The sequence below is a fragment of the Hydra viridissima genome, unplaced genomic scaffold, assembly GCF_058129835.1.
Source record: "Hydra viridissima isolate aposymbiotic clone 2 unplaced genomic scaffold, HvirCarnegie_v1 scaffold_5, whole genome shotgun sequence".
Taxonomy (NCBI): domain Eukaryota; kingdom Metazoa; phylum Cnidaria; class Hydrozoa; order Anthoathecata; family Hydridae; genus Hydra; species Hydra viridissima.
Genome location: NW_028324304.1, coordinates 7,458,335 through 7,519,282, shown reverse-complemented (window position 1 = coordinate 7,519,282; position 60,948 = coordinate 7,458,335). Strand labels below are relative to the sequence as shown.

General features: G+C 29.8%; 8 protein-coding genes and 4 long non-coding RNA genes across 18 annotated transcripts in view; 7 read left to right on the top strand and 5 right to left on the bottom strand.

Moving 5' to 3' along the window:
• Positions 1-1,528: 1,528 nt before the first annotated feature.
• On the bottom strand, positions 1,529-3,478 carry LOC149888355 (uncharacterized). Its single transcript, XM_090089362.1, has 2 exons — positions 2,545-3,478; positions 1,529-2,335 (listed from the first exon to the last, which is right to left on the bottom strand). Exons 1-2 carry the CDS (start codon positions 2,633-2,635, stop codon positions 2,064-2,066), a joined length of 363 nt encoding a protein of 120 aa, XP_089945488.1. The 5' UTR covers positions 2,636-3,478; the 3' UTR covers positions 1,529-2,063.
• Positions 3,479-5,650: 2,172 nt separating this feature from the next.
• LOC149888354 (uncharacterized) lies at positions 5,651-7,039 on the top strand. Its single transcript, XM_090088599.1, has 2 exons — positions 5,651-6,611; positions 6,749-7,039. Exons 1-2 carry the CDS (start codon positions 5,808-5,810, stop codon positions 6,956-6,958), a joined length of 1,014 nt encoding a protein of 337 aa, XP_089944725.1. The 5' UTR covers positions 5,651-5,807; the 3' UTR covers positions 6,959-7,039.
• Positions 7,040-15,271: 8,232 nt separating this feature from the next.
• Positions 15,272-15,730, top strand: LOC149888353 (uncharacterized). Its single transcript, XM_090089064.1, has one exon. It carries the CDS (start codon positions 15,272-15,274, stop codon positions 15,728-15,730), a length of 459 nt encoding a protein of 152 aa, XP_089945190.1.
• Positions 15,731-22,086: 6,356 nt separating this feature from the next.
• LOC149888352 (uncharacterized) lies at positions 22,087-23,058 on the top strand. Its single transcript, XM_090089063.1, has one exon. The coding sequence runs from the start codon at positions 22,087-22,089 to the stop codon at positions 23,056-23,058; it is 972 nt and encodes a 323-aa protein (XP_089945189.1).
• Positions 23,059-30,177: 7,119 nt separating this feature from the next.
• LOC149888351 (uncharacterized) lies at positions 30,178-30,759 on the top strand. The gene has a single exon (XM_090089061.1). It carries the CDS (start codon positions 30,178-30,180, stop codon positions 30,757-30,759), a length of 582 nt encoding a protein of 193 aa, XP_089945187.1.
• A 6,276-nt stretch (positions 30,760-37,035) lies between these two features.
• LOC149888350 (uncharacterized) lies at positions 37,036-38,879 on the bottom strand. The gene is made up of 8 exons (XM_090087786.1): positions 38,725-38,879; positions 38,510-38,583; positions 38,221-38,271; positions 37,912-37,956; positions 37,691-37,735; positions 37,479-37,523; positions 37,315-37,347; positions 37,036-37,175 (listed from the first exon to the last, which is right to left on the bottom strand). The coding sequence occupies exons 1-8, from the start codon at positions 38,730-38,732 to the stop codon at positions 37,153-37,155; spliced, it is 324 nt and encodes a 107-aa protein (XP_089943912.1). The 5' UTR covers positions 38,733-38,879; the 3' UTR covers positions 37,036-37,152.
• A 3,592-nt stretch (positions 38,880-42,471) lies between these two features.
• LOC149888349 (uncharacterized) lies at positions 42,472-44,135 on the top strand. 2 transcript variants are annotated; one of them, XM_090088075.1, is made up of 8 exons: positions 42,472-42,802; positions 42,960-43,030; positions 43,192-43,230; positions 43,364-43,408; positions 43,535-43,579; positions 43,693-43,737; positions 43,905-43,934; positions 44,027-44,135. In XM_090088075.1, the coding sequence occupies exons 1-8, from the start codon at positions 42,795-42,797 to the stop codon at positions 44,056-44,058; spliced, it is 315 nt and encodes a 104-aa protein (XP_089944201.1). In that variant the 5' UTR covers positions 42,472-42,794; the 3' UTR covers positions 44,059-44,135. The 2 variants fall into 2 exon arrangements, with proteins under 2 accessions (XP_089944201.1, XP_089944200.1); XM_090088074.1 differs by having other exon boundaries at positions 42,477-42,802; positions 43,189-43,230.
• Positions 44,136-46,169: 2,034 nt separating this feature from the next.
• LOC149888348 (uncharacterized) lies at positions 46,170-47,779 on the bottom strand. Of its 2 annotated transcripts, none has more exons than XR_016452645.1 (8): positions 47,639-47,779; positions 47,298-47,368; positions 47,116-47,157; positions 46,947-46,991; positions 46,784-46,828; positions 46,626-46,670; positions 46,418-46,447; positions 46,170-46,325 (listed from the first exon to the last, which is right to left on the bottom strand). It is a non-coding gene; the product is annotated as an uncharacterized LOC149888348 (long non-coding RNA). The 2 variants fall into 2 exon arrangements; XR_016452646.1 differs by having other exon boundaries at positions 47,116-47,154.
• A 3,195-nt stretch (positions 47,780-50,974) lies between these two features.
• On the top strand, positions 50,975-52,778 carry LOC149888347 (uncharacterized). Of its 5 annotated transcripts, none has more exons than XM_090088007.1 (7): positions 50,975-51,432; positions 51,562-51,676; positions 51,845-51,920; positions 52,091-52,135; positions 52,312-52,356; positions 52,474-52,500; positions 52,636-52,778. In XM_090088007.1, exons 1-7 carry the CDS (start codon positions 51,413-51,415, stop codon positions 52,656-52,658), a joined length of 351 nt encoding a protein of 116 aa, XP_089944133.1. In that variant the 5' UTR covers positions 50,975-51,412; the 3' UTR covers positions 52,659-52,778. The 5 variants fall into 5 exon arrangements, with proteins under 5 accessions (XP_089944133.1, XP_089944136.1, XP_089944134.1 ...); XM_090088010.1 differs by having other exon boundaries at positions 50,987-51,432; positions 51,603-51,635; XM_090088009.1 differs by having other exon boundaries at positions 51,012-51,432; positions 51,562-51,635.
• A 3,230-nt stretch (positions 52,779-56,008) lies between these two features.
• Positions 56,009-57,561, bottom strand: LOC149888346 (uncharacterized). Its single transcript, XR_016452890.1, has 7 exons — positions 57,499-57,561; positions 57,248-57,321; positions 56,958-57,020; positions 56,744-56,788; positions 56,519-56,563; positions 56,348-56,371; positions 56,009-56,200 (listed from the first exon to the last, which is right to left on the bottom strand). It is a non-coding gene; the product is annotated as an uncharacterized LOC149888346 (long non-coding RNA).
• Positions 57,562-59,361: 1,800 nt separating this feature from the next.
• The window catches only part of LOC149888345 (uncharacterized), a 1,636-nt gene continuing 49 nt past the window's right edge, over positions 59,362-60,948 (top strand). The window contains exons 1-2 of the long non-coding RNA XR_016452460.1: positions 59,362-59,721; positions 60,111-60,948. The exon at positions 60,111-60,948 is cut by the window's right edge and continues 49 nt beyond it. This is a non-coding gene — a long non-coding RNA (uncharacterized LOC149888345). The remainder of the gene's footprint in view (positions 59,722-60,110) is intronic.
• Positions 60,615-60,948, bottom strand: part of LOC149888344 (uncharacterized) — a 2,554-nt gene continuing 2,220 nt past the window's right edge. The window contains exon 2 of the long non-coding RNA XR_016452459.1: positions 60,615-60,876. This is a non-coding gene — a long non-coding RNA (uncharacterized LOC149888344). The remainder of the gene's footprint in view (positions 60,877-60,948) is intronic.

Below are 60,948 nucleotides of genomic sequence, written 5' to 3'. Positions count from 1 at the left end.
ATGGAAACTAACAGGTATTTTTGAAGACAAAAAAAGATCTGGTAGACCACGGAAGACAACAAAAGCAGAAGATAGTTGTATAATATTGATGAGTAAAAGAAATCGAAGACTTACGGCCCCGGAAATAAGTTCAGGCTTTAATAGGAGTCATTCAAAATCTATTTCATTTACCACTACGAAACGACGTCTTAGACAAGCAGGACTTTCTGGCCGTATAGCGGTTAGGAAACCGTTGCTACGGATTAGAAATAAAAAGAAAAGATTACAATGGGCTATAGACCACCAAAATTGGACAAAAGAAGACTGGGGAAAAGTACTATGGACCGACGAGTTCAAATTTGAACTGTTTGGGCAAAGGCGTAGAATTTACATCAGAAGAACAACAAAAGAAAAAATGATCCCAGAGTGGTTAGTGCCGACAATCAAGCATGGTGGTGGGTCAGTTATGGTATGGGGATGTTTTTCTTCAGCTGGTATAGGTGACCTAGCTAAAATTGAGGGTATTATGAAAAAAGAACAATATAAAACAATTCTAGAAAACAATGCTATACCTTTTGGCTTAAGAACTATTGGTCGTGGTTTTGTTTTTATGTAGGACAATGACCCTAAACACACCTCAAAGTTATGTAAGAACTATATAAAGGAACAAGAGGATAATGGTGCCCTCAAAAACATGACCTGGCCGGCCCAATCACCAGATTTGAACCCAATAGAGTTACTGTGGGAAAAGTTGGCCAGAAAGGTCAGACAAAAATGCCCAACATCCAAAGAGCACCTGTGGCAGATATTAGAAGAATCCTGGTTATCAATTACATCCGAAATAAGAAATAATTTAATAAATAGGATGCCACGGATCGTAAAAAAAGTGATAAAAACTCGTGGGTTATTTTTTGACGAAAAGACAGTTTAACAATAATAGTGTTGTTAGTATTCTTTTTATTTCATTTTTTGTCTTTTTTTTTTCTTAAATAGTAACTATACGTATCTTTTATAAAACAAATATGATATTTGAATTTTTTTGAAATAATTATGGGAGTTTTAATTAAAAAATTAAACAAAATCCAAGTGTCCGGAGACTTTTGGCCTGCAGTGTATATTGTTATCTATGTATAGGGTAAAGTAGGGTAATTTCGGCGTATTAAGCTATTTTGTTGTTTATAGACAATGGTTGCTTTAATAACGTTAAAAAATCATGCATATCGATGTCCTGCAGATATATCTATTAAATAATAGTTAAAAAATTGTTTCAAACTTACAAAGTTTTATGTAAAATTTGTTTTACAAAATACTCAAAAATGACGAAATTAGCGACCTAGTATGGTAATTTCGGCACAATGATACGGTAAATTCGGCATACTTAAGAAAATTAAGATGTTCGTTGAAAACGCATTGATATAATTAAAATATTATAAACAGCTATAAATCTGCATTGTATAAAGTAATTGTCTCTTAAATGGAATTTGTTACACCTAATTGGCATTTAATTAAGGGCGTTGCAATTGCAAAGATTCATATTTTTTGAACCACCTATTTTAGTAAAGTATGAATACATCACCCAAAACAGAAGCCTTATTAGAAAAATGTGCTTCCAAAGTAAAATTGTAAATAAAATGATTACTAATTTCTATGATTTCGATGATTATTTCTAAATTCTGTTTAAATAAGAACTCATGTTTAAGCTTATAAGTAGTTCATAAAATAATATTTTACATAACTTCAATAGTTAAACATAAAAAGATAAAATACAAAATTCAAAGAAAACTTTATAAAAAGAGATTTATTGAAGAAAGTTAAAAAACAGTTTATCAATGTAACTTTTTTTTAAAGAATCAGTGTTTCATACAGTCATCACAAGTAAATATTTTTTTAGCATAAACACCACATATAGCAGCACATGTTTCATGCCACCATCTACAGCATTTATGGCATTTATCCCAATTATCCTTTAAATATGGATTGACAGGATCCCCATAACTGTACTGACACATTGCACAAAGTTGTTTATTAATCACACCTTTAGCATCAAGGTTATTCAAACACGTCTTTTGATGTGTAGATATATTTTATTTAATGCACTTTTTGCGTAGCTGCCTGTTCTTATATTTCAAAGTTAAAGATTCCTCTAGCTGAGATTCACATGGTGATCCAGTAATTCTTCCAGCATGATTTACCCTCCATTTTATACCTGTTTGTTTTGTATTTTTAATGTCAAGTCCAACTAGTGGACTTGACATTAAAAATACAAAACTAACACCATGAGGTTGTGAGGTTTCATCAGAGGTGGCTAGTTCTAATGACTTCTGAAGTGTAAATGATTTGTTTGGTGAAGCAGATTCTAAATATAAATATTTAATCAAAAAAGGTGAATAAAATTAGGCAACATGTAAATTATAAAAAATTTGAACTATTTTTTTAAGAAACTTTTTTTTAGGTTAATAAGACAACAGATAAATTATTATTTTGCTTGATTTAAAAAAAATTAATTTGTATTTTAAATAAATGGTGGAACATGGTAAAAATAATACATCTTTTAAAATAATTTACCTTTTTGAGAAGCAATTACACATTCTGTAACAAAATCAATATGATCTAAATCTTTAACAGAGTCTAAAGCATTGTCGAGAGTAGGGTGCATTTCAGAGGTAATATTTGATTTTGAAATTTTTGATAAAACATACAAGTGATTAGTAGCCTTAGCTGCAGCAAAGTCTTCTTCAGTAAACACATTTCTATCAAATGGATATATTCCACATTTTTCAATATTTTACATGTTTTGAACCCATTATATGATGCTAACACACACACACATACACACACACACACACACACACACACACACACACACACACACACACACACACACACACACATATTATTGTATATAATAAAATATTAACATATTATTGTATATAATAAATTATTAACATATATTTAATTTATATTGTGGGGAACTATTATTTTACTAAGTTTCACAGAGACACTAACGAACTCGTTATTATCTTATTGCTATCTGAATTTCTGAATTACTAAAATCAACTTCTTCTATACATAATATTTCAGACGCTTATTTCCCATTTTGGTTTCAGAGAAAACACAGGTCGGCAAATTCGGCACTGCCGAAATTAAAAACTATTTATATGCCGAAATTATCTCCTTAGAGCAGTCCTTGGGGAAACTTTTATATCTTGTAACATACTTTGAGTTTCATCTTATTGTTGCTCACATTTTATTCAGTTTATATTTTTGAATAAAATAAATAACAACTTTTGGTAAAAATTTCCGAGAAAAAATCATTTATCCTACATTTTCAAATTGGTAAAAATGTTAAGAAAAAGCTAATAATCATAATTTAACGTACCTGTAATGTAAAAGTAAAAGTTTAAAGCAGTATTTTTAGGATAATTGTTTATCTTGCTACAATACCCAATTATGATTTTAACATTCCAATAAATAAATATTTTTAGGTGTCTTTTGAAGGGGTGCCGAAATTATCTCCCTGCCGAAATTACCCTACTTTACCCTATATAAATAACAAAAATATAAATATAAAATATCCGAGGCGCACATATGTCCGCCTTCGGCACGAAAGGGTTAAACAGAAAATTTAACAATGTAGAGAAAATATGTGCATATCATCGGTACACATTAGGAATAGGATGGAAACAAGGAAAAAAATGTATGCACCCTGATCACAAACTACAAACAGGGAAGAAAGCAACAATAGGGCGACCCTCACCAATTCCTTGACACTTCAAATATCTTCCTGTTATAATTCATACTTTCCAATTGGTTCAATAATATGAAATCGTCATTGGAAGGAACACTATTCCGAGACAAAGAAAAAAGAAACAAACATAGAAACTGAACTTGAATCTACATCAGCAGCATATGATATTGATTTTTTACCAGATGAGTTCTTACAAAATCAAGAAGAACTCAATATTTTAAATGAAATCAGAAAAAGTATTACAGATTGTCTTGGGACCAGTCCAATTAAATTCCAGTTTAAAAGAAAACTTGAGCTTATCAATGAATCCACAAAGCAACAAATGCGAAGGAAATATAAACGTATGGAAGAGGCCTTGAGAAATAAATTTGCAGAATGCATTGTACCTGGTCAATTGGAAGAGTTTTTGTAAGTGCTTGACGGTAATGAAAATACCGAAACAGAAATTCCGGATGAAATTGAAAAACTCGTGGAAATGTATAACAACAGTGACGCAACAAGTCAACTGGTAATTTTGGCATTTTATTGATCATAATAAATACACAAAGCAATTTTTATGCGACAAATTTACATGCACAAAATATAAAATAGAACTTGCCAGAAAATGGAAGTCCTTGCAAAATGGGTTTGTACTACCCCAAAAAAATTTATTTACAAGAAGTTGACTTTCAATTCCAAAATGTGAGCATTTTTTAGATTTTCTCTTCTCAAGTGGATTATTACAAGACGTTTCTTATGGTATTTCCAAAAGAAAGTATGACAGTGGTGATGTTGAAACTGTTGCCCGTGCCATTTTAACAACAAAAAACAGTGATATTATTGCTTTATATTGCGAAAGCTGCAAAGAAATTGAATACGAACCTCTGTCTGAATCAAGTTTATTGCGAATACTAAATGCAATTAAACCTTCTCATAGAAAATGTCTCGCTGGTTTAAATGACACGGCTGCTGCTAGGATGAACGCATTTGCAACACTTGAACAATTCGCAACTATGTTCAATAAAAAATCAACTGTTGAGAAACTCGAAAGATCAAAAAGGTATTTAAAAACTAAATATAAGCTTCATTGCAGCGATTTGGAAAATGAAATTGCAACACATTCAACTAGATTTGCCCTTTCTGATCCTGAAAACATTAAATTGCAATCATGTAGCATTTTGAATGATTCTTTATGCTATGAATGCAATGAATTATTTGAAGTTTTAGATGAAGTCAACCAAATAGGAAATGAAAATAATGTTGATGATGATGTATTATATGACGTTAAAGTTTTAATAAGAAGCATCACAGAGTATATGAAGCACTTACTAAGAGATGCACAGCAAAAAAAAGCAAACAATGATGCATGTAAACAACTAGATGACAAATCAGCATTTTGGTTGAAAGACTATTTACAAAAAATATTGCCCGTGAAATTTCGAGAGGACCAGAATGACTTCTTTGGAAAGAAAGGCATCATCATGCACATAGTTGTTTTTTTTACAAAAAAAAAAAAAACATTCTCAAAAAACACGTTTACCAATGCGTGTTACCATGGTGTTTCCTCCGTTATCTCTATTGCTGAATCAGTTCTAAATCAGTTTCGCCTAGATGAGCCAGAAATAGTAAATATTTTTGCGAAGTCAGATAATGCTAACTGTTATCATGCTAAATATTCAGGCGAATAACTTCTCAATATTGTTTTAGCGGATGCACTTTCCCTATCGCATTGGTCTTTTCCACAGCAAGGCTCATTAAAGTCGTACCGTAGAAGTTTAAAATTCTTATTTTTGCAGAAACTTTTATGTACAAGCTCTGCAAAAATAAGAATTTTAAACTTCTACGGTACGACTTTAATGAGCCTTGCTGTGGAAAAGACCAATGCGATAGGGAAAGTGCATCCGCTAAAACAATATTGAGAAGTTATGTAGACGCTGGCAATGACATAGTAACAGCAGAAGATGTTGCAAAAGCAGTGAAATACGGATATGGCATCAAAAACGCAATTGTTAGCGTTGCAAAAATTGAGAATGTTACTTTAACTGGTCCTAAAATTCCAAATATAAGCAACTACCACTTCTATGAGTTCCAAGAAGACGACATGACTTTGTGGCAATACTATGAAATTGGAGAAGAAGTTAAAGTGCTATACAACAACCTTTCAGTTGAAACATCAATTGAATTGTTTGTTCCATTCACAAGTACTGAAGGAAACTTTCAGCGAAAAACTCAGGGAAAAAATAAGAAAAGAAATTATGATTTAAATACACTACATTTTTACCAGGAGACAGGTTGTATGGAATATTTTAAAACAATTATCCAGTTAGAGGGGCATATGTTGATAGGGCAGCACAAAAGATCTAAAGAATTTTCTTCTTTAGATAAAGTAAAAAAGATTTGCACTGAAAAGATGAAAGCAAATTCGCAAGTTCATTCAAATTGTATAACCGCATCGGTTAAGATCACACCTACCCCAATAAACAATATATACTCTCAAAAGTTCAAAAAGTTAGGTTGGGCATTACCAACAAGAAAGACGTTTTGTTTTTCCATAAAGCAGAAAAAACTACTTTATGAAAACTTCATAAATGGAGAAAATACAGGAAAGAAGATGTCACCAGAAGAAGTTAATACACTGATAAGAAAATCTCTTACCGCGGATGAGTTCGTTTCAAGTCAACAAATAAGATCTTTATTTTCTAGATGGAGTAATCTATTAAGAACTGGAAAATTGACTGCACCGACTATTGAAGAAAATAATAACAATGAATTTGAAGATGAAGAAGCCGAGAAATATCAAGAAGAAATACATAAACTTGCAACTGAACTTTCTGTTATATGGAAGAAAGATGATTGGGTGGCAGTTGTTCACAAAAATCAATGGTATCCAGGAGTTATTGCAGAGGTAAACGAAAAAACTAAAAAGTTAAAAGCTAATGGCATTGATAACAGTATTAGAGTTTAAATCATTATTTATTATAGAAGTATTATGTTTCATTATGTTATTCATAGATTTTTTAAAATTTGTTTTAATATTTTCAGATAACTGAAGACGGTATTGTAGTTGACTGCATGAAAAGTGTATCTTTTGGAAAAAATTGTTATCGATGGCCTAACCAGAAAGATAGCATTGTATATTCTGATGACAACATCTTATGTGAAATAAGTCCACCGACTCCAATTAATCAAGCTGGGGATTACTTCTTAGCAACAAATGATTTTGAAGAAGCTAACAAACTAATGAACAAATGAGCTTAAAAAATAAGTTAAGAAATTAACTGTAAAACAACATGTATGTTTTTTTGAATAACTATCAAATATGCGCATACCCCACAACTATTATTTTTCTATCTTATCATTAGAAGAACAATGTTCACGTTTCTCTTATACTATTTCTTGTAAACCCAGGGCTTTAGCCATTATGTGGTCACAAAAAATGCGCCAAATGACTAAACTTTCATTTTTGAGTTGGATTTTGCGATTAAGCCTTTACTTGCCCATAGTGTTTTTTTATATTTTAAGTTAATTAACTAGTTGAAGATTTATAATTAAAAAAAAAAATTATGGGATTCCCGCGGCTTTAGATGAAAAACGAAGATTCAAAAAGACTAAAAATAAATTTTTGCGTACTTTTGATGCATGATATTTAGACAGGCCAAAGTCTTTGTTTTATCTAATTTATGATTTTTAAGTCTAAACTAGCCAATAAACAATAATCAAGTGCAATTCCTAATTTAAAGTATTTAGTTTGTACTTTTTTTAGGTTTTAAAGTGCTTACGGCACCATTTAGTAAATATTTCTAAAAATTTAGACAAACTTTGACATCTAATATCTAGAGAACTAACGAATATTTACTGTATCAATTTTGGAATTGAGCTTCTAATGTGAATATCAACAACATATTAAAAAATTAATGATTTTGAAGAGGGTCACTATTGAACCTTGCCTGATTCTTACAGAAAGTTTCTCTTAAACATTAATTTTAAAGCGTAATTATACACGTAATTATAAAATTAAATACGTACTCATCAAACTGATCTGCTAAAAGATCTACTTCAAACATTTAATTAATAATTGTTTTCGCTTTTAAACGAATCCCTTCTTTGCTGATATTTAAACTCACCATCTTCATATTATAAAACAAAACATCAAACATGGCTTTTAACTCTCCCGCATACTTTGCTCTAGCAATAAACATTTTAATATTTAAATTGATTTTATTTGAGTCGAAACTTGGATGGACTTTTACTCCCACTTTTTAATTATTATTTATTATTTAATTATTATTTAATTATTGAAAAAGGTATGATTTACTTAGAAAGTTTCTTCTTTAAGTAAATTATTACAAAAACGCATATTCATGAGCCAGAATCGGCAACTATGTAAAAAGTGATGCCATCTTTAAAATTTTCCAAAATTTAAAAACCTAGAACCCTTAACTATGGAAAAATTAATAAAGAGCCATTTATTTCAGATCAGAGAAATTCATGGAATAAACAATCTTAAATCTTAAAACAGTGAAGAGCAGCAAAAACAGGTATAAAAATATAACAACTTAACAAAATAAAGTTTTTATAAGTAGATCTTAGAAACAAAAATTAAATTTAAAAAAAACAAAAAAACACTTTAATCATGATAAGTCAAATAATAGACATGGTCCAGTAATTTAATTCATAAAGAAAATATAATTATCAGATTATCTAGAAAGTCCAAAAATATTTCGCAAATAAAAGTAAACAGGTATACTAATCTGTATACTAACTCTTAGTATACCAAGTATACGGTAAAGTATACCGTAAAGTTAGTATACCGTATAGTGTAACCGGCGATCCCTACGTTATCGTCAAAGCACTTTTTTGAAAGAGTTTTTAATTCGGCGGAATTTGTGGTATTTGTGCTGTGCGACATGTTAAGCTTGCTTCTAATCCAAACCTCAACTGCAGGTGCCAAGCTTATACAAAACATTTATGTTTTGCCCCTGAAGTTGAGGTTTGGATATATATATATATATATATATATATGTATATAAAACCAACAAACACTATGGTAAAGATTTAGCTTTATTTTTTACATACTTTGTGTGGAGCTCCTTGATTTTTAACTTTTATTTCATGGTTGATTCGATAGAGGGCGTAAAGTAAAGGACGTTTCAATAACTTGGATAAAGTTTTACTTATGGAAATAATTCTTTTTATTGTGAATATGACAAAAAATTACCAACTGTTAAGTTCTTTCCTATTCGCATGTAAAAACCGGGGCGTTTCATGAGAGAAAAATTGTTCATTAAATTCCTATCTTTGTCAGCGTTCTTAAATCGTTCTGATATTGGACATTTTTATAGAAGCTTATTTATTAAACTTTTATAAAAATTTATACTTGCGAAGCTGAAAGTTGTTTTCAACTATGGTCTTATCGTTACAGGGCAAATCATCAGAAATGTAGCGGGTTTATTGTTTTTTGCAAGGGACAACAAACTGTTTAAATATTTATTGCGCTTCAGGAATTATCAAATGCTTTTTTTCTTCCAACAGATCGTTATAAAATACACGATGCGTTTACAGGGGTGAAAACATTAACAGGGGTGATTTTTTTGAAAATATAATTATCTGGCTCAAAAATTGGTTCATCATCAAGTTTATTTATTATTTAAAAAGACTTCCATGATAACAATAATGCGGATATTCGAAAAAAAAAGAAAAAAAAAAGATAATCACAGTCAAATTTGTCATGTTTTGCAGAAAAGACATTTAATACTTCTTTGCTCTAGCTTTCTAAATTAATCTGATTTTATTTCTAAAATCATATTTTCTTTGTTAAGATGCTTTTTTAGCGAAACTAACATCAGTAAGTCGCTTTCTAATTATTCTACTAAGGGTTTGAACTGGGTTTTCTAGATAAGTTCAAATTGAAGTTTGAATAGTAGAAGAGTGCTGTAAGTTTTAATATCACATTGGTTTTCAAATTGGTCAAAGTATACTTAGCAGCCTTACGGTAATCATCTTTTTCTCAATCGCTTCTTAGGTTGGATCTAATTAATGATCATTATTAGGCAATATTCAAATCTGTGTACAATCTGTGTATCTGTGTACACTTTCTTAAATTTCTTCTTGAATTCGTTCTGCAACAAACTCATACTTTTTTTTTTTTATTCAAATGTGAAAAAATTGTTTTTCTTTGGCTTTTTTCACTGTGTATATAACCTTGATAAAGTATCATCTAATAAACACTTGTACAAAAAAAATCAGCTTACTTCGAAGAATTTCACTTTTCGAGAATTGTTTTTCAATGTTAATATTCATGCTCATTAAATTATATTGTGAATGATGTTTTCCTTGATTCTTTAGAGGCTTATTCAATCTTACTTTTCCATGATGCTTTGGATTTCATTCATGCATCCTTGCTATAATGACCGCCAAACAATATTAAAGTTTTTTTAAAGCACATCATAACCCTAGCAAAATGCTTCAGAAAATTCGTAAATATTGCGCTATTAACTAAACCTTTGTACAAAATCTAGTAGGTAGACAGCATACCATAAGTGACCTTCACAAAAAAGTGAGTTGTATAGATTAAATAGGTTAAAATAATTAGGGAGATTCTGTGTTCAAAAACCGAAAAACTTAGAAAAAAAAACAATTATAAATAAATATGTTAATAAATTTCGATTTGTATCGCTCCTCACAATATAGTTTTTATTTACTTTAGAGGAACATGTTTTATATTCGATTCGATATTTTTTGTAAACCTTTGTTGAATCTATTAAACTGAAGCATGCTTTGAAATAATTCTAATTTAAGCCATTTTTAGCAAGTGTCATCATAGTACTAAAATAAATCTTCGCTCTGAGCTAACCTTTAGAGTACTCCTATATTATTCTCCGTTTCAGAACTATTTCTTAACACCATGCTATTCACACTAAAAAGTTTCATAAAGTTTCAAAGTGAACGCATCGTGATTTTTAAAAGCACTTTGCGCGTTCATTTGTTTTAAGAATCTTTGCAAGTCTTATCTCTTACTTCTTTATGGTGATTCAGAAGAGACGATTCTAAAACTGTAATCACACGGTTAAAGTAACATTAAAGTTGACGTGGAGGATTTCAATTTTCTATTTAAAAAGCTTTTTACTAAGTTGACGTTTCTGACTGTGAAAACGAGGCAAAAAAGTTAAAAACAAAAAAAATACGCAAATCTTTTTACATTTAGTTTGTGCTATTTTGTTTTAGTAGTTTTACATTTAAAGTTCATGAACAAAAGTGATACAACGAGCAGAAGAGAAAAAGCCTTCATAAACTTTGAGATTATCAATATCCATGGTTGTCTTTAACTGCAATAAAAACGATTGTGAAAAACAAAGTGTTTACTACAAATCCTATATTTCGCTTTTCATTAAATTGCAAAATATGTCAACAAACAAACTTTATGAAGATAAAAAGGTTTATAAACATGTAAAAGTACACGTCTTTATCTCCGCTTTACGTATTTGAACTTAGTTGAGATTATTTGCATGTTATCCATGCTTGCTGGCATTTTCTTTCAAATGATTTTTCCTGCAGGCTTCATTCAAACGGGTTTTCCTGTTTGAAACAAGAAGTTTTTTTAATTTAAGCTCACAATGAATAATTGAAAAATTAAACTGGTTTTTTAAAATTGGATACAGACACTTTGTATCATGTGCCTGATCCTATTGTGATAGTGTCACATGCAATCTTGTCATAATCTTGAGTTTTAATCTCAATCGCTATATATTTGCTCATTAAGAAATGATTTGTGAATGACTCATGCAGATTATTCCAAAGGCGTGCAGTTTCTATGGTAACGAAATAAACATCCTAGAAAGTTCATTTTTTCCCAACCTAATTTTTAAAGGTATTTTGTGTTTTAAAAAGTTTTTTTTTTTTTTTAAATGTTGAAGTGTATTGCAGTTTTTCTTTTTCAAATATCACCCTCATGGCGTTATCGTTCATTTTTTAAAAACCATCTTTAGGGTTGAGCAGTGTAGTTTTTAAGTGCTGCACCAGAGATGAGAAACACGCGTTTTGTTTACCTACCGTCTAAATATACAGAGATTCATTTTGCCCGTTGCAAACTTCGTAATATATTTGACTTCATAAAACAGTTATGTACTTAAAATGCGGTTTTCAGATGATTGTTTGAATGAACCATAGGTTGCTGTTCAACAGTTTGTCATCTCATTGAACTAATTAGTAACGATTCATTGAAATTATCAAAGAAGGAAACTCGTTTTGAAAAGTCCTTCTTGATTTCTCGGAGAACAGAATTGATTAATTTTAGAGGGGGGTATTGAAAAACGGTTCGATAAACTGCTTGCGCTCAACAAACATGTAATAAAGTTGTAGAACAGCCTTTAAACTACTTGCCATTGATTGTTTTCAATACATTTCAAAAACGTTAATGTAATTTTAAATTAACTAAAAGTCTGATCACGATTAACTAAGAGGAGATTTCTTTTTTTTTTTACACTGTTTAATTACAATTACATCTGAGAACATGAAAAAAAGCATTTGTGCCTATAAAATGAAGAAATACCATTATCTGGAAACGTACTAAAATGCTTTTATTTCGCTTAGTATAATGTTGCAAATCATCTTTAAGCCTAGTTTCTAAAAATCTTATAAAGCTCTTGGGACTCGATAATGCTCTCAAAAAATGTTGTCAGAAACATCTTCGTTAAAAAAGCGGCCATTAAACTAAAATGAATTTGGAAAACAAAACAAAAGTATGATTTCTGCACCTATTTAGTATGATTTCTGATTTTGTTCGATAAAAAATCATTAAAAAAACATCAAAATTTAGTAATTTTAAGTAATGTTTTAAACACCAACCTCTCGAGACAATCGGTGCCGAAGCTCATTTTCTGCAACTTCGAAATCTAAGTCTTCATCCGAAAAAATTAAATCCATGTTCCTACTTTAATTTTACACAGTTTTTTTAAACACCAAATACTAAAATGTAAAAATATTTATAAAAATAGAATAGACAGCACAGCCTGTTTAATAACTAATAAAGTTTATTAAGTAGGCCTATTAAATAAAAGTTTTCTCTAAAAAAAAACTTCGAATTGTTTAAAGAATTGGCCCCTGTTTAACAATAAAAATATTTTCTCTACTGAAGCAGATATTTTGCACACTTTGCAAAACACAATTTTCCCGTTAGTATAATAATCTAGATATTCTGTCACAAGTTGTCTTGAGGCGAATCACTATTTCACTTTTAGCATTTTTTAAATGTAAATATTTTTTTACATTTAAAAAATGTAAATAAATATTTACATTTTTATTTATTTTATTGCTATTTAAATGTCAGAGAAATTGCAATAAAAAAATTCCAATGAATTTTTATAATTTACTTTATAAGTCCTTAAACCCAAAATATTAACAATAAATAACTTTTATTCAAACAAAATTTTGATTATCTTTAATTTAATAACAATAACATTTAATAGCACTTAAAACCAATTGCATCAATAATCCTTTAATTCTTAATCAAGTAATTTTAGAGATACTTTTTTGGATTAATCACCCACTTGCGACTTAAAATTACTTTTTAATAGTGAGGAAACACTAAATATCTACACAACAAACATCTTAAGAATGTCCATACGAAAATAGTAAACAAAAAATCATTAAGTTTTTTAATTTAGTAGAGAATATTAAACTTTCTTAAAGTAATGAATTATTTTAAAAAAAGATTTTAATATGTTGTTTATAGAAAAATATATCTTCAGAACTATTTAACTACTAATCTATTATCCAAATTTAGCTAACGTAAATAAGCAATTGTTCTTTTTTGAGAAATATTTGCAGTTAAAAAAAAAAATGCTTTTCGTTGAATTCATAGTGATTGCTGCTGCCTCACCCAAAATCAAAACTTTAAGCTATTTTAACCTTTTCAGTAAAAATCTGTTTTTTTAACATTTCTTTGATATACTAATATATCTTTTTCTTGTTACAGTAGCGTGCAAAAGTAATCGGACAAGCACATAATTTTCATTAAATTATTCATTTATTTTATCAAAATATATTAGTAACGATGATAATTGACAAAAATAATAGCTTTGAACTATTAGTAAAGGTTTTATGAATTTAATATTTGGTATGGTGTCCTTGAGCTTTCAAAGAATTAGCTAGGCGGGTAGGCATAGAATGAAAGCGTTTTCTCAAATATTCAGCAGTCATAAGTTTATTCCATACATGCTTAATTTTTTCTTGAAGATCATCTGAAGATGAGGGTCGCAGTTTCTGGACTTCGTTTTTGAGATATTTTCAGCCGTTTTCAATGGGATTGAGGTCCGGTGAATTACCAGGCCATTCTCACGTAACCAACTGCTTACAAGCTTGGCCCTGTGACAGGGTGCTCCGTCATGCTGAAACTTGTTAATATTCGAGTTGTTCATGAATAATTTAAGTTTTTCTTGAAGTATATCAAGATAAACATGGCTATTTATTGTGGTGTTAGGAGGCATAAACCATAAACCGCCACTTTGATTTGCTGTGATGGCACCCCATATCATGATTTTAGGACAATGTTACTGTCAAAAGCAAATATTTGGGGTTGTGTCGTTGACAAGATGGGCGCCTAACGCTTGTAGAACGACCACCAAATTGTTCGATTAATAATTCGTCGCTAAATATTACATTCTCCCAATCTTCCGCTGACCAGTCTTTGTATTTCTGACAGAAGGCTGTACGGTCTCTAATATTTTTTTAAGAAAGGCAAGGTTTTTTTGCTGGAAATGGCTCTTTAAATGAAATTGTTTGCACAAACGTCTTCTAATGGTCACAACACTTGGTGCAACACCTGCGGGGAATACCTCAGATGAAATTTCAGAAGCACTGGCAAATGGATATGCTTTTGCATAACGATGCATGCGATTATCTGCCCTTTGAGTAGTTACCTTTGGTCGTCCAGTTCTAGCTTTGCTTTTAAAATCACCAGTTTCATGATATCTCTTCAATTTTTTTATAATACAACTATGTGCTACATTAAAACGTGCTGCAATAGAAGTGTCAGTGTCAATTCTTGTTCACGTAGAATAGCAATCTGAGTACGTTTTTCTGTTGTTAATTCATTAGTTTTTCCCATAATTATTATTTTAATTTTTTGCTAAAATAACAACAAACTATGACAAAAACAAATTTAAATGTTTATAACATTAATTATGCATGCATATAATATTAATACTCAAAGTTTTCAATGAAAAAAAACATATTTAAACACAATTTTCAAATTTTATGAAAATTTTTTAAATGTTCCAAACTTTTGATCGTGGCTGTAGGATAACTTTTAAATGAAAAGTCTAAATTTTTTCAAATTTTAACTAGAACGTCAAAAAATTCTAAAAACAAATGAATTTTTACTAAATCTAAGCAATTTAATCTTAAAAAAACATTTTATTGAAATATGCGCATGGAAAATTATCCGGGCGCAACTAAAATAATAGAATTCCAATACTTTTGTTGGCTTTTATTTAATGTTTAAAAACGGTAAATAAAATATAAGACATTTTTTATTAAAAAGAAGATTGTTTAGCATAAATTTTAAAAATGACGAAGCGAAAATATGCAAGTTTAGCTGTCAAAGAAGCGGTATTGCGTGCAATCGAACAAGGCAGAACTACAAGAGACGTAGCGGATCAGTTTGATGTAGGAAAATCAACAGTAGCGGATATATATAAAAGATATAATAAAAAAAATAACAATAGAATCTCTCTAAAGTCAGGAAAGCCTCGACTTACAATTGAAAGACAAGATAAAACTTTAATTCGCCGTAAAAATGGTCCATGCAAAAATGCTGTTTTGTTAAATGCTGAAATGAAAGAACTTTATAATTTAAAATGTGCCATTAATACAACCAAGCGTCGTTTGAGGTCTGAAAATCTTTTTGGTCGACAAAAATATAAGATATGTTTGTCGACCAAAAGGCCTAGAAACCATTCTAAATGCCAGCTACTAACAGTAACGAACGGAGGTGGAAACGTTACGATCCGAGGTTGCTTCAATTGAGATTGTGTCGGTCCTATACATTTGATTCATGGCATAATGGAAAAACATGTGTTCAAAGATATCATTAAGGATGTTATGCTACCAAATGCTAAAGAAAAAATGCCTCGAGGATAGATAATTCAGCTGGACAATGACTCAATGCCTTGTCGCTGTCAAGCAGTAATCAATGCCAAGGGTTTCTCGACAAAGTATTCAAGAAATTTACTTGAAATTACAACAGTTTTATAAAATTTTTTTTTTTTAAAAAAATCAATTTCTGTCTGCTCAGATAATTTTGCACGCGCATATTTCATTAAAATGAACTTTTAAGATTAGATTGTTTAGATTTGGTAAAAGTTCATTTGTTTTTAGAATTGTAATCAATTTTTTGACTTCCAGTGAAAATTTCAAAGAAATTGGAATTTTCATTCAAAAGTTATCTCAAGTAATGCGCTTGTCCGGTTATTTTTGCACGCTACTGTATATGTTTACTGGAAAAAAAGCATAAGTCAAGAATCAAAAAAAGCATAAATAAAGATTGAAATGTTAGCGAATTTCAACAAAATTTCTCTTTAAATGAATTTACTTCAAATTTTAACTGAACAAAGAAACTAAAACAGAAAATAATCAACAAAGTACTTTTACACAGACATGGCAGAATTGAATAGACAGCTAAATTTTTATTGAAAATGGCAAAGAAACAATAAAAAATGTTTTTAAATGATTAAAATGTGAATAATGAATACTTAGTTGACATCCCGTCTGCCATTTTTAATACTAGAACTCTTTTAGGCATGCAAGATGTTAATTCAGGAATATTATCTTGATGAAAATCTTGCGATGTTTCATGCAATAATCTTAATTATTCATTCTTTGAGGATAGCTTCTTAATCAGGATGACAAGGTGTTCCATCTTCTATTAATAAAGAGCTATGTTTGATCATCCTACCACTTGAGAATTTATAGTTCCTTTCTGCAATATGGAAACATATTTAACTAAACTGATTTTACCTTAGCGCTCCACTAGCTCTTACTGATCTTATTACTCCATATTATCACATATTATCATGATGTCTATTCATTTCTGTCATGCCAGTGTAGATAAGAATGTAGAGTTACTCATGCTTTCTGGAAATAAAGAATTGCCGTTAACACTAGATTCGAATATGACTAAGCTGCAGTTTAGCTATACAAAAATACTGCTATCGCGAAGCTGTGTAACCTTATTCCTTCATGTAAAAGTATAAAATCAAAACTTTTGTGCTATCTAAACGACGTGATTTTTACTGGCTATACTACGAACATACCAAGAAATTTGTGTTGATATATCTAATACCAAGTCCATACTGTCTTGTTAAATATAAAAAGTTTGTGTCAATGTTGTGGTACATGTCGATAAATACCAAAAGATATAAACAGTGTTAAGAAAGCTATGAAACTTCCTTAAAGGATTGTTTACCCCTCATGCATGGATAAAAGTTTTTGAATGTCTTCATATTTCATATAAGTTGTCAATTGAAAAAAATGCAAGAAAGAGAAGGAAACTCTTGTTAAACAAGAAAAAAATCAATATGCAAAAGAAACTCCAACAAAAATTTGAATTTACTGTTGATTACCTGAAGTAAGAAGATCAAGAGCATCAAATGACAGTAAACCTGCCGAACGAGCATATGATAAATATGCTCGTTCGGCAGGATAATAAATATACGAGATAAATATGCATAGGCTGAAATTAGAGAAGTTGCTCATAACCCTAAGTTGCATATCAAGTGAATATGAAATTGATGTCAGCAAATTTTGCTTATTTTGTCTGGAAGCCACAATACGCAACACCTAGTTGTACCAATGGTATTAAATGCCCCAGAGTCTTCACAAGGTCTTAATTCACGGACCAGAAATAACAAAAAGGCTTGTTTTGCAAATAAGCCTATTAAGTGAAGAAGCTCAAGAAGCTCGAAATAAAGAATTTAAATGTTAAAGGAAACGTCATTCGCGCAAAGACAATAAAAGACATTAAATGTTTTCTTAAATTAAAAATTAGAAATTAAATATCTACATAAATTTTATGTACATTATAATTTTACTTTCTATATAGATGTTAAGGTTTCAGCACATTGATATTACTATTTTCATGGTTTGTCTTGTAACTACAACAATTCTAACATCAAAAATTGATTTAATATTTTTAGTCCAAAAAAAGATATTTTGTCCCACTTAGCGTCGTCAGACATTTTTCAGTCAAAGTTTTTTTGTTTCAAATTATATATGTTTTTACTTCTATTTAAGCCTTAAATGTGTCAACTCGATCTGCTGTCACACCCTTGAGAATTAATATGAAGTAATATAAAAGTAAATACAAAAAAATAGTAAATATGTGTAAAAATATGAAGTAAAATAGAAATAAAAGATATTTGCAAAAGTTAAAAGCGCTAATTTTAACATATTTCATTACGTCAATTGTCATGGGTAGCGGACTAAAGAAAATGAAATGAAGAGCTGCGATAGAAAACATAGAAAAACTTGAGACATAATATCTATCATACTCTTTGCAATATACAATATATATTCTACGACAAAATATATTATGTAAATTTATATTACGCTTAACTGCTAAAGTAAAAAAAACAAGTTAAGTTTATTTGTTTTCAAAATTTTATAAATATTTTATGAAAAAAGTTCACAAAACACTATTTTTAAAATATTAAAGGAAAAAGATTTTTTTAGCTTATTTTTATCTTTAAATAATAATATTATCAAATATACAAATCTGGTGATCGAGCTGGTCAGGTTAATAAATCTACTGTGCGTTATTTCATCCATGTTTTGACTTAGGGAGTTGTATGAGCAGGCGCCATATCTTGTTGAAACTGCAACCAATCGTTTCGATTAATCAAATCAGAATGTCTACTGATGGAACCATGCAATTCTCTAGCGTCTCTATATAGGTGTGTTTGCTGTTTGGCCTGTATAAATGTTACACATATCTACTCCGTTAAATTTAAAGCAGCCCAGGTGCGGATCCACCTGTACGCTAATGAAGCTTAAGCTTCAGGGCCCTGGCAAAAAGAGGGCCCCGAACACTTTTAATTTTATATCAAATATAATTCTAAAAAATTTTAAAAAAATTAAAGAAATGTTTTTTTATTTATTTTCTGACTGTACTAGATTTTTTTTATTCCCTTCGTGCGATTTAACACGGAGATTTTTATAGAGTTATTGAAATTATCGATTTCTTTAAGCGCGAGAATATCACCAAAGAGAGATTTTGGTTGGTTTGGTTTGTTATGGAAATAGATAAAAAAAAAAAAAAGACTTTTCTTAGATAAAGAAAGCCTTTTAATATTTAGTTACCCAAGTATTTAAATGTTTACATTTATATTTTGAAATAATAAATTTTTTTAACAGTTAGTTAAAATATCTAAGCAAAAAAATATCCCCGAAGAGAACTTAGAGTATAAAGAAATAAAAAAAAGCCTTTCTTAGAAAGAAAGCCTTTTTTAATATTTAGTTACGTGTTTGTAATATATATATTTTTAGGTTCTTGAACGTTTTAATAAAGTCAGCCAAATTTTACAAACCCCCGCGCACGATGTTTCTGAAGGCTATGAATTAATTTTCTCATTAGAATTATTTGTAAAAGAAATGCGAAAAAATTCAGAAGAAAAAATGAACGAGTTCGAAAGAAAAGCTAAAATTTTGAGTAAAGAAATTACAGGAAATGATGATGATTTAAACAAGCGGCGAAAGACACACATTTTTAATGGCAAGGACAAGTTTCGAGTAGAGGAGGTGTACAAAGTCCTTTTTGATTCTTTAGCAAACGAATTATCGAAAAGAGGAAGAGTATACAAAGAAATAAATAAGAAATATAAATTTCTTTTGAATATAGAAAAAAAAGATCATTCTCATATAAACATGGAAAGCATTAATTATGTCATTTCATTCTACAATAATGACATAGATGCTGCACTAATAAATGAATGTACAAAATTTAGGGAATATCTTCAAATTATAAATAAAGAAAAACAAACAAAATGTTCCAGTATGCTTAAATTAATATACGAGAGAAATTTGATAGATGCTTTTCCAAATTTATATACCGCATTAAAGATATTTCTAACTTTACCTATAACCAGTTGTGAGGCCGAAAGAGCATTTTCAAAATTAACATTTATCAAAAATAAATATCGCACCTCAATGCTGGAAGTCAGACTTAATTATCTTTCAATTTTGTCAATTGAAAATGACTTAACAAAATCAGTATCTTATGATGAAGTAATAAGAGAATTTGCAAATAAAAAATGCCGCAAACAAAAAATTTTAATTTTATTATGTTTATTTTTATTTTTATGAATTGGAATGAATTTATAGTTTTTCCAAAGTTTATTTGTGTTTCATTACGTTTTACTTATATTTTGGTAATAAGCTTTTGGGGCCAAAAAATTCACTTAGCTTCAGGCCCCACAAATGGTTAATCCGCGTCTGAAGCCCCAAATACCATCATTCCCACCGCCACCTCGCAACCTCGGTACAACAAAGCAATTACAATATTTTTCAGATTTAAATCTTTTAACGGGAAATTTGCTTTTTCTATTCATTACCTTAAAGTTATTTCATCACTTAAAATTACTTGCTTCCCACTTTTCCAAAGATCACCCAATTCTCTCAATAAAGCACTTTAATCTTGTGAGCCGATCACTGGCCGTCAGCATGGGTTGCTTAACACCTGCAAAAACACCTATGTTTCTCTTAAGTAAAATGTTTCTAGCAGTATTTAAAGAAAGACGCTTTTCACGGTTTTCATTGAATAAGTTGTTCACGATAACTAAACCTTGGATTGGCTTTTACTTGACAAAATATATGGCTGTTTTCAAACTCCGCAGTTGTTTTTTTAACCTTTCAGATCCTGCATAACATTGCCTCCTATCTTTTTAAATATTTTGAGGGTATTTCTGACGCAATTTTCTGAAATTTTTATTTTTCTTGCTATTTACCCGTTACTGATTATCGAGTCATTTTTCATACATATTATTTGCCTTTTTCTTGTTTCGCTTATTGCTTTTTGACCCATTTCTGCGTATCTTAAGTTTTTGAGCTTATCATTTAAAAAGGCTTAAAATGTGACTAAAATGGTAATATAAGCACTTTTTACAATTTAACATAAGCATTTACATAACATAATATAACATAACATTTTACAATTTAACATAAGCACTTTTTATGCAACTTTTTATAAGAAATTGTCAAACTAACAGATAAATTAGTAAAAGATTGCGAATAATATTAAAGTTGAGAAGAAAGTAGAACGAAAATCAATTTAAAAGTTGTGCGCCTAATTTTTTTTCACAACATTTTTTGGTATGTTTTTTTGTATTCCTTTGATAAAACTAAATTAATAGAAAAATTAACATAAAGTGAACTTGTTATTGACAAGTTAGTTACAGAAAAATAACTTTCCTGTTGTGCACGAAAAAAAAAAAGTAATCTTTACCAAATATGGTTACTGTTTTATGATGTTTGAAAAATAAAAATTAGCTAAATATTTTAGTAAGCGTATTTTATTTGAAAGCACTGTATACGGATTGCGTTAATATTTGAAGACCGTTTTACTCTTTTTAAATTACATTTTCAAAATGGTTTTTTGAATTCAAGATGAAGTTTTAATATAATGTGAAAATATCCTTTTAATTACCGGCAATTTTGTGCTCATTCATAGGATGAAGAACCAAGCATTAAGTAAACCAGAATTGTCCAAAATTTGAGTTTATAGAAGGTAAGATTTAGGTCAGTGTTTCCCAACTTTTTTCGTTTGATGCCCTACTAAAACTATTTTAAAATTCTTACTCCCCCTATGTAACAAACACAAATTTTAATATTTAGAAATTGAATTGAGAGCCTCTATGTGGTAAACTTTAAATTTTATCCTTTTGTGACATGAGGTAAAATGATAACTCATTCAAACTTTACTTACTAAATCAATTTTCCGACGTTAGGAAATATTGGCTTAAAATTATATTAAATCATCATTCTACCTAAGCCAACAATCTGATCTGAAAACTCAGGCATTTTGAGCAAGCTTAGTTAATTTACATTAAACTGTATCTAAATTTAGCCAATTTTAAACAAATCTAAATTTAGCCACAAACTAATTTTACGTAATGGTAACAAACTAATAAGGAAGAGTAAATGCCAATTAACGACCAATTAACATGACTTCTTTTATTAAAGATATAATCTTTAGTTCGTTTTAAGTTGATGCTAGGATTTGTTAACATACTGTTATTTATTTTTGTTAGTAATTTTTAGATATATAGTTAGGCCTTATTTATGGTATATACTTTTGCATGCAGTTTGGTTTCTGATATAGCTCTAGCAGCATGAGTTTAATACTTTCAAATAGCACTAAGACATTAAAAACTGAAGACAAAGACATCTACTGCCGTTATTATTTTGTAGCTGCAATTAAAGATAATAACGACACATATCTTTCTCTTGCAAACGCAACAAACGCTGTATTTATATTCGCCTTGAATGTCGCCCTCTTTATTGGGTTTATATATTCAAAAAGCAAAAAAAAATACACCAGGAACGAAAAACTCGTGCTACTATTGACGCTCATTGATACGTTTGTTGCCGTGGTGGACCTTCCTTTACAATTAGTTTTGTTAAAAAAACTAAACCAGATTAGTTGTGTAAGTATTTCCGCAATTAGTTTTTGGCATATCTTTCTATTATTATTCTCTGGATCTGTTGTGCTACTGATAGCGATGGAACAATTTATTGCAGTCTTTTACAACAATCGTTGTTGCGGTGCTGATTTCAAAGAGATTTATCTAATAACCTGTACTGTTTTCTGCTTTGTTACATCAATGGCGTTTGGTGTTTGGTATGCTATTATGACTGTAAAGTCTTCCAAGCTTTATGATCAATCTGTTTTTTTCTTTTGCATTGCGACATACACAATTACTATTTTGGTGGCTGTGATAATAGTTAACACCTCTTTGCTCATTAAAACTAGAAAAAAACTTCGTAAATGCGAAATTCGAGTTCATAGGACCATGGCAATTGAGAGACGCCTCACAAAAACGATTATGTTAATTTCAACAACGCTGGTCGTATCATACGTTCCCTCGGTAATCGCCAACTATTATACCGCATTCATCGCGTTAACTAATGATTTATTCAAAATGCAAAAAGCAATAATGACGCTTTTGTGGACTCTTGTTTTATGCGAGCTTAATTCTGCTTTTAATCCTTTCATATATATTGTTCGAAACAGAAAAATTTTAAGAATGTACACTTCTTTATTCCGCTCTTTTAAACAAACGCCTAATAATATAAAACAATAAATGTAAATTTAACTTAGATTTTATATTTACAATATATGTTAGCTAATAAAATATATACTTCATTTCAAAGTGATGCGTTGCATTCAAGTTATGTTAGTTTATTGATTACTTATAGCCTAAGGCACGGGGGTAAGCCTATTGTAAACATAATACTTGCAACCAAGTGGGGATCTGCTTGGTTGGCACGTAAGAGCACAAGAGCCTTAATTTAGATTTTACCACTTTAATTCTGTCAAAAGTAAAGTAAGATTGTGTACTACAGAAAAAACAGACTTTTTTTAAAAAATAGTTGCAATTAGGGTTCGTTATCGAAATTGCAAATTTCGAAAATTTTCGATTAAAACGGTACCGAAATACTACTTTTTTTTCGAAATCTATAAAAACTTATGAAAGTAATCGAACTAGCCGAAATAATTTCGGAAATAAAAAAGGAATTTCGAAATGTGAAATTAATTTCGAAATAAAAATTGCACTTCGAAAACTGAAATTAATTTCGAAAGAAAAAACAGAATTTCGAAATGTGAAATTAACTTCGAAAAAAAAAAGTGTATTTCGAAAAGTAAAATTAATTTCGAAAGAAAAAAAAGAATTTCGAAAAGTAAAATTAATTTCGAAAGAAAAAAAAGAATTTTGGAAAGTTAAATTTATTCCAAAAAGTAATTTTAATACCTTATATTTTATTTGCATAATAGTATTAAAATAACCGGGTGCCTAAATAATTTACCACGGGGTGTTTCGGCAAGTAGACCTTTTATTATATATATATACATATATATGTATATATGGCAAAATAATACTATCTTGGTAAATTTAAGGTGGCACACAACTGAAAACAAGTTCTTTTTTTTAAGTAATCAAAATTATGATTTTTTTTTTTTGATGAGAATAAATTTATATTAAAATAAAATAAAAAACAGATATTTTTTTTTTTTTTAATTTTACTATCCATAATGGCCAAAAATGTGTTGTAAAACACATGTTTTTAGTAAATCTTTAAAACCTAATAACTTGTTTTGCCTCAACAACTCGAACTAAAATTTTGAGCTATGTAAATATGATTGTTGAATAGAATGCAGTTTTTTCAGAGCCGGAATAAAATATTTACCACCCCCCTTCCTTTTATATTAAATTAGAAATTAAAATATAGTACCTCCCTCCATTATATTAATTGTTGAATGAAGATGCTTTTAAGCATCTTCATTCAATAATTAATAACTAAAAATTTGTATAGTAAAAATTTAAAAAATTCTACGTTCAAAATTTACAATTTAAATTGTAAACAAAAACACTTAAGTAGCTTTTGCTATAGGTAGGTTTTATTCACTTTGAGAGGGCTAATATTTTATATGAAACATTTCACCGTGTAGATGTAAGTGGTCATTCACAAATTATGTCACGCAAAAAACTTTTCAGATCCCCCTCCTCCCTTTTCCACAAAATGTCACAAAATATCAATCCCCTATCTTATCCTGAGGGTTCTAATCTTTGTAAAAGAACCTTTGGGGTTCTAATCCCTGCAAAAATATTTCGAAGCAAATATTAGAATTTCGAAGGCAAAAAATCGTTTCGGTATTATTTTCAGAATTTCGAAATCACAAATATATTTCGAAGCAAATTTTAGAATTTCGAAGGTAAAAAATTGTTTCGGTAATATTTTCAGAAATTCGAAATCGCAAAAATATTTCGAAACAAATTTGACAATTTCGAAAGTGAAAAATTACGTGTCACATGATAGAGCCGAAAATATTTATCCTCGAAAATATCACCGAAATATTTCATAACCGAACAATTTAGAACCGAAAAGTAGGCGTCCTATGATTCAACCGAATCCTAAATTTCAATTTAGAACCGAATACGAGAAATTTATTACACAACCGAAAATGTTCACGAAAAAAATTAGAACCGAAATAATTTCAATCGAATTTTCGATCGAAATGTCATAAATGTATTTAGAACCGAAAAAACTTCGATCGAAAGTCATAATCACCAATTAGAATATAATATATATGTATATATATGATCTATATATAATTTACAATAGTAAATAATCAAACAGTTCCTCCAACTAAGACACAAAAACATTTAAAAAGTTTTCAATTTCTGAACGACAAATTGGACATTTTTTGTTTCTGTCATTTGCAAGGATATCTGAACACCGAAGACAGATACAAAAGTGTCTACATCTAGTCTCAAGTAAATCACTTCCTTCGCGTATTTTTGCAGTTCCAACACACAATTGATAGTTTTTGCATTTTAAATAAATGTAACCGTTGTGATTCTTGTTTTTTACATAGCAATTATTCCCAGCTATGTAGAGGAATAAATTTCTTCTTTCACCTTCAACTTTTTGATATTCCATTCTGTTGTTATTATTCCACCAACTACGAGATTTTTGAAAATAAACAAAGTTATTTTACAATTTGTTATGTTAGACTGTATTTCAAACAGCAAGCGCTTTAAACTTATATTACAAAAGTATAAAAGTATAAAACTTATAAAATTTATAAACGCTAAAATAATTCGGTGCTAGAACTTTCGATTGTAAACCTTTTCAATGAATTTCGGTTCTAAAATCATTAATGACTTTCGATCGAAAATTCGATCGAAATTTTTTCGGTTCTAAAATCATTAATGACTTTCGATCGAAAATTCGATCGAAGTTTTTTCGGTTCTAAAATCATTAATGACTTTCGATCGAAAATTCGATTGAAATTATTTCGGTTCTAATTTTTTTCGTGAATATTTTCGGTTGTGTAATAAATTTCTCATATTCGGTTCTAAATTGAAATTTAGGATTCGGTTGAATCATAGGACGCCAAAAATTATTTCGGTAATATTTTCAGAATTTCGAAATCGCAAAAATATTTCGAAACAAATTTGATAATTTCGAAATGAAAAAAATCGTTTCGATGCAAAATTAATTAGTTTGAAATTATTTCGAACTTACCGAAAAAAAAATAGTTTCGAAAACTATTTTTTTTAATCGAAAATTCAACTTTTGCTTCCGTGAACAACCTTAGTTGCAATTACTTAAAATTTGAATGGAATATTTTACGATTATCTTTACTATATCATTCAGCAACTTAACCGTTCTGTTTTTTCTATATCATTCAGCAACTTAACCGTTCGGTGAGATTCTTTCTCTAGCTAAAAAGCTTATTATCATTCATCAAGTTACGTCATGGTCTGAAAACTCATGGTGGGAGACATGGTGTTGATTAACATTTTAGTTTAGAGTCATTTTTCTTTATAAAACAAAAAAAAAACAAGTGAACTTTTGTTAGTTTTGAGGTACGTTTATAATAATGTGTTAAGCTTTAGGCAATATTTAGTCTGGTTTCTTAGAACCAGACTAACATTCATCTCAAAATGTGACGTGAAAGTTGGTCTGGCTCCAAGAAACCCCCCTTGACAATAAAATTTCATTTTTTGATTTTTTTTTTCATTTTTTGATATTTTTTTAAACACTAAACTCTTTTTTACAGCTAGCATCAGTAAATTCGAAATTACCATTGAAACTTTGGTCACTTCAGATGATTATACAACTGTAGCCTTTGCTGAGGCTCCACTGGACGAAACTCAAAGAAAAAGAAAAAAACTGCACTGGCCTAATCTATACTTTTCTAAGTTTTAGTGGAATAATCTTTTCCGCATGTGACCATGTATAGGATGTGACGCAAATTTTCTAATTTGAATAAGCTATTGCACATCTATGTTATATCAAGTTATCTTAAGATGACTTTCTTTTTTAGCTAGACAGTTTCAATTAAAAATACGCCAGCGGTACTTTTAAATTTTCGGCCGTATAATAGCCTATTGTAATTAAACAATAAAAAAAGGTCTTAACGTAAAAAGAAAATATAATGTACTTTTTAAACGTTTGAACGAAATACAAAGCTCAATGACCGGTTTTCTTTGATAAATCCTTATGAATCAAAATCATCTCAGAGGATTATAAAGACTCCCCGAAGAGGATTATAAAGAGAAGTAAGTTAAATATGGTTTAGATAATATATAGGATTCACTCATATGGATTACTAACTACGCTAGAATGCTAAATCAGCAGAAAAATGTTTCACGCCTAATTAATGATGGCGCAATATTGCCTAATGGTTACAATTAATGTCACTTTAATGAATAGAAGTCATTTTTAAGTCTAACGCTTTTAGCAAAACACAATAAATATCTAGTTCCCCTCATGATGCAAAAAAAATTATCGAAAATTTTTGTATTTGTTTTTTACTACTTAATAAAAAATAATAAAAAAGGTTTAAGAAGAGATTCAGTAAAAGTAAACAAACAGTACTTATTTACTTATAAAAATCATGTGATGAGTGGAAAATGTTTTTTGAAACACTGGGATTACAGACGTCCATGATTGTCTTTAGCTACAAAAAAAGAAAAAGCTCAGATTTAAAAAGTAAAATCGATTCACTAATAGCGCCTTCCTTATTATAACAAAAGAGTTCTGCAAAATGGAATTTATATATATATGTAGTAAATTAACACCGTTTCTGTGTTTTTCATGCAACACACCATATCGGTGTAGTTTTACAACTTTTAATTAAGAGTATACAATAAATGGGAAACGTCGTTATATATATATATATATATATATATATATATATATATATATATATATATATATATATATATATATATATAGATTTTTAAATCTATATATATATATATATATATATATATATATATATATATATATATATATATATATATATAAGATAGATTTTTAAATCTTTTTCAACCTAAGTCTTTTAGGTTGTAACTATTTAGGGCTGTAATCAGTCCCGTTGAAAAAAAGAAAGATCCCCGAGTAACACACTCTGGTGGGCCTCTCAAACTGCCAAGCCAAAGGGGATTTTATTTGCCACATTTCCTGCAGAAATGTTAACGAAATTTTTTTGGTTAGTGTTTCTGTGTCACTAAAAAAAGAAAAAAATTGATAAAAACTAATAAAAGCAAAGTTTTTTTTCTTTTTATTCAAAAATTTTTTTATTTACAAAAACTCAAATACTAAAAGTAAAATTTTATGAAAAGAAAACTTTCTCCAACTGATGGGAGAAACAGGGCCAAGAATCTGCTTTAAAGTAATCTGAAGATTTTTCTTAAGTTTAAAAAACAGACCAAAATGTCACTGGCTGGGAATATTTTTTATTTTTTGTTTAACTTATTTGCCAATCTTAATTTTTAGGGTAACTAAGTAGTTAAATAAACAAAAGTTATGAAGAAATTTTTAGACTCAATGTCTCAAACCTTAGAATGGTTGAATCCGTAGGCCATAAAAATAATTTTGAGTTGCAAACATTAAAAGATTTCCTTTAATTTTATGAAAATAAATGCATCACTCACAAAAATTAAGAGAACAAGAAAATTTAAAATAAAGTTAACTCTTTATACTTTAAATGTTATTCATCATTTGCTTTCTTTACCATAATCATTTGTCATGCGTCAATTTTTCCCAATTTTAACAGATTGAACATAAATATACCCACCTGGTCCAAAACTGGCTGAAAAATTCTAATTCATTAAAAGCTCATAAAAAGTGCTCAGAGAAGTGGGTGCAATCCCAATATTTTAGATAAGCTTTTTTAAATTTCATGTTGTTTCAATGTAGACTCGATAACAACTCAATATTTGTTATGCAATTTAATTCACCAACAGAGTATTTTAAAATAACCTTTTTCTCCATCGAGAATTGCTGAGGTTGCAAAAAACCGGCTTTAACTTCCAGCACGTGATTAGTGTTACACGCCATTAATTGTAGTGCATATTTAAAAGAAAACCACTGCGATAACAGTATTGTTAACTGTAGACGTGCGATAAAAGTATAGTTAAGAAATGGACGTGCAACGATTTTGTTTTTTTTTGCGAACCACGCTCGTTGCGCATTGTTACAAATCTTTTGTTTTAAACAAAAGAAATTAAATTATATTGTATTATATATAAAGTTGATTAAAGATCACATCAACTTTCTTTTAAAGATAACAGCAATGGAACCAAGTTTTAAGCATGATTTTATTTAGATAGACATTCTTAACATTTTAAGAAATAACGCTGATGATGATGTAGAAATGATCTCAATTTAGGGGAGAGTCGCCCATTATGGACCGTCCCCTTTTATGGACCACCGATGAAACAAATAAATGCGATTTTATTTTTAAATTTTGGAAACGTAGCATTAAAGAGTGACTTCCGTTCAGTTAAATCGCATTTCAATGATGGCGGTCAGCAAGATTACTTCAAAAAGGTAAGTTAGTATTTTATTTGGTTATTTTTTTCTAAAAGTACACTCGCTTTTTTTTGTGTGTCATTCTACAAATAAATGAACCAGGACAATCCTTCTATGCTAAATGAAAAGCTTTTTCATTTTACTTCTTACTAAATACAAGCGTGTTGCTCCAAACGACATCGTTTTGGTTTTATTTAGTAAAATTAGATGCCCATGTGGTTCTCCCAATATGGACCAACTGCTGTCCCTAAAATGGACCAATGGTTCAAGATGGGAAACTGTAGCCCATATTGGGGAACATAAGTTCTTATTCTCTTGGATGTTATTACTTTATCATAGGCTATTAATAAATTAAATTATCTTAATCTTATGTTTTATTTTAATCTTTGATTATTATTAGTATTTGAAATTTATTTCAATCTTTTTTTTTTTAATCAGGGGCTGCTGGACTAATGATGATCTTCAACGTGCTATTGAGGCGTACAGAAATGGTGATATTGGCTTGAACAAATGTGCAGCCACATACGGCATCCCCAAAGCAACTCTAAAGAGGCATTTTGATAATGCTAACAAGTTTGCTAACGGCTTTAAAAATCTAGGCAGAAGTACTATCCTTCCTGCGGATGTTGAGCTAGAAATACACAACCTAGTTTTAAAATTGGAGGCCATGTTTTTCGGAATGTCGAGGAAAGATTTAATGACTCTGGCATTTGAAGTTGCAGAACACAAGGGTTTAAATCACCCATTCAATAAGGATAAAGGTCAAGCTGGGAAAAAGTGATATTACAAATTTTTAACCAGGTTCCCTGACCTCTGCCTCCGCCAACCAGAAGCTACTTCCATGTCGCGAGCCAGCGGCTTCAACCTGGGGGATGTTGACAGGTTTTTTAATTTACTTTATAGAAAACTTAATAAAAGATCATTGCCTCAAGGCCAATAACATTTACAATATTGATGAATCTGGTATTTCAACCGTGCAAAAGAAATGCCAGCGCGTGCTTGGCCTAAAAGGCAAAAAACAGATAGGTAGCATAGCCAGTGCAGAAAGGGGTGTTAACACAACAGTTGTCTGTTGCGTAAATGCTGGTGGAACACATTATGTTCCACCAATGATTATATTCAAAAGAAAACGGGTTCCTGATGAACTGGGAGATGGTGCACCAGAAGGCAGCATTGTAACATGTTCTGATTCAGGATGGATAAATTCTGAACTTTTCGTACAGTGGATGAGAATGTTCATCAGTCATGTGAAGCCAACAAAAGATGATAAGGTTTTACTTATTTTAGATGGCCACAAATCCCATACTAAAAATCTTGAGGCCATTCAGCTTGCCATTGACAACAATGTCATAATGTTGTCACTTCCACCTCACACAACACACAAACTGCAGCCTCTGGATAAAGCTTTTTTTAAGCCCCTTCAAGTCTACTACGACCAGGAGGTGGAAAAATGACTGAGACTAAATCCAGGACGTTCAGTGAGTTCATATCAGGTGGCCAATCTTTTTCATCTGGCATATGCAAAGGCTGCTACCATGTCAACAGCAATTAATGGTTTTGCATCGTGTGGAATTTGGCCATGCACACGAGATGTTTTTAAACCTCAGGATTATGCGCCATCATTCGCTTCTCAAGCAGGAGACCGCGAGACCATGCTGTCTTCACCACTTACATCAGGGAAATTACCAGCACAAGCCCAGGAAGCTTCGATACCAGCATTGGTATGTGTAACTAGTCCAGCACAAGACCAGGAGGGTGTGCCACCACTTCCAGGTATAATGGATGAGATGGTTTCAAAACCAACAACTTATGTGACCCACCCAGTGTCACTGGCTATTAAAACGTCCCATTCCAAAACAGTTCTGCCACAGGTGCTGGAAAATTTTTTGCTCATCCCAATTTATTCTGATGGGAAATGTTTTTTTAGGTCAGTTGTTGTGTGCACAACACCAGATCTTCAGTCAGCTCAGCGATTAAACGGCAAGCTGGTCAGTCCACTGCTTCATCTGAAGGAAACTGCTATGGCTGACTCACTTCGTAATCAGCTTGTTAGCCATTTGATATCTAATTTGGAAATATTGCCTGTTGACATGCACGGGGATGCCTTAAATGCTGACCAACCCCAGCATCTTCACTTTAACTTGTTAGAAGAGCGTATTGCTCACATTGCCAAACCAGACTCGTTTGTGGGAGAATGGGAGATAAATCAGATCTCCTGTCTTCTGAAAACAAAAATTGTGATTCACAATGCAAACAGGAATGTGCTGATGTATGGTGAAGAACATAGTGGTAACCCCATCACAGTGAAGTACACCATGTTTGAAAATAACTCTGGGCACTATGAGGCACTAATTTTTTACATCCGGGCTTTTCTCCAATTCAGAGACTGGTCCCTGTTCTTCCCCCAAATGGTGTAGGCAAAAGGAAGTGTCGCAAAGAACAGTCAGAAATTCTTACTTCAAGTCCATATAAAAAGCTGTTCCTACAGGAAAGTCCAAAAACAAACACAAAATTTAAAAAGTCCAAATACACAAAAATAATTAAAGAAAAAGTAGTAAAGAAATGTAAGAAACCCAAAATGAATTCAACAACTAGTACCAGTATTTTAAATGAAAGTTCATGGCTTTGTTTTATGTGTGGAGAATGTAACATAGAAAATATGAAATGCTGTCGATCCTGCAAAAGATAGGCACATGAAGAATGCGCAGGAACTTCAGATTGTAACTTTATTTGTGAACTTTGTAAATAAATTTTAAAATATTATTACACATCAGTATTCATGTTTTTGTGTGTGCTAAATGTTAAAATAGTAAAACGCTTTATAAATAAAACTGAGTGTATTCATACATGTGCATGAGACTGGTAGAATTAGAATCAAATAAATGGTGGCTGGCTTAAACTTAATAACTTTTTTTTTTTTTTACAAAAAGGACATCTAAAAACCTGTTAAAAATTAGAAGCTTACATACTCTTGAGTATTTATATTCTAATAATTCTATCTTTAGTGTGTATATAATTTGTTTAAATGACCAAGTCAAACCGTTTATAACTAGTCCATAATAGGAACATCAATGGTCCATATTTGGAGCACAAGCTTAAAGTACCCCCAATATGGACCACTTACGTTTTTGACACATTTTATAATTATTAATAAATCAACCACTACAAGCTTCATATAATATGTTCAGCTGAAGGTAAGAAGTGGTTTACAATATAAAAGTTAACTATTTAAGCAAAAGTGAGTGAATTATACACTCTGCAACAAAAGTGGTCCATAATCGGCGACTCTCCCCTACTTAACTACTTTAGTACATGCAGAACTAGAGATATAATAAATGATACAAAGTATCAACTAGCTTTGTAGCTACCTAAAGCACAATGGTTTCATGCCCAGGAACTACTTCATCTATTATATTGCTGTAGACTTCCGGTTTTTGAATATTATAAAATTTTCTATTTTTTTCTTTAACAACAGAAATATATACAGTTAAGGATAAATAAAATGAATGTAAATTCAATAAAAAAACAAATAATTTGTCCCAGTTTTAAAGAATTTAGCAAAACCAATTTATGGAAAACCGCAAAAATAACTAAGTATTCAATATTAACATTATATAATCTACCAGCTATATACAAACTAATTTTTATATGACAAAGACAAATGGGTTATTATGTGCTTTTTATAACAAATGAAATAATATATGAAATATGAAAAACAAAAACATGAAATTTCTGGCCGCATTTTGCAAGATAATTATAAATTTGAATAACTTTTTAAAAGGTTTTGGTTTATCAAATGAATTATAAAAAGCCCATTAGAAAATAAGCGTCTACGACTCGTTATTTTTTTTGTTCGAGACGAGACGAGACGATCCGATCCTAAAAGCTTTGTCCCGATTAGCGATAAATATCAAGACAATTTTAAATTTTCAGAGACGAAAATGCCGAGACGAGATGAGTAGTCCCGGACAAAATAGGAGCTTTACAAATTTCCGGAATTTACATCTTTTTAACGGGACATAACGAGACATAACGAGACATACTAGTTAATCCTTAATGTGAAATTTGAATAATGAATTTCCGGTACAATTACCATTACTTATTTCAACTACTATTATTGATATTGTTATACTATTTATGTAAACACAGCTTTATAAAAATTAATGGTAGCAACTGAAAAAATAGAAAAAAAAATTTTTGGGATAGTATTTAACTTTTTCCACTAAAATATCGTGTAAGAAGGGGAAAAATATGTGTCTAAGGGGTAAGTTTCTGATCATTTAATATTGTTTATCGCTGAGGTCAGTATTCACTTTTAATGCAAGAGTTTGTTTTACACTCATATTTAAGGGAAAGGTTATCCAAAGTGTCTTTAACTTTTTTGATCTATAAAACATTTGACTTTTTTTAAAAAGTGTAATTCTTGCAGAGGCTAACAATAAAGCATAATGTTCAACACCTAGTTCTTTTATTTTTTCATTTTTCCTTTGCTCTCCAAGGACCACCCATTGTTTATGGGGTTTTCCAGAACCAAAATGGATACTTTTATTGGTCATAAGATTTTCTCGAAGTCATTGGTTTTCTCTTTCTATAAAAGAATCATAATTTCTACCACATTGTTTTAGTTTTTTTCTTCACTTTTAACATAAAGCTATCTAAAGTAGCATTAATTTATGTTCTCTTTGCTAATTTCTTTAGTCTTATTTAATTTCGCTTAGTAAATCCTTCCATAATCGTAATTTATCCACTCCTAACTCACGCATATTTGGGATAGAATCTAATCTTTTTGTTGGTCATAAGATGAAATTTTTGACATTCAGGACATTTTTGTTGTTGTTTTTAAAATCATTAATATACATCAAAAACATATTTGAGTACTTTATGTCATTTTTCACTTTACCCTATTTAACGTTTTATGTTCTTACTTATTTGACAATTATCACATTACGTTTTATATAATGTTTAAGTAAATAATGTTACTTGTATATTACGTGACGGCCACAAAATTTTAAAAGTTAAATTCCAGGACATTTCCAGGACTTTCCAGGACATTTTGTTGCTTTTCCCAGGACATTTTATATCCTATTAAATGAATATTATCAATTGTCTTTACGTTAAATTTATTCATATTGATTGAAATATAGAATAGAATATTTATATATGTATAAAATAACAAATCATAGATAATTCTCTCTTATTTAAAATTAAATTCAAACCATTTATATAATTTTTTTTTTTGCATAAAAAATTTTATATTACTTCAATATTATTAGTAATTTTTTAACTTGATTTAGAAAAAAAAAATTCCACGACATTTCAGGACATTTTTTTAAAAAAATTAATTTTAAACAAAAGCTGAGGTAAAAATCATCAACAAAAAAATGGTGCGGTAAGATGGCTTCTTGTTGAATAAACTTTATATTTCATTGTTTATTATGTTTAACATAACCATTATTTCGTAACACAAAATTTTAGTGCTGAAAAATCAACAATCGGAGTATTGATATACTCATAAAATGATAAATGGTAGCTAGATGTAAAATATTTTTTAATACAATTGCATAAATGTCTATATTCGTATATTCAAATATTTTTTAGAAAATGATAAAAGAGGTCGTAACTTGCCGTCAACATAGCCAGGTACCTAAGCTCGTTCTATTTGAACGTTTAAAAAGAACTGTTAAATAAAAAAAACATACATTTAATGCATTATTTATTATTACTTTTGCAAAAAAAAAATGTTGTTCGAATAAAATGAAAGATGTTTCACTAATTCCAACTCTGAAGGAGAGCGAACTGTTATCCGAAGGTACTTTTATCCGAAGGAATATTTTTCTTTTTCTAACTTTACGAAGCTTCAATCGCCGTATTCACATGCAAAATAATTCGTGAGATTAGAATTATTTTGTTCTATCTCCAAGTTTAAACGTTGGGAGAAAGGTTTTGATTTTTTTCTTAAAGTAAAAATTATTTAAAATTTTAACTTTAATTTTTAAAGAAATAATAACTTATGCTTTAAATAACTTATGTTTAAACAAATTATTTTGAAAAAAAATTGTAAAATAGAGCGTATTTTTAAAGCAATCATGGTTTACTAAAATTAATAACTCATTTTCTTCCAACTTTTAAAATATGAGATAGAACAAAATAATTCTAACCTCGCGAATTTTCTAAAAAGAAATGATTAAAATGATAAAAACGAAGTTTTTTATTTCAGTATTTCACGAAAAAAGATCTGAAGCAAGTAAACCATCGAGAGCAGGTAAAGTATGAATTCAACGACAAACTTCTGCTTCGTTATTTAAACTTAACAACTCCGAGTTGACATCAACATTTAAATGTATTACGACTAAGACAAGCTCATTTTGATTTCACTATTTGAAGGGAGAAGTTCAAAGTCTATAAGACCGTCCAAAACAGGTAAAACAATCACTGTTTCAGATATTTTGGTTGTTTTATGTTGTACAGGTAACTTAATTTTGCAGCCTAATTCTTCTTATTTACTGCGCAAATTAATTTGGGGGGGCGTCCAAAGCGTCTTTCAAAAATTTCCTAAAAATATCTCCTGAAGAAAACAAATGAAACTTTTATTCCAGAATGCTTATTGCAAAAAGCATCGTACAACATCTATATATTCAACTGTGCATCCAAATACTTTACTGTTTTTCTGGAATAATGACTTGTCTTCGCATCTTACGAGCTAATATGGTTAAATATTTTTATACAAACTTCTCCTGGTGTTTCATGAGAACTTCGTTTTTTCCCTCTCATATCTACAGGTGTTTTATCACAAACCTTCAAATCTGTCAATCTCCAAAGTCGATTTGGTGTTATTCCATGTAATGATATAAACACTGTGTTGCTGATCTTTCATTTTTCCCCCTGGAGTTCATTATTATAACCCAATGATTTTTTTCTTAAAGGACCTCCTGTTGCTGATCTTTCATTTTTCCCCCTGGAGTTCATTATTATAACCCAATGATTTTTTTCTTAAAGGACCTCCTGTAGATTTATTCGTATTTAAATTTCTTCTTCAAATCATTTTCTTAAATAAACATCTTGGTAAACTCCGGTAAAATTTTACAAATGTTATTGTATTTTACATTGAAATTATTAAGGGTCTGCAAAAATCAAATCTGTGCATGTTATAAAAAAATTAAAAAGATATAACATATAATCTAGCTATGATAACAAGAAAGTTGCTTGCAACCAGGATTATCAAGGTTTCTAAAATAAAGTAAAATCCGTAGCAAATTAGCTGAAGTTTAGTAATAGAAAGGTATAATTTAATTTATCGAGAACATGGCATTTTAACATATGTGGATTTAGCAGATCACATTTCACTTATAAAACAAGGGATATCATGGTACTAAAACAAATCTTCGCTCTGAGCTAACCTTTAGAGTACTCCTATATTATTCTCCGTTTCAGAACTATTTCTTAACACCATACAATTCACACTAAAAAGTTTCATAAAGTTTCAAAGTGAACGCATCGTGATTTTTAAAATCACTTTGCGCGTTCATTTGTTTTGAAAATCTTTGCAAGTCTTATCTCTTACTTCTTTATGGTGATTCAGAAGAGGCGAGTCTAAAACTGTAATCGCACGGTTAACTAACATTAAAGTTGACGTAGAGAATTTTAATTTTCCATTTAAAATGTTTTTTTACTAAGTTGACGTTTCTGACTGGGAAAAAGAGGCAAAAAAGTTAAAAACAAAAAAAATACGCAAATCTTTTTTACATTTAGTTTGTGCTATTTTGTTTTAGTAGTTTTACATTTAAAGTTCATGAACAAAAGTAATATAACGAGCAGAAGAGAAAAAGCCTTCATAAACTTCGAGATTATCAATGTCCATGGTTGTCTTTACCTGCAATAAAAATGATTGTGTAAAAAAAAATTGTTTACTACAAATCCTATATTTCGCTTTTCATTTAGTTGCAAAATATGTCAACAGACAAACTTTATGAAGATAAAAAGGTTTATAAACATGTAAAAGTAACTTTTACCACGATGCGACTCAGTTTTTATTCCCTCGTTTACTGAAAAGAAAATTGTTTGTTATATTCAAGTTTTTGTTTTAAAACTCGTTTTGTGATTCGTCGCTATCGCAAACTGAAGATTATTTTCAAACAGCAAGAAACACGCAGAAGAAAACTAAACAAGTATTTACCTGATATCGATGGTCTTACGGATTCAGATCTGTCTCCTCTCGATACTAAATTAAAAGATACTTATTTCATTTATAACTGCTCGTTTTAAGTTACGTACTTTTGTTGCAACTTGTGGTTGTTAATTTACAAAAAATTAAATATCTATGAGTTGCATGAACTTTTGAGGCTACTCAGAATATAGCTTTTAAAATGAAAATCAACACAGTTTTACCTGATCTTGACGGTCTGATTGATTCAGATCTATCGCCTCTTGATGCTAAATTAAAAGACACTTCCCTTATTTCAGTTACAACTGCTCCTTTTTTAATTTACATATGTGCGTGTTGCAACTTGTGTATGTAAACTCATAACAGTACAAATATCTATTTGTTGCATGCTTTTGCACTTTGGTGGTTACTCAGAATATAGCTTTTAAGTAGGAACATAATTTACCTGATGCCGATGGTCTTATTGATTCAGATCTACCTCCTTTTGATACTAAATTAAAACATACTTAACGCAATGGCAACAATCTTTTTTGATTTGCATTACATATATATACATATATATATATATATATATATATATATATATATATATATATATATATATATATATATATATATATATATATATATATATATATATATGTTTCATATTATGTTCTAGTTTATCACATGATTGATAATTACTCGCAGCATAATTTATACACTTGAAACTTAAGAGTACCGCTTTTAAAGGAAGAGGCTAAACGTATTTTACCTGATGGCGAAGGGCTCGATGGTTGGACCGGTTTTTTCGAATCGTTTTTTTCTGAATGTAAGAGTACAAAGTTATCTAACAATTTATAAACACAGAGTTGTAATCTTAAAGGTTGTTTGATTAGCATTAGTAACTCGCCGGTTACGAATGCTTATCAACTCACAGCTCTTATCCAAGTAATGGATGACTAGATTTATTTGTTTTCTTTCGCATCTTTAAAAACAATCCATTTTTAATGATGATCTGCTTCGTAAATAGACGTTAAAGTATACTAAACGTAATATATTACCGTTACGAGCATCAGAAGTTGCGATGTTTACAGCTAACATCAGAGCCAAGAGAAAGCAGCCCATCAATGTCGTGCTATGGTAGAGTAAGAGCAAAGCAAGGTTTTGGGTTGTAGTTTCAGAAAAGAAACATTTTTAGGTAGCAGGCAAAACGCTTGGTTTTGATTACAAAAGTTACTACAAACTACAAAAGTGACTTATAAAGAGTCTGTCCTACCTCACCATTTTAAGCAACAAGTTTCTTTGTAAGTACTGCGTCTAAATACAAACATCAGCGAGTTTGTCTTTTTTTATAGCGGTACATGTTGCATAACCAACGACCTATAAACTCTAGCATAACTCGTGCTCAATCACGAGGATTATGATTATAATGTCGAAGGTATAAAATAGAAAACATAATTACAAAAGTTTTTAGTGTCTTTATCTCGCTTTGCACAAATAAACTTAATTGAGATTATTTGCACGTTATTCATGCTTGCTGGCATTTTCTTTCAAATGATTTTTCCTGCAGGCTTAATTCAAATGACTTTTCCTGTTTGAAGCGAGAAGTTTTTTTAATTTAAGCTCACAATGAATAACTGAAATGTTAAACGGATATTTTAAAATTGGATACAGACACTTTGTATCATGTGCCTGATCCTATTGTGATAGTGTCACATGCGATCTTGTCATAATCTTGAGTTTTAATCTCAATCGCTATATATTTGCTCATTAAGAAATGATTTGTGAATGACTCATGCAGATTATTCCAAAGGCGTGCAGTTTCTATGGTAACGAAATAAACATCATAGAATGTTCATGTTTTCCCAACCTAATTTTTAAAGGTATTTTGTGTTTTAAAAAAATTTTTTTTTTTTTTAAATGTTAAAGTTGTATTGCAGTTTTTCTTTTTCAAACATTAGCCTCATGGCGTTATCGTGCATTTTTTAAAAACCATCTTTAGGGTTGAGCAGTGTAGTTTTTTAAGTGCTGCACCAGAGATGAGAAACACGCGTTTTGTTTACCTACCGTCTAAATATACAGAAATTCATTTTGCCCGTTGCAAACTTCGTAATATATTTGACTTCATAAAACAGTTATGTAGTTAAAATGCGGTTTTCAGATGATCGTTTGAATGAACCATAGGTGGCTATCCAACAGTTTGTCATCTCATTGAACTAGTTAGTAACGGTTCATTGAAATTATCAAAGAAGGAAACTCGTTTTGAAAAGTCCTCCCTGATTTCTCGGAGAACAGAATTGATTATTTTTAGAGGAGGGTTTTGAAAAACGGTTCGATAAACTGCTTGCGCTCAACAAACATGTAATAAAATTGTAGAACAGCCTTTAAACTACTTGTCGTTGATTGTTTTCAATGCATTTTAAAAACGTTAATGTAATTTTGAATTAACTAAAAGTCTGATCACGATTAACTAAGAGAAGACTTCTTTTTTTTTTTTTTAAACTTAATAATTACAATTATATCTGTTTGTTGAATTTCCATCAAACAAGCAATATCAATGCGGGTATTATGATACGTGAAACACTCAGTCTCTGGCTCAGTGTTTCAACTTCAAGAAAAAAAACTCAGTTTCTGAGAAAGCTTCTTTCAAGTTTTGATAGCAATTTGATAATTTAACACGTTTGATGCCAATGTTCTGTTGGTATTGAATTAATGTTTCCGGTACTAATGATTTTCTTAGTACCCGTTACGATAGGAAAAAGATGTAAGAGTTTTCGTTTTGGAAGGGCGAATAACATCTTTCAAAGAGAATTGAACTGAATCATCTTTCAACGGGTATACTTTCGGATCCAAATTTATCAAAATCAACTCACGCAACATATAAACATTGTTCTGAGTTTAAAGAACTTTGAAAAAATAAAGGGTCATAAAAATTGAAGCAAAGTTTTTTAATTAAATTAAATATTTTTCTTAAAGTATCTGTGAACAAATTACAAAGGAGTATTTGGTTGCAGTGCTAGAAATAATAAGAATTGAATCGAAGTTTGAAAAAAAAAAAGGAAAACTTTTTTTTGGTAATAAACTTTCATGATTTGAATAGACTAGCACTTTTAACATATATGTAGTTAATTTACCAGTAGGTGCAGCACTTATTAATGATATTATTGATAATATATAGTTATGAATCCTAGAAAGTTGAGTGTAGGAATGTGTTATATGCATCGATAAACTCACTGCAGCTTTAAACGACTTGTATTTGTATAACTATTACCATTTACTCTTAAAATATATATATATATATATATATATATATATATATATATATATATATATATATATATATATTAATGTAATGGTCGGTGGTTAGCTTTATAATTCTTTCAAAATTTATAGTCAGATACAAACGATAAAGAGCTTCGCTAGGTTTTCACTTCAAGAAAACCCAGCGAAGCTCTTTATCGTTTTTTTCTTTTATGACGTTGCTACTTCTGGTATCAAACAATCTCTTTTCATGTCTGAAATAATTTTGTTTTTACTTGAAAATGTTGCACAACTCAGGTTTAAAGCAGTTATCGGAACTAATACGCCGTCCGCAACTTTATGCTAATCCTAATTTGTTTAGGGTTTTTCACAAAAGTTCGTCAGAAATTTCCTAACAAACAAGCTTGAAACTTGTTTGTTAGGAAATTTCTTGTTTAACCAAGAACTGCCTATAGTTAGCACAAGTAATTATTTAACACATTGACGGACAGTAGGAACAATTGAAGTTCGAAAATTAACACTGTATGTTTTTGTAATTTTTAGAATATTAGAAGTTTATATATTCAGCACATTTAATTAGAAGTGCAGATTTACTTTTTCTGCTTAAATTAACTTTATTTTGTTTAATTCAGCACCTTTAATTAAGTTGCGGCTATTACCGTCATGCCTCATAGTAAACTTCGAATTGACGCAAGTGTCAGTGAATGTAATAATTTTAAAATTAAACACACCCGGACCTACAAGTGCCCACCTAGTATTTACCCCAGTTAGAGGAAGGAAATAGAAAAGAATATTAAGCTCAGTGGTTCGTTTAGGGTATGTTCTAAATTTTCAATATATTAGTTCAGATCCTGCAACGAGTCTTTGCTTCGTTGGTAAATGCCAATGCATGGTTTTTGTCCGACTTGTGATGTGATTTATGTGATAATATATATTGCTACAACTACATGTACAATTGTTGGAATCAAAACAGAAATGTCATGAATACTCTTATCAAATTTATGTAAAAACACATTAGATGTTGCGTCACTTTTTAGTGAACTAGTTTTAGATAAAGTTCCCAAACGATACAGTTTAATCGTTACCGAGGTTTTTTTGGTCTGTTATTTGCATTTATCATCTGTTACAACTCTATTCTCTGGTTTTCTTCCCATTTTAAAGGTTTCTTTCTTATTTGTTTTCCCTCTCATTTTAAACCTTTAGCTTCATGTGGTGCCTATTACACGATCTGTTTATCAAACCCGATCCTTATTTTCAAACGTAACATTTCCGAATGTTTGGTTAAAGTGTTCAAGTACACAACAAAGCCTATACACGTCTAGACGTTTTCAGAGCTTGTGATGTCCACAATAGAAGCGTAGCTTCAGAACAAGCACACTTGTGGACTCAGAGCCAGCACACTCGCGCACTCAGAACCAGCACACTCGTGTATATTCGATCGTGCACACTCGTGCACACTCGTGCACTCTTTATTGATCTATTAAATTACAGTTCATTGTCACCTTAATAACTTGCTTGTTAAAGTAATAATAAATAGATAAATGGCAGATATGTTTAATAACTCCAAAATGCCAGCATATCGTCAATGAATCTTGTAAAACTTCTTAATTAATAATTCAGCAAAGTTTGGAACATTTTCTTTTCTCGTCAAGCCGTGGTTGTAATTTTAAAATAGTTCACAAGAGTATACAAGAATTCTACGCTTCTAGGTTTTTACCTGTGCTTTCGAACACGCTAAAGTTATCATTTTTGGCCAAATATGGATTTACAGTGTAGGCTAACAAAAATAAACTAATAAAGATCATTGCTATGGTGATTGACAAAACAACTCAATATTTGTTATATAACTGAATCCACTGACTAATGATCTTATTCTCCTTCGAAGACTGCCAATTTCGCAAAAAATCCGGTTTCACTTACGTTAAAATCCAGTACGTATCTTCAGATTAGAGCTAATACGTCATTTGCCGCTTAGCATATATAAAAGAAAAGAGCTGCGATTACAGTACAGTTTACTTATTTAGTCGCAATACTAACAACGAATTGTAATAGACAAAAGCTGAGGTAAAAAGCATCAACCAAAAAATGATGAGGTAAGATGGCTTCTTTTGAATAAGCTTCATCATATTTCATTTTTTATTGTGTTTAGCATAACCATTATTTCGTAACACAAAATTTTAGTGCTGACTAGTCAACAGCCTTAGTTTATTCTTAAAATGATAAAGTTGATTACACTCTTCTCGTTTTTAGCGCAAAGTTGATGGGATGTTTTTTTTTGCTGTTGATCATCGTTGTTGAGTCGAAAATTAACTCTCCTCACGGTAAAAGCATTTTGTTTCTTTGTTCGATGTTGAAAAGAGCTGGTCATCGCTTTTTACGCGTCATTTTATTGGTGGATATATAGATAGTAGCTAGATGTAAAATAATTTTTAACTCTTTTGCATAAATGTGCATATTTGTATATCTACATGCTTTTTAGAAGATGATAAAAGAGGTCATAACTTGCCATCAACAAAGCCAGGTAACTAAGCTATATGTACATTAAAAAAAAAGATGTGATAAACAAAAAACATACACATTTAATGCAGTATTTATCATAACTTTTACAAAAAAAAATAGTTCTAACGAAATGAAAGATTTATTACTAATTTCAGCCTCTGAAGGAAAGCGAACTGAATCGTTAAAACCAAGTCGACCAGGTACTTATATCCGAAGAAATATTTTTCTTTTTCTAACTTTACGAAGCTTCAATCGCCGTATTCACACAAAATAATTGTGAAAAAGGATATGATTAAAATGATAAAAACGAAATTTGTTATTTTTAGTATTTCACGAGAAAAGATCCGAAGCAATTAAACCGTCAAGAGCAGGTAAAGTATGAATTCAAAGACAAACTTCTGCTTCGACCTTTAAACTTAACAATTTTGCGTGAACATCAACATTTAAATGTATTACAACTAAGACAAGCTTATTTTGATTTCAGTATCTGAAGGGAGGAGATCAAAGTCTATAAGACCGTCCAAATCAGGTAAAATAATCACTGTTTTAGATATAGTTGTTGTTCTGTAGTAAAATAGTTTGCAAATGCTTAACATTTATTACTTTTTTATTTTTTGCTTTTTACAAAAAAATGACACGAGTTTCAGAATTCGTTGTTGAAGTATTTTTCAAACGTTCTCAAATTTGTTTTTATAGTACCACACTCATCTCGTGTACATTTCGAAGGTAAAGTTTTTTTATTGACAAAACTTTTCTTGTTGAACTTAAATGTTTTCGATATTCTAGTTTCATTTACAACTTTTCTTTCTGCGTTGTAGGTCATGAAGAGCCAAACCGTGGGCATCATTAAAAACTCATCAGCCTTTGGGAAGTGACACAGTTGTTCTACAACGTTGAATATTTGATAATAAATGAATTTCAGAGTTATTCTTTTGTTTTCTCTGTTCTTCTAGCTTTAAAAAAAGAAATCAAATCTGTAAAAAAAGGTTTCACGAGAAAAACGATTCTTAATTTACAATCGGAGCGCTAGAAGTTATTGCGATGAGTTTTATGTAAAAAAAAAAAATAATAATAATAATTATATAACTTTAAATATTTGACTAAACCGGGCGAATACGTGAAAGATATTCAGTCCGAGCTGACTTTCAGCTTATTTTTTGCCGGCTAGTGTTTTGCATTCAAACTCTTATCTTTTGCTAATTACGATTATTTGACATACGGGTTAGGTTTTTCACCGGGCTATATATCTAGCGCTATATATCTAGTGCTAGGAAATGTTAAATCCAGTTTAGTTGAAGTTAATTAAGCCGGGATTTCCACCCTTGCTAAACTGTGTCAGCTGAAATGTACACATTATGGTTAAAATATCAAATCGTTTACTTTTCGGTGTCCGTCAAAAAATATAGATGTTGAAGTATTTCGATTACAAAACTAGATTAGTTTAAAGCTTTAAATTGTAATTGTTTTTTGAATTATTTGAAGTAAAGTTTACTATCTAACTTTACCGTATTAAATAGTGAACAAAAGCTTTTGGCTTCGGTCTCAGCCGAAACTTTGACCAAAACCGACAGTTCTGTTTCCGTAAACAAAAAAATATCAGTTCAAACCTTTCCCGCAATAAACAAAAGCTTTCACTAGGAACTTTAAAGCTTAGCTAACTTATTTTTATTTTAATATGGGATCACGATCACAGGTGGGCCACTGGGGCCATTTACCATAGGCCTCATGATACTTAGGACCTCTAATTCCTTGTAACATAAAAACCTCAGCAATTATACTATAAAACCTAATCTAGGTATCAGTACTATGATTTAGTGAATGTCCGGGTTCCGATAGGAACCAAACGAGTCCCGACTTGAACGGGTATCGGACACCGATAAAAGCTAAAAATATTTTTATCGGACTCCAATTACCGGAGCGGTTATTAACCGATAACGCCAATAAAATCAGTTAGTCGAAATTTTTCATACCTGACCCGACTCAATCTTTCGGGTAACTTAAGTAATCGGTATCCGAAAGTTATTGATCCTATCGGTTCCCAAAGCCGATTACCAGAACGGTTCTGCGGTAATCTGTGAAAAAGATCTTTGGAGAAAACCTTTCGTCTAAATATGAGTGTGAAGCTCATGTATTAGAAGTGAATTTGACCTTAACGATAAACAATATTAAATGATCAGAAGCTAGAGGAAAAAATTAAATACTTTCCTAAAAGCATACTTTTATTAGTCTGATCTGCTACCATTAGGATTTCTAAAGCTGTGTTCATATAGACGGTATAACAATTAAAAAATAGCTCCTGAAATAAATGATGGTAGTTCTGCAAGAAGTATCTAAAAATCATGAAGTTTTTTCAGAAATTATGTTGGTTGTGATCATAAGATCGCATAACAATCTCATAGCCATATCTTGTGGATATCCTATTAATAAAGATGAATTAGATTTAAACTGCCGCTAAAACAGCTAAACTTATAGTGAGTTTGTATGGCTGCTATCTTATGCCTCCTACTGTACACAAACTGCTATAGCATAGCACATCCATATTACATTAACTAATTTTGCAAGTTGTGGTATGTCCTGAGGATTTACAGGTAAGTTTGAATAAATGAATAACAAATTTTAGAAAACATAAGAATTACCTAGGAAAACCATTAGCAGATGACCATTAACAGTTTTTAAAATGATTTTAAGATAAATAATAAAATAAATAAAAAAATCTGAAAAAATTTTTATTACATATCAACATCCTTTAACAACCATTGTTATGTAACTATAAAATCGAGTAATCTACCTAGATGTTGTGTATTGGTTTGAAAGTCCTAAAATTTTAATTAAAATTTTTTTTACGCGTGCAGCTAAACCTTACGTGCGCAGCAAAAGCATACATGCGCGTGAATGAGTAAGCACGCATTGTACACGTCTAAAGTGCGCGTAAAAAAAATTTTTGTTTACAAACTCGAACTCTTTGATCGAAAAAGCTATTATTTTCTTATAAAATACGTTTATTTACAAATATTTTCAAGTTTCATTGAGTTTTTTCCGTTTTTTAATCATCTTGAGTCACTGTGCGTTGAAAGCCAACTGTCACTTGCCAAAGTCCACGGTTTTACCCTTGATGACCTACAGCGCAGAAAGAAAAGTTGTAAATGAAACTAGAATATCGAAAACATTTAAGTTCAACAAGAAAAGTTTTCTCAATACAACAACTTTACCTTCAAAATGTACACGAGATGAGTGTGGTACTATAAAAACAAATTTGAGAACTTTTGAAAAATACTTCAACAACGAATTCTGAAACTCGTTTCATTTTTTTGTAAAAAGCACAAAAAATAAATAAATAAGTAAATAAATAAATGTTAAGCATTTGCAAACTATTTTAATACAGAACAACAACTATTTCTAAAACAGTAATTATTTTACCTGATTTGGACGGTCTTATAGACTTTGATCTTCTCCCTTCAGATACTGAAATCAAAATAAGCTTGTCTAAGTTGTAATACATTTAAATATTGATGTTCACTCAAAATTGTTAAGTTTAAAGGTCGAAGCAGAAGTTTATTGTTCAATTCATATTTTACCTGCTCTTGACGGCTTAATTGCTTCGGATCTTTTCTCGTGAGATACTAAAATAACAAACTTCATTTTAATCAATTCCTTTTTAACAATTATTTTATGTGTGAATACGGCGATTGAAGCTTCGTAAAGTTAGAAAAAGAAAAATATTTCTTCGGATATAAGTACCTGATCGACTTGGTTTTAACGATTCAGTTCGCGTTTTTACAGAGGCTGAAATTAGTAATAAATCTTTCATTTCATTAGAACTATTGCTTTTTGTGAAAGTAATGATAAATATTGCATTAAATGTGTATGTTTAACAGATCTTTTTTTAACGTACAAACAGCTTAGTTACCCGGCTTTGTTGATGACAAGTTGTGACCTCTTTTATCATCTTCTAAAAAGCATGTAGATATACAAATATACACATTTATGCAAGTATGTTAAAAGTATTTTGCATCTAGCTACCAATAAAATTATGCGTAAAAAGCGATGACACAGTTTTCAACATTGTTCAAAGAAACAACAAGCTTTTACCGTGAGGAGAGTTATTTCTCGACTCAACAACGATGATCAACAGCAAAAAAAAACATCCCATCAATTTTGCGCTAAAAACGAGAAGAGTGTAATCAGCTTTATCATTTTAAGAATAAATCATAACTAAGGCTGTTGACTAGCCATCAACTTTGCGCTAAAATCGAGAAAATCGTACTCAGCTTTATATTTTTGTGAGTGTATCTTTACTAAGATTGTTGATTAGTCGGAACTAAATTTATTTGTTACGAAATAATAAATTTAATTTTTTAAATAGATAGTGAATATTAAACACAATAAAATATGAAATATGATTAAGTTTATTTGATGAGAAGTCATCTTACCTCACCATTTTTAGATTGATATTTTTAACCTTGGCTTCTATCTTCTATTATTAGTATTGCGACTACATTAAATACATTAACTGTACTGCAATCGCAGTACTTTTCTTTTATATATCCTGAGCAGCAAATGACGTAATAATCTAAAGACAATTACTGGATTTAATTTAAATGAAACCGGAATTTTTGCAAAACTGGAAAGAAAATAATATCATTAGTCAGTGGATTTAATTATGTAACAAATATTTATTTATTTTGTCAATCACCATAACAATGATCTAAAGTTTATTAGTTTATCTTCGTTAGCACTTATTATAAACCCATAAATGGGCAAAAATTATAATTTTACTATGTTGGAAAGCACAGGTAAAAGCCTAGAAGTGTAAAATTCTTGTACACTATTGTGAATTATCTTAAAATAACCTCAAAAGACTTGATGAGAAAACAAAAAAACTGAATTTAGGAGTAATAGATTTCCCATTTATAATTACTTTAAAAATCAAATTTTTAAGGTTGAATTGGAATTTCAAAGATCAATTCAGAGTACTCTAGGGAACTGGTTCTGAAGCTACGCAGCTTCTGCAGACTTTGTGATGTCTTATTGTGGACATCACAAAATCTGCAGGCCTCTTGATTTGCATAGATTTTGTTATGCTATTAAAATTTTAATAAAACATTTGGATATGTAATACTTGAAAATAACAACTGGCCTTGATAAATAAATCACTAAATAGGCACCACATAAATCTAAAGGGTATAACATCCTTTAAAATGAGAAAGAAACTAGAGAATAGAATTGAATGATAAATGCAGACCAAAAAAACATCGGTAACGAATAAACAGTTTCGTTTGGGAATCTATTTGAAATTAGTTCACTAAAAAGAAACGCATCATCTGAACAACATCTAAAGTGCTTTATATAAACTTAATTAGAGTATTCATGACTTTTCTGTTTTGATTCCGACTATTACACATATATTTGTAACAACATATATTGTTATATAAATCACATTAAGTCATAACCTTGCATTCGCTTTCATCTATGAAGCAAGTACTCGTTGCAAGATCTGAACTTATATATCAAAAATTTTGAACAAGACCTAAACGAACAACAGGGCTTATTTAGCTAATTTCTTCCTTCTAACTGAGGAAAGTATTAAATGGTAGGTCCAGCTATTTTTCTAATTTTTTCTGCTAAATACAGGCAATTCTTGATTTATCAAGAATTTTTGTAACGAACAGATTTCATCACTTTTTTTTTGAAATAATGACCTAACTATTGTGAAGGATCCTTTAATCACAAATTAGGATTAACATTAAGTTTTGGATGGCCTATTAGTTTTGATAATTGTTATAAACCTGAATTGTACAATATTTTCAAGTAAAGACAAAAAGTTGGTGGACATGAAATGACGTTGTTTAAACTAGACACCTAAAGTAGAAACTTTACAAAAGGGTTTTCATGAGGAAAAACCTAGCGAAGCATTTTAATCGTTCGTTTAACTTTTGTATCATTTGTGGACTTTCCGCCGCAATAATGTTAATGCTTTAAATAAATTTAAAGTTAAGTATAAACCATTCTGTTAAATACATACATACATACATACATACATACATACATACATACATACATACATACATACATACATACATACATACATACATACATACATACATACATACATACATACATACATACATACATACATACATACATACATACATACATACATACATACATACATACATACATACATACATACATACATACATACATACATACATACATACATACATACATACATACATACATACATACATACATACATACATACATACATACATACATACATACATACATACATACATACATACATATATGTGTGTGTGTGTGTATATGAAATTTAGATAAGAATTTTAAAAAGTTTGGGTAAGTTTGTGTTTGCATTTCATATTCCTATTCATAACTTCCAGGATTCGTAATTATACATTAATTAGAAAATGTGTTACATCTATTGGCAAATTAACTGCATTGATGTAAAATAATTTAATTACATTAATTATGCAAGTAAATACCAAAAGAGGGGGTGTTTTTCTTTTCTTCTTCCCTTTTTTTCAAACATCCCTTTTTTTCAAACATCGAATTTGATTAAAAAACTTTGTTTCAATTTTTATGAGTCTTTATTGTTTAAAAGTTCTTTTAACTTAGAACAATGTTTCTTTATTGCGCTAGTTGATTCAGTTCAATTCCCTTTGAAAGATGTTATTCACCCTTCCAAAATGAAAACTCTTTTTCCAATGCTAACGAGTACCAAGAGAATCATTAGTACCGGGAACTTTTATTTCAATATTAACAAAACATTGGCATCGAACGTGTTATCAAACTGCTATCAAAACTTGAAAGATGTTTTTTCCCAGAACCTTAATTTTTTTCTTGAAGTTTCTGTTGAAACAGAGACTGAGACTGAGTGTTTCACGCATCATAATACCCGCCTTGATATTGCTTGTTTAAAGAAAATTAGATAAACAGATATAATTGTAATTATACAGTGTAAAAAAAAAAAAATCTCCTAATAGTTAATCTCGATTTGATTTTTGGTTAACTCTAAATTACATTAACGTTTTTGAAATGCATTGAAAACAATCAACGACAAGTAGTTTAAAGACTGTTCTACAATTTTATTACATATTTGTTGAGCGCAAGCAGTTTATCAAACCGTTTTTCGAAACCCTCCTCTAAAAATAATCAATTCTGTTCTCCGAAAAATCAGGGGAAATTTTTTAAAACAAGTTTCCTTCTTTAATAATTTCAAAGAATCGCTACTAATTATTTCAATGAAATGACAAACTGTTGGATAGCCACCTATGGTTCATTCAAACGATCATCTGAAAACCGCATTTTAAGTACATAAGTTTTTCATGAAGTCAAATAGGTTCTAATTACAAAGTTTTCAAGGGAGAAAATGAACCTCTGTGCATTTTTTTCTGTGTATTTAGACGGTAGGTATTCAAAATGCGTGTTTCTCATCTATGGTGCAGCACTTAAAAAAACTAAACTGCTTAACTCCTAAAGGTGATTTTTAATAAACGCACGATATTTCCATGAGACTAATACTTGAAAATGAAAAACTAGAACACATTTTAATATTTTAAAAAAAAAAATCTTTTATAACAAATAATGCCTTTTAAAAATGAGATGCATGAACTTTCTAGGATGTTTATTTCGTTACCATAGAAATTGCACGCCTACGAAATAATCTGCATGAGTCATTCACAAATCATTTCTTAATGAGCAAAAATATAGCGATTGAGATTAACACTCAAGATTATGACAAGATTGCATGTGACAATATCACAATATGATCAGTCACATGATGCAAAGAGGCTGTATCCAATTTTAGAAAACCAGTTTAATTTTTCAACTATTCATTGTAAAAAGCTTAAATTACAAAAACTGGTCGCTTCAAACAATGCCTGCAGGAAAAATCATTTAAAAGAACATGCTAGCGAGCATGGTTAATATGCAAATAATCTCAATTAAGTTCAACTGAGCAAAGCGGAGATAAAGACTATAAAAATTTTTGTAATTATGTTTTCTATTTTATACCTTCGACATTATATTCATAATCCTCGTGATTGAGCACGAGTTGTTATGCTAGAGTTGATATATCATTTGCTTTGCAACATGTACCGCTATAAAAGAAGACAAGAACTCGCTGATATTTGTATTCAGACGTAGTACTTACAAAGACGAAGAAGTAGATAGATAAGAAATATATGTTGCTAAAAATGGTGAGGTAAGATAGTTTGTTAAAATTTTTTTTTTGTTTTTTGTAATCAAAAGCAGACATTTTACACCCAACAATAATATGTTCAATTTATAAAAATAAAATAAAATCCCTTTATTTTGTGTTATTTTCTCATAGCACGACGTTGATTGGCTGCTTTCTCTTTGTTCTGATATTAGCGGTTAACATCGAAGCATCTGATGCTCATAGCGGTAAACTATTATTTTCGGTATACTTTAACATCTTTTTTCAGGTAAACATTTTGATGGGATGGTTTTTTAAGTTGCATTTGAAAACAAATAAAACTTTGTTGTCTATTTCTTACATATGAGTTTTGAGATGATAAGCATTCGCAACCAGCGACTCATTTTTGCTAATCAAGTTTACAAATTGTAAGATAACTTTGAACTCTTATATTCAGACAAGAATGGAGGAAAAGAATGGAGGAAGAAGCAATTCGAAGAAAACAATCCAAACATTGAGCCCATCGCCATCAGGTAAAGTATTTTAACCTACTTTTTTTAAAAACCATAACATTGAGTAGCATATCACGAATATATATCAAACACATGATAAATTAGAATATATAATATGAAACGAATACAAATAATGTAAGCAAATAATCAATAAAGTATATTACCATTACGTGAAGTATCTTTTAATTTAGTATCAAGAGGAGATAGATCTGAATCAATAAGACCATTTAGATCAGGTAAAAAATGTTTAGTATTTAATTCATAAAAACTAAATTCTGAGTCGATGCAAAATTTTAAAAGCATGCAACAAATAGATCTTTAAAATATTGTAAATTAACTTACGCAAGTTGCAACTAATGTAACTTAAAAAGAACATTTATTAATGAACTAAGGGAAGTTTCTTTTAATTTAATATCAAGAGGAGTTAGATCTAAATCCATAAGACCATCTATATCAGGTAATTACTTATTTCACCCTTTTTGAAAATAACCTTCGGTTACAAACAACAAAGATTCATATAATATCTTTTAAAATTAAAAAAAAAAGTAATATGACGAAACGTTTTTCTTTTCAGTTCACGAGGGGATAAAAACAAATCATGGTAAAAGCCATTTTTACTTGTTTATGTAAATTGTTATTTTTATACAGATTGCTTGTTGAATTACTTTGCCATTATAAGAAATACTCTACGAACGCATTGCATAAAAGTGTTGTTTCACACTGATATTTTTTTTAGGCAAAGACAACCGTAGAAATTGATATCTTATTACAATGATATTTCGGAAGGCTTTTTCGTCTCTGTTCATGACTACTCTTTGTTCTCATAAAGTTTTATTGTAAAACTCGTAAAATGAAATAGTAAGAAATGAATATAAAGAATTTTTTGCATTTTTTGTTTTATGTTTTGCAAACTCTAGCTTGATTTTTATTTCCACTTAAAGTTTAAAAATATACTTTAAGTTGCAACTTCCCACTCAGAAAAAAAGATTTGAAACAACTTAAGAGTACGGTAAATGTTAGCTTATAAAGAAGATCTCTGTTAATAGAATCATGATCTTTCCTATAAATAAATCAGGTTTACGTTATAAAAAAGTATTGATATTTGTGCATTTTGGCCTCGATAAACTTAATTTTAAAAACTTAGGCTTCACGATACTTTCAAATTTATCTTAAACGTGCTTCACCGTAAAAGGATTCTTCAAGGATTGAAAAAATTAATTTATTTAAGAAGAAGGTTGCCCGAAGGTTTCTGCATTCCTTAGTATTTGTTTTACCTTTACCTATATTGTTTGGAAAGATGCTTTGACAAAGTTGTAAATAATTATTTTACAACTTTTTCTTTCTTAGTTATTTAGCTTTTAAGTATAGAACCTGCATAATAATTTTATATCAGTAAATCTATAGAACTTACTTTAATTTGTTAAGGTCAGAACTAAAAATAAGTTTTTTTACTATTTACGAGTTTATAAGTTATTTTAAGTTTCATTTTTATCACCATATAAATTGTTTAAAATGAATCATGTTTTGTAGACACTACGCATTAAATAAGGTTCATAATTTACAATTCCATTTAATAAAATTTAATAATATTTGAATATATATGTATATTTTACTACTTGCAAACAAATATAATTGCATAATAAATATTCCTTTAAAGAATCAACAATAACAGGTCTTGAATGGCTCGATTGCTTTTTAAAGAGACATCCAACTATTTGTATTTATACATCTAAAGCAACAAGCTTGAATAGTACAACAGGTTTTAGCAGGTTTTCAGTAAAAAATTTTTATCATGCAGCCCGAGTAACAATAATAATACGGGAAGAAAATACTTTGACACACCAATGATTACAATTTTTTTTTCTGTTCAATTTTTTCACTGCACAGTGTAAGCATTTTAAAAGGATTCGATTCTGATTGGTCAGTTTCTCTTTTATTTACTTTTCTTTGCAATCTGATTGGTCAGTTTATTTTCATTTATTTCTCTCTGCAATCTGATCGGTCGGTTTTGTTTACTAAGCATACCCCGGTTTGGTTTTGTTTAGTTAAGGGCCGTCGATGTTATAAATACCTGCAGAAAAAAAAGTTTAATCAAAGGTGAGTGTACTGCGAGAAAAATAACTTGTAGTGAATGTGGCAATGATATCACAGTTGCTTGTGCAGTAGGTGCTTCATGAGTATTTCTACACCCACTATTTCTTTTTCTCTATTAGAATTTCCAGAAAAAGAACGGTTCCATCTTCCGTTGGAACTGTAGTGCTCCCGCTGGGACTGCAGACTTGATCTTACTTTTCCTTAATGTTTCGCAAATTGCGTTAAAAAAAGTCCTTATTTGTTACTTGTTTGATGATCATCATAACAACTTTTTGCTTGATTTAAATGCGAAACATTAAGGAAAAGTAAGATTAAATAGCCTCTAAAAAACTTAAGAATACTGCTCAAATGAAAAACTTAAGAATAGGCCGTAACTTTCGCAGCAAAAATTAAATACAGAAAAAAAAAGCTCAAGCGAGAAAGTTAAATTTGTGAAGTTTTTTGAAGTTTTGTGATTTTCAATGGGGACAAAAAAATAAATTATACCATGAAATGTGTGTTAAGAAGAGTGATATCATTGATGATAATAAGTAAATACTTGTAACGATTTCCAAATTTATTTTTGCTTTTCCTAAATTTTTCTTTATACTTGCTAACGTCTTTAAAAATATAAAAATTTTTTTTATTTTTATTTTTTTGTTATAATTTATTGCATTTGTAATTTTTTGCATTTATAGCATGTATAAAATGTTGTATTAACTGAATGTATAAATTGCTGCCTTTTTTGCATGAATAAGTAGTTGTTGGTGTAAAAGAAATGTGTGAGGTTTTTATTTTATGAAATTTCAAAAAATAGTTATTACTAAGTAGCTAAAGCTATGCAACACTTAAAAAGTCAATCATATTAGGTAAAAAGTATAAAAGTATATTAGGCTAAAATATACTTTTCAAAGCACACTCTTTAAAAGGAAATGGTTAATGATGGTTATTTAAAATGATAAAAAGCCTTAGAGCCTTTTTATCATTTTAAATAACCATCATCTTCCTTTAACTTATCATTAAAGAAAATTATGATTTTATGTTAATCAAAACTCAAAGAATAGCATTTTTCTCTAACTTGCCCTTTAACTCAATTAAAAGCTGGAAATAAATCTGTTTCAGCTCTATGATCCACACTGTTTGGATAGTTTTACTGTAATTAAAAATAAGATAAACGGAGCTGACAGACGTTTTAGCATCATTTAGCAGTAATTTGATGATTGTGTTTAAGTACAGTGTCAGTCATTGTGTACGGATTTGTTTATGCATTAATGTATTTAACTTTTTCAGCATCCAATTATAAAACACATAAAAATATCAGAACAATATTTCAAACTTTTTCCAGAATATGATAATATTCGAGCAGAGGATATTATTTCCCCCCTCCCCTTCCCATCTGTACAGAAAACCCACTCATTTTTTAACAGGCATAAAATCATTTTTACTGCAAACATTACGTATTTGAGTTTTTACTAAAACATATCGTAGAGCTTTTATTGTTCTTAGGGTTTTTCTTTGTTCCTCAACACCTTGACTTGTTCTTCCATGTACAATATTCGAAGCATATCTTTCTTTTAAGTTTTAGCAAATCTATAGCTAACTGTTACATCCAAATGATGACCAAACTTCTATCGCACTGTTTCCTCCATCATTGAATTTTAGCACTGCAGAGAATACTGCCATTTCAAAAACCTGGTCGATAACAAAAACTGCCTTATCATATTGTAAGATATCCGGGTTATTTCAGAATAATGAAAAAAAAAAAAAAAAACTTAAAGATTTTAACGTAAAATGAAAATTTATGTACATTTTAAATTCTTAAGCGAAATACAAGGTTCAATTACCAGTTATTTTTGCTAAACCTTTTAAGTAATCTCCTAGGAGAATTATAATGAGAAATATAAGTCAAATATGGTTTAGATAATGTTTAGGATTCAAGCATTTGGATTACTAACTGCTTTGCACAATCTGGTTCCTCTCAAGATGAAGTTATTCAAAAACCAAATTCTTCGGTTAAATAAAAAAACTATTGAAAATTTTTTAATTTATTTTTTAAATAATTCATTACAAACAATAATAAAAGATTTAACAAAAGTGCATAGAAAAAGGATAACTAATATTCTTATTTCCAATAAAAACAAGGTGCTAATTTACTAATAAAAATTATGTGAAGAGTAGAAGATGTCTTTCGAATTACTGAGATTACACCCGTCCATGATCGTGTTTGCCTACAAAAAAAACACGATTCAGTTTAAAAAAGCTCACTGCAATTCGTTAATACCAAAATAGTTTTACAAAAGGCCTTTGTAATATTAACTATATATATATATATATATATATATACAAATCTGAAAACGTGTATATTGAACTTTTACCAGATTCTGAACTTCCTTCGTGTACTAAAAAGAAAATAAACTTAATTATTTTGAATTATTTTATGTTATGCTTATCTTAAAAACAAGTAAAACTGGTTTTTCTTACTAACTAAAGAAACAAAGATTACTTTCACGCGCAAACACGCAGCAAACAACTAAAGAGGTTTTTACCTGATATTGATGGTCTTACGGATTCAGATCTTTCTTCTCTTGATACTATAGGAAATGATACTTCAGTTATTTCATTAATAACTGCTCTTTTTAAATTATATACATTTGTTATAAGTCGCTTGTGTTAATTTCTATTATTTTAGATATCTAATTGCTGCATGTTTTTGAGTTTTGGTGGTTACTCGAGAAAATGTGGTGGTTACTTGAGAAAATAGCATATTTTACCTGATCTCGATGGTCTAATTGATTCAGTTCTCTCTCCTTTTGATACTAAATTAGAAGTTACTAAAATTAATAGAAACTTATTTTTTTGATATCAAGAAAATTATATAAATTTGTTCCCTCTTACATAAACAAATTTATCACGTGCTTGATAATTAATCGCGGTTTGTTTTGTGTACTTGTTACTCAAGATATTAGGAGACTAAACATATTTTACCTGGTAGCGATGGGCTCGGTGGTTGGATTGGTTTTTTCAAACTGTTCTTTTCTCCATTCTTGTCTGAATGTAAGAATTAAAACTACATAGCAATTTATCAATACTGATAAAATTGTTATCTTATAATTTATTTGATTAGCATATTCATTTTTTAATAAAATTTAAGTAATATGCTGGTTGTGAATGACTAATATTAAGTTGACTCCCTTGAATCATCATAAGTTATCGATTTGCGATGATGAGATTGATTTATAAAAAGAAGTTAAAGTATACGGAATCAAATATTTTACCGTTATAAATATCAGATGTTTCAATGTTAACAGCCAACAGCAAAGCCAAAAGAAAGCATCCCATCAACGTTGTGCTATGATAAAGTGACACTATCGTTCATAGGAGCAGTGTGTTAGCAACAACATTGTATGAACGTAAAAATTCTCAAAAAAAAATTTTCCACGTTGGATGGTTCAAAAATCAAATTTATGTAAAGTTCTTGACTTTGATTTTAGAATTACAACAAATAAATTTTAAGAAACCGTCTTACCTCACCATTTTAAGTAATAAATATTTCTTATATACCTATTTCTTCTTCTTTGTAAGTACTGCCTAAGAATATGAACATCAGCATTTTTTGACTCTTTTATAGCAGTATATGTTGCATAACAAATGATCTATCAATTCTAGCATTATAACTCGTACTCAATCACAAGGAGTAACCCTTTGAATTAATTTTCAATGAAAAGTTAAAGAACAAAAAGAGCATATTAAAGTCCTTAGTATTAAAAGAAAGTTTCAGCTGAAACTATTTACGTAAATATTTCAGTTCATTTTTCTTGCGTGTTTTAGCTTTAGAAGGGGATTTTTTGAAAGGTCAAAAATTCAACACATTTAAACAAAAAAAAAGAGCGTTTTTTATTTGAAAAGATTAAAATAAAGGGATAAAGGTCATCACTATGAACTCTTCAGAGCCTCCTCGCAACAATTTGTTTCAATTTGGGAAAGACAAAATCATTAGATGTTCTTTGGCCCTTTTTTTAAAGTTTATAAGTTTAATGGTTTGTTAAAGTTGAATATAGTGAATCATGTGCTCTCTTTATATTGTGCAAGTGTCACAATGTCAATCTTGTCATAATCTCGAGTGTTAATATTAATCTTTTATATTTTACTCATAAAAAAATGTGAATGACTCATGCACATTAATCCAAAGGTTTGCAGTTTCTATGGTAACAAGTAACATCCTAGAAAATTTATACTTTCTCATACAATTTTTGGGACGTTTATTAATTTTATCTGTTTCATAAAACCACGAAAGAAGCTAATTATCGATCAACTTTAATCAACTTCATGGTTAAGTACTGTTGTTTCTTAACGTTCATTAAAACTTTTATGTATGAGAAAGCCTGTCATTTGGCTGTAAGGGAATGCGGAGTATAAAAATCTGTATCGGATGGTTAAATATTCCATTTAAATACTCAATTTTCACTCACATACACACACATAGAGGAGAGACCGGGACAAGTTGGCTACAGGGGTAAGTTGACACACTGCATTTAACTTTGGAATTTTTCACCAGAAATTTCCAAAATTCACATGTAGCCTTCCTACTCAACTAATTCGAAAAAATAAATAAAAAATAAAGCTTTTGGGGTTAGTTAGCACAATGATTGCAGGGCTAGTTAGCAACATGTGCCAACTTACGACTTTTCGGATTGGCCGTAAAATCACTTAAGTTATAAACACTGCCGAATTACAGACATGCGAAATTATAAAAGAAAAGTAGACAGGCCTGTAAACTCTCAAAATGTTACAAAAAATGCTGCTGATGCTATTAAATAGAATTTAAGGTCAAAAAATATTGCTGAATAAAAATTATCAAGAGTTTTTTTAAAAGAGATACATTTGAAATAGATACCTAATGTTGCTAAACTTGTCTCTCCCCTTATGGTATGCCAACTTATCCTGAGAGTATAGGCAACTTACCCTGGGCGGGGGTAAGTTAGCACTTATTTTTATCTTTTTTTGAGACCCTTTTTGGACCACCATTTATTTTTATTTATAATTTTTGATACTTGAACATGATCGCCAAGTTCATATTTTTTTGAACTGCAGTTTGATATCCTCAAAAAAGTTCACCCAGAAGTACACAGCTCAAAAACTGTAGCCAAAAACCCCCGGTCTCCCCTATATATATATATATATATATATATTTAGTCGAAATAGTAAAATTATAGAAGAGAAAAGTGAAGGTAAAAAGTATAAATCGACCAATAAACGGTGAGGTAAGATGATATTGTGAGGGAGAATTAAATTAAAAACAACGACCAGGAAAAGACGTACACACGATGATTCATTAACCTGTCATGTTAGTAAATGGTAAATCAAAAGGAAGAAAAGATAAAAACAACGGGGAGAAGACGTAAACATGAAGACTCATCAACCTGCCATATAAATATATTATAAATAAGTATCGCAATTGGAAAGCAAGCAAAAACTAGAGTTTTAAGAAAAAGGAAGACGGAGTTTTAAGGAGAACTAAAAGTGAGTTTTTAAGAAAAAATTTGAAGAGAATTTTTATGATTGAAAATTATTTGGATAAACAAGAAGTTGTATAAGAACAAAAGAGAAAAAGAAAAAGAAATTTTTGATAAACAGAAGTAAGAAGAAATATTGATTAAAGAAGAATAACCAGAAGTTTTGGCCATTTCAAATAAAGAAGAAGAGATATTCGCACAAAAAAAATTCGTAAAAGCAGTATTGAACACTACAAGTAAGAGATTATTATTTGTAATTTATAAAAGTAACGAATAAAGGAGTGCTAACCATTATACACTAATAGAAAGTTTATTAAGATATATTGTGTCAGAGAAAATACTGAGGGTGGTAAAGACAACGTTACTTTTCACTTGTTAGAAATTTATGTAATTTAATATTTATTTTATAAAAAGGAGCAGCAATATTGATTTTACAGTAAATAAATAAGTTTTACGAGTCTTTTTTTTCTTCTTTTTTTTGCAATTTATTTGAATAGATCCTGAATTTAAATAACTTTAAATTCGTTGAGAGTGAATTGGATTATTATCAAGAGCGTTTTTATACAATATTTTATAATACTTTTTTAAGCTAAAATATCATGTTTTAAACTGTGGTTTATTGTAGGCAATAATCGCGAAACTTTACGAGAACGTACTTTGCTTAGACTTTTGGTGGTGTAGAAACATTTTAGACAGAATGTAAAAATTGAGCACAAAAATTCAAGTCATATTTCAACGAGATCACCATTTCTTTGGGGGTATGAGCAAGTTTGTTAACCTCTCCTAAAAAAAGGTCATCTAAAACTTTTTTTATAAAAATTTCTCTACTTTCTTAATTGAGAATAAAACTCATTAACTTTGCTAACGATTTTTCTCAATTAAGTCCTAATATCCTTCTCATTTAAGTCCCTGTGTTAATATCCTTCTCATTTTAATTCTTATATTAAGACCTATTTTTTATTCTCAATTAAATTTCTTCAAAAAATATTTTGGTGTTCAGAAAATATTAACACGTGAAGTGAAGCCTACAAAGTGATGGGGTTTTACATGGAACTTTATATGATTTTCAGATTCTATTAAAATAAAAAATTATGTATTGTTATATATAGCATATAACACAAAACACAACTCACAAGATATAATATAATATAGATAAAATATATACCAATATGGAAAATACATACAAATTTATCAATCAAGTTTATTTTATTATTGAATTGACATCATCAAAAATATTTTGCACAAGTATCATAATACCGCTCTTTTAAGAAGCTCTCCATGATTCAATCTAGACATGGAAGTTAAGAATCTAATCAGAGTTTTTACAATGCTGTGACGAACCGATTCAAAACATTACTCAGCAGATACTTCTAATGGTATCCTTGCTTTATCTAAAATAATTAAAGGTGATGTTTAATAATGTGAACTTTTACTCTGTTGAAAGTTTTTAAAGAAAAGCAATC

Excerpts from the sequence above, each read along its gene's own strand:
- LOC149888352 (XM_090089063.1), top strand. The coding sequence starts at position 22,087 with ATGAGTTTAATACTTTCAAATAGCACTAAGACATTAAAAACTGAAGAC.
- LOC149888350 (XM_090087786.1), bottom strand. Across the intron at positions 37,348-37,478 it reads CGTAAGACCATCGATATCAG|TAAACGAGGGAATAAAAACT; the intron begins GTAAATACTTGT and ends TTTTCTTTTCAG. Across the intron at positions 37,176-37,314 it reads AAAAACTGAGTCGCATCGTG|GTAAAGACAACCATGGACAT; the intron begins GTAAAAGTTACT and ends TTTTTATTGCAG.
- LOC149888351 (XM_090089061.1), top strand. The coding sequence starts at position 30,178 with ATGTTGACAGGTTTTTTAATTTACTTTATAGAAAACTTAATAAAAGAT.
- LOC149888354 (XM_090088599.1), top strand. The coding sequence starts at position 5,808 with ATGACTTTGTGGCAATACTATGAAATTGGAGAAGAAGTTAAAGTGCTA. Across the intron at positions 6,612-6,748 it reads ATCCAGGAGTTATTGCAGAG|ATAACTGAAGACGGTATTGT; the intron begins GTAAACGAAAAA and ends TAATATTTTCAG.
- LOC149888353 (XM_090089064.1), top strand. The coding sequence starts at position 15,272 with ATGACGAAGCGAAAATATGCAAGTTTAGCTGTCAAAGAAGCGGTATTG.
- LOC149888349 (XM_090088074.1), top strand. Across the intron at positions 43,580-43,692 it reads AATTAAACCGTCAAGAGCAG|TATCTGAAGGGAGGAGATCA; the intron begins GTAAAGTATGAA and ends TTTTGATTTCAG. Across the intron at positions 43,738-43,904 it reads TATAAGACCGTCCAAATCAG|TACCACACTCATCTCGTGTA; the intron begins GTAAAATAATCA and ends TTGTTTTTATAG.
- LOC149888355 (XM_090089362.1), bottom strand. The coding sequence starts at position 2,635 with ATGCACCCTACTCTCGACAATGCTTTAGACTCTGTTAAAGATTTAGAT. Across the intron at positions 2,336-2,544 it reads TGTAATTGCTTCTCAAAAAG|AATCTGCTTCACCAAACAAA; the intron begins GTAAATTATTTT and ends ATTTATATTTAG.
- LOC149888347 (XM_090088007.1), top strand. The coding sequence starts at position 51,413 with ATGTTGCTAAAAATGGTGAG. Across the intron at positions 52,357-52,473 it reads CATAAGACCATCTATATCAG|TTCACGAGGGGATAAAAACA; the intron begins GTAATTACTTAT and ends TTTTCTTTTCAG. Across the intron at positions 52,501-52,635 it reads GGGGATAAAAACAAATCATG|GCAAAGACAACCGTAGAAAT; the intron begins GTAAAAGCCATT and ends TATTTTTTTTAG.